Source organism: Myotis yumanensis, unplaced genomic scaffold (genome assembly GCF_028538775.1).
Source record: "Myotis yumanensis isolate MYYU_CA2020_CCGP unplaced genomic scaffold, mMyoYum1.0.hap1 SCAF_8, whole genome shotgun sequence".
Taxonomy (NCBI): domain Eukaryota; kingdom Metazoa; phylum Chordata; class Mammalia; order Chiroptera; family Vespertilionidae; genus Myotis; species Myotis yumanensis.
This window is the reverse complement of record NW_027223759.1, coordinates 43,829,937-43,902,025: the sequence shown is the minus strand read 5'-3', so window position 1 is coordinate 43,902,025 and position 72,089 is coordinate 43,829,937. Positions and strand designations below refer to the sequence as shown.

General features: G+C 39.1%; 2 protein-coding genes across 2 annotated transcripts; one reads left to right on the top strand and one right to left on the bottom strand.

Annotated features, from left to right (window-relative positions):
* Positions 1-13,671: 13,671 nt before the first annotated feature.
* Positions 13,672-64,774, bottom strand: SP3 (Sp3 transcription factor). The gene is made up of 7 exons (XM_070422736.1): positions 64,190-64,774; positions 63,437-63,588; positions 62,802-62,927; positions 52,489-53,848; positions 24,193-24,385; positions 18,431-18,627; positions 13,672-15,399 (listed from the first exon to the last, which is right to left on the bottom strand). Exons 1-7 carry the CDS (start codon positions 64,194-64,196, stop codon positions 15,083-15,085), a joined length of 2,352 nt encoding a protein of 783 aa, XP_070278837.1. The 5' UTR covers positions 64,197-64,774; the 3' UTR covers positions 13,672-15,082.
* Positions 64,775-67,480: 2,706 nt separating this feature from the next.
* Positions 67,481-68,043, top strand: LOC139015646 (large ribosomal subunit protein eL32-like). Its single transcript, XM_070423417.1, has one exon. It carries the CDS (start codon positions 67,624-67,626, stop codon positions 68,041-68,043), a length of 420 nt encoding a protein of 139 aa, XP_070279518.1. The 5' UTR covers positions 67,481-67,623.
* Positions 68,044-72,089: the final 4,046 nt, after the last annotated feature.

Sequence of the window (72,089 nt, the reverse complement as noted above, 5' to 3'; positions counted from 1 at the left end):
GTCATGAACCTGATCTAAATCACTGAAATCCATAAAAATAGTTATAACTTGTTCATAAAACACCTCTTGCGAGACTTTGCATAAGAAACTTTAGAAGGTAATGAAACATCAGATAATGGGGAGAGCTAATTAACTCTGGCCAAGGCGGGACAGGCTCCTCTCTAATATCTTAATTAGGCACGGTACCCCTCCACTCGTGTCCCTCCACTCGCACCTTCTTCACCCGAGTTTCCAATATTGATGAGCAGAGGACTAGACCTGCTGCCACCTGACTTTGCCCAGATTTTTTTTTGAGTTTCACTATGCACCTTCTTATGTCTTCCTGCACATTTTGGGGTTGCCCATTAGAATAATTTTGATAAATAGAGCTTATAATTGAGAATCAAGGTTCCCCAGTCCCATGTTCAAAATTTGAAATTAAAACCAGACCTATAAATCATAGTGAAAGATGTAAAATGAAACTAAAGAGGAGAGAAAGATTATCCAACTGGTTAAGAAAACCCTTTTATGTCTACTTTATCTCATAAAATATGGGAGTCTTGGGGAAATTCATAGTATCTAGGGTTCAGAAAGCCCTTTTTATTCTTTCTCCTCCTTGCATTTTTTTTTTAAATGCTATGTTCTCAGGTTTCGAAGATCCATTAGCCATTTGGATTACCACGGTATTTAGTATCAGCTTGAGTTCTTGGCAAAAGTAGAGGCAGTTTTCCAGCATGGAGAAACATTTGCTGCACAGACAAATACCATTTGCATATCTCCAAATGGGGCTAATTTTGAGATGATAAAATAAAGTAAGATTACTGAGTATCTAAGCTTCACAAAATAATTCAAAGGGAGCTCGGGAAATCCACCAATTACTAACTGTCAGAGGCATATTAAGAAGCATCACGGCTAGTGAGAAGTTAGAGTGTTCATCTATGGAAACTTGGCTTCCTCTGGGTTTCCCCACCCCAATCTTCTGCTCAACATTTACTCTGTTGACAGTACCCTTTAATGCCCAAGAACTGTTTCAATCATCTTGAAACAGGAAAAAATAATTGGCACGTATTTGTAAAAAAAGGTGTATAGACATTGATGCTGTAATTATATATCATAATACAGGATACAATTCAATGTCCTAAAAGGCAGCTTGCCTGAAAGCATGTAGGAGATGATTTGGGGATGTGTTCAGGGATGTAGCAATTTGGTAGTTGGAAAATAATTTAGGCAGCAAGCAATGTGGTCTACTTACCCAAACCACAGAGCAAGTGTAATTAAAAGGGGGAATGGAAAATATTGTGGGTTTGACTAAGAAAGTTGGGTAGGGACTTTTCTTACTGACTACATAGTCTTCTCTTGTCACAAATGTCAGCATAAAGAACTACACTGATGCAAAGAACATGAAACGATGGCAGATCACATTTTACTCAGGACTTTCCAGTTAATACAAGAAGACAACCCCAGGGTCTTGAAGAAATAATTATGTCAGCAGAACTAGGTCATATTTCACTATCGAAGATCACCAACGCAATAGTCAAGATGAGAGGGATCCGTTATTTTTCTTTTGTTAAGGTCAGGTTCTCCAACAGGTGGTAGCTGAGGTGGGGGTGAAAGCATGAGAACCAAGAGGTTTCTGGCACCAGGGGCTGGGACATGAGCTGGGGGAGCCGCACAGCGAGTTGATTATGCAGATGTATAAAGCAGTCCTTTTCTTTGAGCTCAGACTCACTATTGCCATCAATTCACATATCTCTTTTGTGTGGGAATTGATAATAAACCCTACTCAGTGGGCCCCATGTGCTCTACAAGGCACAGTAGGTCTTCCCAATAGTAGGTTTTGCTGGGTGGGCTGCTCCTCTCCTGGAGCAGTGAAAATAAAACAGAAGCCCCCAGACGGAAGGACTAGAATGCAGGGTCCACTTAATCATCAGGCACCGTAGGCACAGTGCCTAGGTTCACAATAGGATTAGGGGTCCATGAAAATGTTTTTAATTTCTCTTAAAATCAGCAGAATAATTAATCCAGCAATTACACTCCTAGGTATATACCCAAGATACCTGAAACAGGCATTTAAATAAATACTTGCACACAAACATTTATAGCAGCACTCTTGACAATGGACTGAAGGGTCATGGGTTCAATTCCAGTCAAGGGCATGTACCTCAATTGCAGGCTCGATCACTGGCCAGGAGAGGCAAGTACAGGAGGCAATCAATCAATGTGTGTCTCTCACATGAATATGTCTCTCTCTGTCTCTTCCCCTCCCTTCCACTCTTTCTAAAAATCAATGGAAAAAATATCCTCAGGTGAGGATTAAAAAAAAGTTGTGTTTGTGTTTTTTTAAAGGGAATGAAGCACTGATACATGCTACAGTGTGGATAAACCTCCCAGACTGTATGCTAAGTGAAAGAAACCACTTATATGAAATGTCCAGAATAAGTAAATTTAGAGAGACAGAAAGTATATTGGTGGTTCTCAGAGACTGGGAGGAGAGGGTAATGGAGAACAATTGCTTCATTGGTACAGGGTTTCCTTTTTGGGTAATGTTTTGTAACTAGATAGAGGTGGTTGCACAACATTATGACTGTATTAATGCCACTGCATTACACATTTTAAAGTGGTCAATTTTATGTTATGTAAATTTTATCTTGATAGAAAAAAAAGAAAACAATGAACCCAACCTGAATTATATTAATCTCTGCACAATACAGTCATAAAATATAATTTTTAAAAAATATTTTTTTATTGACTTCAAGAGGGAGAGGGAGAGAGAGAGAGAAACATCAACGATGAGAATCATTGATCGGCTGCCTCCTGCATGCCCCCCACTGGGGACTGAGCCCAAAACCCAGGCATATGCCCTGACTGGGAATTGAACTGTGACCTCCTGGTTCACAGGTCGATGCTCAATCATTGAGCCACTCTGGCTGGACATAAAATATAATTTTTAAAAAATTTAGGAAGGGACCCACAGGCAAAAGTGCCAGAGCGCACAGAAGTCATAATGCAGCCCTGACAGATACACGAAGCCCAAAGGCAAGGTGTGAGAGAAGGCAGCATGGCTGCCACAGAACGTGAAGGACCACTTATCTGAGGGGCTGATAAAGTCAGCCGAGGACCAACTGGGCCACTGACAAGACTCGGGATGCCATCTGAAGCGCTAGTAATGTTTTAAGGAGATTAATATTTATAAAAGATCACTCTGCACTGCTATGCAGAGACTGGACTAGTTAAGGGTCAGGACGAGTGGCTGTGAGCAGCCCAAATTAGAGGATATTGCTGACCAGGCTGCCGACAGAGTGTAGAGAGATCCATGGCCTTGGAGACACTTGAAATATCAACAGAACCAAAAGGGGGTGAGAGGGACAGGGCTGTCAAGGTTAATTTTCACTTTTCTGGCATGAACATTTAGATCATACAATGATGCTATTCATTAAGGTAAATACTGGGAGAGGGGCAGACATTCAGAAACTGGGCTTTCACCACATACAATCTGAGGCACCTGTGAAACCTCCAATAGAGGGGCCAAATAGGTAGTTCAATATGTTGGCTGCAACTCAAGTGAGGAGTGGAGATTAAAAAAAAAAATTGGAAAGCTTTTCATATCTGGAATAATAGGAAATTCCCAGAATGAATGAGATCATCCAGTAAAAAAGAAAAAAAAAAGAAAAGTGAGAAATCCGCTCAGGATCAAGTCTTAAGGAAGTCTGACATTTAAGTGTCAGGTGTGAGAAGAAAAGCCAGCAAAGGAGAGAGTGGAGGTGTGGAAAGAGGCAGAAGGAAAGTCAGGAGGGCTGTGGCTGCCACGAAGGCTGCTTCAAGCAGCGGAGCAGGATGCAAACGTTTAATGATACAAGGTTTAGCGACATGGAGGGCATCGTTTACCTTTCCAAGAGCACTTTCAGTGGAGCGATGGGGCAGACACCAGATGAGAGTAAACGGAAGGAAGTAGGAGAGGAAGTGGAAAGAGAATGGCCAACTCTTTCAAGAAGCTCATTGTGAAGGAGAGGAGGAGGTGACAGTGAGACAAGCCAAATCCCGGCTTCACCCAGCCTCACTGTCAGCCCACCTCACAAGAGGGACAGGAGGGCACAAGAAACTGCCAAAAACAAAGGAGTTAGCAACCTAGTGCTGCTAATTCTTAGACCTCAGTGACAAGCGTGGCCTCGGCCCTCTGCAGCTGGAGGCCTGTCTGTCTAGCAACTTGATAGAAGCCACGCTGTGATCCTGTTCATTTTATGACGGTTTGCAAAGGGATCACTTCTCTGACCTTGCACAGCAAAACCGAAGAGGAATTTTAAGTTTGCAGCGTGCTTCCAGCAGCTCTCAAGTTTTAGGGCAAAGCCTGGAGAACAGAGAGGGTATGATCACACTGGGTCGGAGTCCAAAAAGCCACCTTCAAATAATGTTGGCTCAAGAAGCAAGAAGTTGCATCCTGTGAACTTCAGCGGTTCTCTATGTACAGATTAGGAGGATGCCCAGCACTCGATGCTAAAAGCTGAGCCAGTCTGAATCTCCTGCACATTCCTCCAAACCAGCCGCTCTGACTGCTCACTGCCTTCCTCCAAACCTCTCCTGCCTGTGTCCTAAGTTTAAAGTCTGGGACACAGAATATCTCAAAAAACTGACCTTTTATCCTTTGCCAATTGAAAAGGGAACCAACCCCGTAGATGGGAGACCAGATAATACAAAGCCCCTGAGTGTGGGTGGTGTTTCCCCCTCCTGCTGTGCACCATCAGGCAAATATGATTTTACAGGGCAAAGTAGTATGTTTCCCTTCTTCACCAACTATGACTAGAAAGTTGATTGAATGCCTATGTTACTGCCTTGTAGTCTCTGGTTTCCATTTCAGGGTTGACTCATTGTCTCCAGTATTAGAGTAGATTTGAGACTTTGGCCAGAAAGACACCCTATGAGCAACTTTTCTTAGTTCTGTTTTTTTATGCCCTGAATTTGGCCTATCAAGTTATCCTTGAGCCTAACACTAGAGCCTGAGCAAGTAAGCCCCTATGTTCCTTTGAATGTCATAAGGTGCCCTCATGTACATAATCTTGTGCAAAGGAGAGGGCCTTTGCCCAAGCTCTGGCATGCTTGGAGTACAATGCTCCAGATATTGCATCTCTGGACACTAAGCAGAGGTATCATGTAGCTCTTAGATGATCATGTTTAAGGGGCAGGGGAAATACTCTTTTTCAAACTTTGCAATGAAAGGGAATATGTTCTTCTAATAGAAAGAGTACAGGAGCGCAGTTGGCATGGCTCAGCCAGTCAGGGTACCTGCCCGGGTTGTGGGCTTGATCCCCAGTAGGGGCTGTGCAGGAGGCAGCCAATCAATTATTCTCTCTCATCATTGATGTTTTTATCTCTTTCTCCCTTCCTCTCTGAAACCAATAAAAATATGTATTTTTACAAAGAGTACAGATAATTTTTTTTTCTAAACATCAGGAAGGTAAGTAGTAGTGAGAATGTCCTGCCTCTCTGATTATGTCCTTCAGGATAGGAAACTGAATCGACCATCATTTTATCCCAAATGTTTGTTAAAGGAAGGAAAAAATGCCATCAATCCTATTAATTCTATGGAGACAGATGTGGTACGTGGGATAATCACCCGGGATATGAAGTCAGAGATCTGGAATTGAGTCCACATTCTCTAGCATTTGTTATGACTTTGTGTGATAATTTGCCTGGGCCTGAACTATAAATGAAGATAATGCCTATTCTGCTACACATAACATCAGAAGGATCAAACAAGGTTTTTGTGGGAAAGAAAAGTAAATGGTAGTCAGAAAGAGGACAGAGGTCTGTTACCACCACTCCTATTTAACAGTAAGCTGCCAATGCAATATTTTTTTAAAAGAGTTTATCAGAACTGAAAATGAAGAGACAGACCTTTTCCTATTTTCAAACAATCTGTCTCCATAGAAAACTTTATAGAACTTACAAACTATTAAAACTAGCAAAAGATGTATAATTGTTAGATAAAATCAATTTACAAAAACCAATAGCATTTTTATAGACCAGCATTGATCAATTTACACATTTAACTTTAAAAAACCTACTCCCCAAAGCAACAACTAAACAAACAAAAACTGCATAGGAATACATGTAAGAAATTATATGTAAGACCTTTCAAAGAGAAAATAATAACCTTATAAAAGGATATTAAAATAGATTTGAATAAATGGCGATAAAGAATGTTCATGGATAGGAAGATAACATTCTTCCTCCAAATTAATCTACAAACTCAATGTAATTCAAATAAAAGTCCTAACTTTTATCTCAATGGCACTTGACTTTTCAATGGCACTTGACAATTGAATCCTAAAACTGACAGAAAGAGCCAGAGCTCAAGAACAGTCAAAACTATTTTGAAGGGCAGGTTAAGGGGGGGTGGAGATTTGCCCTACCAAATGTCAAAACATGAAAGACACAGTATTGATCTTATGGTGTCAGCACAGGGAAGACAGAAAGGAATAAAGGAATCAATTGACACAAAAATGGAAACTCGATAAATGGCAGAGATAGCACTACAAGTGGAGAAAGTTGGGCCATTCAATAAACTTTGCTAAGACAACTGGCTATCCCTATGGAAAGCATATACTTAACACCACAAGAAAAAATTATTTCAAAGTGGACTAACAAGATAAATTGAAAGGCAAAAAATATAAACTTGTAGAGAAAAATATTTTTATAACACTAGGCAAAGAATTTCTTCAGAGAGACACAAAGTTCCAGCTCAAAGAAATAAAACATTCATAAAACAATAACACACACATAAGCAAAGTTAAAGGGTAAGCATTAGACTGGGAAAAGATATCATCGATCCACATATCTCTAAATCATGTACCTGGAATCTATTAAAAATGTTTAAAAATCAATGCTAAAGTGCAAATAACCCCCAAGAAGCAAGAGGACAAAGAATTCAAATAAGCAATTCCCTTCAGAGGAAACATAAATGGATTACACACTTAATGAAAATATGCTCAACCTGACTAGCATGCAGGGAAATGAGAATCGAAATCAGGAGTTAGCATTTCACATGCATCATGTGGATACACACACACACACACACACACACACACATTTATATATATGGCAATGGCAATACTGGGGGTCTCTGCAAGAAAGTTTCCCGTTTGAAGTCAGTTTATGCAGCTGACTGGTTGCTTAATGACTACTTGTGTTGGGGTGGGGTGGGGTGGGGTGGGGATGGAGGGAGAGAGAACAGGGTAGAGACAAGAGGGTAGAGACAGTGCAGTAGCCTATACTCCCAGCCCTTGGATGAAGAGAGCACCGTGGAAGGCAGCGAGCTGGCTTGAACCTTCTTTACATCTGATCCCAGAGGGCTGTATACTGTGTGAAGAGATCCTTGCAGCGAGAATCTGGGGGAGCACCATACTAGGGCAAGGAGCTAAATGAGTTAAACAAGTGGAACCAGTAGGAAAAACATGCATTTTCTGCTAGTTAGTGAAGGTTTTGTTAAGCCTACTGGTATTAATCTCTTTATATGTACATGGCTTAGTCTTTCTGATTCCTCTTTAACGTCTTAGTTATACTGGCTTGTTTTTCTCCCAGATGAATTTTAAATCATTTTGTCAAATTCCAAAATAAAATTATATTGTTTTTCATTGGAAAAAAATTATCTGCCAAGGTCAAGGACTGGGGAAGGTGTGGGAAAATGTGACTCCTATACACTGCTGGTAGGAGTGTAACTCGGTATGTACACTGTGGAGATCAATTTGGCAATAAATATCTGGTAAATCTGAAGAATATTCTATTGGCCAGTGACTGAAGTTCTAGATACATACCTCAGAGAAACACACCGTGCACAAGGAAACATGTCACTGTTTATAGTAGTCAAAAATTGGAAATAACTTAAATATGCAAAGAAAATAAATTGTGATATACTAATTCAGTGAGCTACAGTATTTAAGATGAGTAATTTAGAGAAACATGTGTTAACATGGATACATCTCAAAAATGAGTAAAAAAAACAAGTCCCAAAAGGTTGTGTACAATGATACCATTTACAGTTTCAAAAACATGAAAACAATTCTATTATGCACACATATAAGCATATAAATCCATTCATGGTATCATTTGGATAAACATCAAATTCAGAGCAGCAATAACCTCTGTGGGTGAAGAGAAAAAAACGGAATGAGACAGGGCTATATAGATTTCAAAGATAGCTATAATAATTTCTTTTTAAAAGAAAACAAGCAAATACTTATAAAATGGTAACTGCAAATGTTGGATGTAGTTGCACAGGTATTCTATTTTGTATATTTTTTCTGTATGTTTGAAAAGCTTCATAATAAAAAAAAGGCACAATATGAATGCTAGCAATTTTGTAAATAAATGTTTGCTGACAACTAGGTGGATCAAAGTGAATGAACACATGAATACGGAATGGAGATTATTATTTCCAAGTGTAGGAGGAATATTGATTTCTCCAAGGCTTATTTAGTAATACTTAACTATGTGCCAGGTATTGTGGGATGTGTTTTACAGGCATGAATTTATTTAATCTCCTCTATCACCCTAAGAAGATGCAACTGTTATCCCCGTTGTACAGACTAGAAAACTGAGGCTGAGCGGAAAAGTAGTCAGTTACATAGCCTGAAGCAGCAGAGCCAGGACATAAACCCAGGTGTGCCAAGTCTAAAACCTATGCACTACATTATACAGTGAAAGTTATTAAATGACTCAAGATGAAAAAGCCACAGAAAGTTACCAAGAGTAAAAATGAGAAAGATCCAATTAGCTAAGAATTTGTAAAGGATCAGGGTGTGAGGAAAACTAAGTGGTTTTACACAATTAAAAGTAAGGCCCAAACCAAACCTGAGCCCAAATACCTAGTGAAAATATAAAGGGAAGATTATGTGGTGTTAGATATTAACTATAAAGCTAATGTTGGCAGAGTCATTCCTTGAGACCAAACACAGACAATGCCCTTTGATAAGAGAGTGTGCTCAGACTATAGATGGACTTCTAAGCCTTTTAATCAGTTCTCTTGGAAACATTTCACTGGTTCTTCAAGGTCCATCCTGACTCACTCACATAGCAAAACTAAATTCCTGACTCATCTAAGCCTGACTCATCCGGCACTAACCACAGCTTTGTTGGTATTTTCTACAGGACCAAGTCATCAATGATTTCAAACCACTGTAGAGAAAGAACTGTATCTCAGGTGTTTTAGTTGGCATTATTTGGTAGCAAATAACAGCTTCCCAAACTTAAGAAAAAAACTAAAGGTGGAAGTGAAGCAGTCTCTGTAAGGTTTTAAGGGTATCTTCAGGAAATCCAGAATAGGAAATGCAAAAAGGCACAAAACACTGGAACAAAAACTAGTTCTCAGGAATTCTGGCAGTTTTCATCTTTTTCTTCTGGGGTTGTATCTCTCTCATCTTTGCCTTATTGTCTTTCTGCTTCACATACATGTTCCAAATGCAACCTCCCAAGACATTAGCTTTCCAATTCCAAATTCCCAGAAATCATTTACTTGGCTCAGATTTGACCAGATGTCCACTCCTTGTCGGATTATCTAAACAGCTCATCCCTGAAGGTGGGAGGAAGTAATATTCAAAAAACGGGCCAGAAGTTAGTATTTCCCTGTCGTCTAGTAATTGGAGGATTAGACTTTTTTCTTTCTTTTGGAGAAATAAGATGCATTTCTTTGATGGCCTTTTCCAATCTAAGGTTGGAACCCTTACATGCTAAATTTTCTTTCAATTGAAATAAACCTAAAGATTCTTTGGTTGACTCCTAGAAATGTTAAAACAGTAAAGAATTCTACATCAGGGTGTGATTTCTTCAAGACACTACTTTTCTGCTTCATTTTTTCTTCGTATTCCATTCTTTGTAAGAAGCAGTCACTTTAGACACACTGTCCACTATCAATTTAGATTCTAAAGTTCACTTTCCACATTTTTGCATTAAAAACAAAATTACCACCTTAACTGGTTTTGCTCAGTGGATAGAGCATCAAACTGTGGACTAAAGGATCCTGAGTCAAGGGCACATGCCCAGATTGCGGGCTAGATACCCAGTAGGGGGCGTGCAGGAGGCAGCCAATCAATGATTCTCATCATGATGTTTCTCTCTCCCTCTCTGAAATCAATAAAAATACTAGAATAAACAAAAATTACCCCTTATTCTGAAAAAGAAAATCAATGCATGAACCATAGTCAAACAATGGAAAATCCAAAATAATGGTCTTTTTACTACAGAAAAATGAAATCTCAAGAATTAACAGGTGTGAAAAAAAATACAAACCACTTATTGAGCCTTTACCATAAGCCAGACACTGCTAAATGCTTACATTTTAACCCTCAAAACCATCTTGATGGCAACTATTGTTAGTTATACCTTTTATAATGATGAAAACTTCAAGGCAAGAAACTGCCACATATCACATGTCTACTATGTAGTTTAATATGGACTTAGAAGAGAAGCAAGGAAGTTAAAGGCTGGGAGGTGGGGAGGAAAGGCTGAAGGAATAAAGACACCCACCCCCACCCCACCCCACCCCCGTCCATTTCAGCATATCATTAACACTAAAAAACTGTTTTAAATATATAATGACATGGTATGAATCATGTTACATGACAGCATATCCATATATTTTCTTAAACTTCAACTCCAATTTTGTTATGCATTTGTATCTGGGTAGCTTAGTGGTCATTTAAGTTCTTCTATTCTCTTCTAACATTCATCAATACAAATGTCCCTTTTACAAAGACATTTTCAATAATTTTCTCAATCCTGACTCAGCCACGCATCGTCCATCTTTCTTCTCTTCGCGACCAAACTTAGTATTGTATGCTTGCTGTCTCCAGCGCCTCTTGTCTTGTGCCCTCACTTACTGTGATCCCCAGAAGATTGGAAATCACTGGTAAAGTTTAAATTCTGAACCTCTTTTTCTATTCGATAGCCCCTCCTCCAAAACACTGACACTCCATCTCTCACAAATTCCCGGGTACCTCTATTCTTCCCTTTTTAAGTACCACACTGTACCTTTGCTAATGTCTCTGCCTGAGTTTCCAAAACTCCTCCATGCAGTATCCACCAGGTTTCTAGAGCAATTTTGTATCTGCCACTAGTATAAATTTACCACAATACATTTGATATGCAAGTCTACCTGAACAAGGAACTGGGCCAAATCAATATATCTTTGTGTCTCCAACACTAAATAAAGGAGGTGATTTTACTAAAATATCAAATCTTGTTCCCAAGATATCAACCAATTTGTTCCATGCTCATTATCAGACAACAAAAGAATTACTGGCCCTGGCTGGTGTGGCTCAGTTGGTTGGAGTGTCATGGTGTGCACTTAAGAGCCATGCGTTCGATTCTCAGTCAGGGCACATACCCAGGTTTTGGGTTCCATTTCCCATTGGGGCACCAGAGCACGTACAAGAGGCAACCAATCAATGTTTCTCTCTCTCCCCACCTTCCTCTCTCTAAAAACATCTATTAAAAACAAGCAAATATATCCTTGGAGGAGGATAAAAAAAGAATTACTACTCATTGATGGCAAAAAGTTTTAAACATACTACTTAGTGAAACAATTCTTTTACATTGAAAACAATTTTTATCAATAGCATTAAAACCAAAAACCAAATTATCTACTCATAGGTAGCATGAACATGTCAACTTATGTATTTTAAAACCAAAAATTACTACTTAATAACCCCAAATTTGAAACAATATTAAATACAATATAAATTTTAATAAAACATTTTGGGATCATGAGCAGTCAATATGAGGATCTAAATTACAATTAAGACACTAAGGGGATACTTGCTCCATTTAGATGATTCTAATCCAGGACTGTTTATCATTCACTAGAGAAGCTGTTACATAATACATATATATTCCCCATACTCAGAGATGTAGATCTAGTAGGTCAAGGATGAAGCTATGTGGACATTTTAAAATACTCCCAGCATTTTCTGAAGAATATTGCCTAAGAACTATTTTCCATGAAATGTATGACATGCCTTCAGTTTTGTATGTACACGTATGTTTAATTTTTAAGCAATTTCACTATTTGAAAAATCTTAAGCATTTTCGCTATTTTGCCCAAAGTTACTTACAGAGAACCTGACTTTTTGCAACAGGTTTACTCCATTAAAACTTTACATGCTTTTTGTTAACTGAATTGCTTTTTAAAGTCCTTGACTCTCAATCCACAAAAAATAAAATTTTCTTAAGTGATATTTTCTTTAAATTAAGGCATAGAGTACAGACACCTACTCCATTAGATGAGTATATTCTGATAAATAGGAATTATTTCTATGTAAATATACTGAATGTATCTTAACTCTAGCATTTACAAAAATAAAGCAATTATAAAAAACTATTAAAGAATATACAGGGGTGAGCAAAAGTAGGCTCACAGTTCTGAGTACACGAGCTTATTCTTCTATTATTTACCATATGAACTATAAGCCTATTTTTGCCAACTTCTGTATCTACACAATAAATTTTTTAACTAGAAAAAAACCCGACTTCAGGATAATTCTTCAAATATTGTTTCCAGAGTATATTCAACATTTTTTAAACACGAATATAGAAATATTTAAAAACCACATATTCTGAGGATGAATACTTTGACTTCTTTGTTAGGTAAAGATTCAAAGTTCACTGTTGTATTTCTAGTGAGCACCCCAAACCCTTAAATAATTTTCAAGCCTACTTACTTTCTTCATTGCATTCATGCTCTAAGAACTGATAAAATATGCTTGAAAACTCATGGATCAGAAAGTATTGAATTTTACATATATACTATAAAACTTCAATACTTAAAAACATCTATACCATCCCTGAAGTTTTTTAATTTCCTGACTTAATGAGAATTTTGCTTAGTGAACAATCTCCTAACATAATCCTTTTCATACTTCCTAAATAAAAAAAAATTAATTACCTAAAGGAGTTTGAAGATTCAAATTCTAATCCTTATAACTTCAAAATAATTGTACATTCCATTAATTTCTATAATTCCAAGACCTTATTTCACATAACAAGCTTAAGTTTCATTAGGAAAAACTTTATTTATGTTTATATATATATATCTAGAGTTGTCCTATGCATTCAAAGATATTATTGACAGTGTCACATTGAGCCTGGAAAACAGACCATGGAAATCTTTACCCCACTGTAGACATGTGGAGAATTGGATTTTTAATTTAAAAATATCTAAAATATAATCATGTTAATATTAAATTTTCCTTTCCTCCTACCCTGCCTTTATCATAATTACATACACAAATTCAAAATATAACCTTTCAATAACTTGCTATCATTACCAAAACTTGTCTTATGTTATCTTTTTTAAGAATCTTCACATAAATTCAAGTTTCTGATAAATCAAAATATTCTGCACATTGCTTTAACAGGAAGAATAAACAAATAAAAAACAAGGCTTGCAAAATGGCATGATATTACTCAATTTGGGCAAAGATAAAATATTTTTTTACAAAGTTTTAATAATAAGCTCATTCTTCAGTAAAAAATTAGTCAGCTAGTACCTCTATTCTTCTTTTTAAGCAAATATACCTGTTTAAAATCATTTCGGAGTCTGAAATCAAAACTAAGGCAAATAAAAGGCTAAGTTGAAGAAAAACCAAACAGATTTTCTTGCCCCATACCACTGCAATATTTTAAATGCATAGGAATACAACAAACTCAAAAGAAAAAAAAATAGTGTTTTATTAACTACCACACTGTTATAATACACTTTAAACGTACAATAAGGTAGCCTTTAAATTTGAGGTGGTCTTAAGAATAACAAATGAACAGAATTCCAAATTTTTGAAATAGGTGAACTGCTGCAGTTACAGGTATACATTTAGGAAAATTGTATAGCTCTTACAAGACCAGCAATGAAACTTTATTTTGTACATTTTTTAATAATTGAAAATATAAACAATAATTAAAAAATAAAGAAAATACAGCGTAATAAAAAAACATACGTTTCTCAATTAAATGTACTGAATACATATAAATTTTAAGGGAAGAAGCAAAAAAAGAAAATGGTTGATATTTAAGTGCAGACTGACTACCTAGACAAAAAAAAATACTTAAAAAAATATCATAAAACCACTAGTTTTCTATGACTAATATCCATATGGTTGGAGTATCGTCACTATGGAAGTGATTTTGTTATGTTTGCATATGTTATACTTTACTGGTAATTTACATGATGGCTTTTAAGGCCCTGGCAGACATGGTTTTTGGAAACAAGATTGAATAAAAAAGTCACTGCTAAGACGCAATACACCTTATTTTTTTGGTCCTCCAATATGCAAGAAAAGGGATATCTCACTAGAACATTTTCTTACCACCCAAATGCCTCAACCTATACATTTTTAACTTTTTTAAACATTGGTTATATTGCCCAACTTCGTTATTGAAAGAATATTAACAAGACATTATTTTGGCAAATTAAATCTTAAACATGGCTTTTCAACAGGATTTAAAAGGTGACTATCCCTAGAGTTCCATGTTAAAATGTAGTTTTCAAAATCTTACAAGAGTAATGCTTAAAATATTGTACATAGTTAACCTAATTAAAATAATTAGCTTCAAAATGACAAATTGATAAGCTAAGTAAAGCCTACACTATGTAACATTTGCTTGGAAACTTGATTTGTCAGTTATGCATAATAAAAATTCCAGTCATCAAGAAAATTACAAAATTTTTTTTATCATAACATGATTTCTTTCACCCACCAACTTTTTTATCTTACAATAGATAAATACCAACATGTTCTCATTTTTACACTAAACCACACAGGATTGATGCATTTGGTTAGACTACCATTCGCATTGTTAAATTCAATTTTCTTTATATAACTTGGTAAAATTTCATTTCTTCTAGATTCCAAAAGTACCTACAAAACCCATGCAATTTTACCATTTTTAATATACTATGGAATATCATACAAAGTAAGGCATTTCAGTGTCATGTATAACCAAGTTACTGTCAATCCAAAAATTTTTGCACATCAATAAAAAGATATCTAAGAACTTAGGAACAATATTCTTCTCACTACTGTATAAAAATAACCACAATGAATAAGTATTTGTGTAATATTTACTCCATTGTCTCATTTCCAGAAACTGTGACAAGCTGTAAAGGTATTTCAGTGTTGGTAAGGATATCTTGATTGCTGGTGGTGGAAGTATTAACAGTTCCTATCCCTGAAACAGAACCTTGTTGAATATTTGCAAGGATAAGTGTTGTTCCTCCTGCAGTAATCAAAGTATCATCTCGTGCAGTTTCCACAGATGCCAGCACTGTACTGCTAGAATGAATACCTTTTTTATTCTGATGTGTTTTAATATGTTTGGCAAGGTGATCACTTCTCATAAAGCGTTTTGAACATTCTGGACAAACAAATTTCTTCTCACCTGTTAGAAATAAAATTAAGTAACTTAATTTTCAAAATTCAACAATGGATTGATAATTCCCCGAGAAAGAAAATAACCCAACACTGACAGGTAAGGACAGGGAACAGAGTTCAATTAACATTGTATTAGTTTCATGAACTGCCTCTGCAATTTTCTCTGACAGAGTATTTCCCCTCAAAATAAATGTCATCTTTACTTTTTGATGAAAAGCAATCTTCCAAACTTATTTCAGACTGCTATTCAGACAATATTTTAATACCTCAACTGTGCTAATAGTTTGTTTTAAAACATGTTACAAGGTATCAGCTAAAAAATGATAATCTGTAACATACAGGAGGTCCTTACATAAAATTTTGTTCAAATTTTTTTTTTAATAACGAGAAGAAAAAAAATTGACTTCTAATAGAGCCACTGTTCTCACCATGTCTGCGTGGATTTTCTCTAGGTACTCTGGTTTCCTCCCACATCTCAAAGATATGCACATGAGGTGAATTGGTGTGTCTGTCTGCACTGTCCCAGTCTGAGTGAGTGGGGATGTAGGTGTGAGTGCACCCTGCAATGGAAGGGGGTCTTGCCCATGGCTGGTTCCTGCCTTTTGCATTGAACTGCTGAGAGAAGCTCCAGCCACCTACAACCCTGAACCTGGCATAAGCAGATTGGAAAGTCCTCTGTAGGGGTGTGTGTGTGTGTGTGTGTATATATATACACATATACACACACACACACACACACACACACACACACCTTATATGTATTTCAATATTTAATATTAGAAGTGTAGTGATGTTTTTTGGTGTGTGTTTTACGTGGTTTTTAAAAAATCTTTATTGTTGAAAGTATTAGATGTCCCCTTTTCCCCCATTGATCCCTTTTAGCCTGTCCCCGATGTAGTGATGTTTTTGTGATCAGAAATATGCCATAGGAACTTAACTCTTGCTTATGTCAGCCAGCCTATGGTAAAATTGTTTTTGATAGACATCATTTCACTTAAAAGTCTCAGTTTCTACTGATGCTATTGAGAACTCACTGTATTCCTTTAAAGAAAAGTTTACAGCTTTAAGCTATATTTAAGGTAATAACATGTTGTACCAATGATATTAAACCTCCAACTCTTAAACCTGAATTCAAGTACAGAGTACTTCAAGATAAATGTAAAAATGCAAGCTTGAGGTCCACTAAGATGGAAATCCCAAGAAATGGCTAGCTGAGTTGACTTCAGCTGGAATAATTAAGAGCAAGCCCAATTTATCATGTTAAAGTTAATAAGACCCTGATGAATAAAATATTTTTAATACAAAAGACTAAATTCTATGATGAAGACTTAACTATGTAAGAGGATTAGAAGGCAAAAGGCCAGCCTGAAAGGAATCCAGAGAAATTCATCAACAAATCTAGTATTTTCTTAATTTATTTTCTTTAACATGCCTTATCTATCTCCTATTCCAGCACCTCTACTCGAGGTAGGTTCTCAACAGACCTCACGTCTGAATTATATTGCAATGACACCCTTGTCTTTACCTAACCTAACAAATCAATGCCAGACAAATCTTCCTTAAATACCAAATTTTATTACAATACATAACTTCACCACTGTAGTAAGTGGTATGGGAATGCAAGGCTAACTTGAGATAACTAAGATTACGGCTCAATTCTAAAATCTACAATCTCATCTTCACTCATGTCAAATGATCCCTCACCTCTTTTATTCACATACTATTCTTCTGAGAAGATATTTCCCAAAGTTTCTCTTGGAACATTAGTTCTGAGAGATGCTCCATGGCAAATGGCACAAAGATCAGATATTTGGGAAATGCTACACACAATACATGCCCCCCGCCCCCCCACATAGAGATGCATGGTGCTTGTTAACATTTAATTAAAGGTCCTAAGAGGTGCTGCCTTGAAGGTACATGTAAAAATCCTCTTTAACCCAGTGTTTTTCACACATTTGGTCATAGACCTCCGCCCCCTCCCCATTTCATTGTTTCTTATATCCTACTGACCAAATTCCACTGAGGAAAAGTCTGTTATAGGGTCATAGTAAGGCAAGCCCATTGCCTAACAATCCCTTACTATCCCAAGCAATCATGATCTCTGCCTCTAAGCATACGTTATCTACTTTCTTACATTGTTTGTTGTAGTTATAAACAACTCATCTGTCTACCTACCTACCTGAGGAGTGAGACAGAAACTATAAAACAAGTAGAGCATCTTAATATGTATACTACTAAATACTTCACAGGTTATGTTATGTAATATTTAAAGCAATACAAGAGGTGTGAAAGCAGGTCAAAGAGAGCTTATTTGCTTAATCTAACAGAGTTCATGGATTTGAATCCAGATCTAGGAGACTTCAGAATCCAAAATGCCCTCCATTTCACCATGCTTCTTCCTTCTAAGCTCTCTAGGACTGAAAGTACTTATTTTTCAATTCTTCAGTGTTGAACATAGACTGATGAACACCTTGATCATTACATGGTAGCAGGAGAAAACTATCTCTCTCTAAGTTATAAATTAGGATTAAGTTTGGGTCATTCGTAGGCCCATTTTATGTAACAACCACACACTATATAAAAACAATTAAATGAAAGAATCTTAACATCAACAATGCCTTGGTTATTTCACAATGAAAACAAGAGAAAAGGCGAAATGTCTAACTTCATCAGAGGAAAAGGAATTATTTTTTTATTAAAGTGTTGAGGAAGATGAAAGAATAAGACAGATCAACAGCAAGAGGTTTAACATAAACAATAATAGCATAAATGTGGCTTAACATATTCAATAATGTAAAAAAAAAAACACTAAAAAAGAAAAAGCTAACCAACGTCTGCATAAAACAAAATGTTATAAGTCATACTGGCTTGTTTGGAATTAGTGTTTTTAAACTGGTGTTAATGAAGATAAAAATTTGATGTGACTGGTCACATTTTTTAAATTCAGCTCAGGTGTGCTAATAAACAAAACAAAAAACTTTCAAGATAGTATGTAGCCCTATAATTCATTTTGTCTGTTAAAAGTAAATATTAGTAACCTGTATGTGTTCTTCTGTGCCTCTGTAATTCATCACTTCGAGTAAATCTTTTACCACAGAACATCCAGTTACAAACAAAAGGGCGCTCCCCAGAATGCCAACGCAGATGAGCTCTCAGATGTGAGGTCTTCCCATAGACTTTACCACATCCTGGTATATGACAAATGTGTTGCTTCTTTTTCCCAAGATTGGTACCTCTAAAAAACACACACAGAATAATATATACTTACATGTAAATATTCAAATGAATATTACCACTTACATTATATATCACCATGTTACATTTCAAATAGAAGACATTATCACCATGAGGTCAATCAGAAACCAAGACCAATTAAAATCAATTTACATAAGAACTTTTGTTTCAAACATGTTAAGTTTTACATGTTGATTTTACTCAAGAATTTAATTGCTGTCCAAATATAAATATGTTAAAGTATTATATAATTTAAAAGGACATTTTACATATTTAAAAAAAGTATAACAAAGCTATTTATTATTCTGTCAGAAGCATTCACAAATTCTATGCATAGGCCCAATCCCAATTTAGTTGTATGGGAAACTAAGTCGTCTACTCAAAGTCATGCTATTGGATAATTTAAAAAGGAAATAAACCAAGCATGAATACATAACTAATCACAGGTACAATTAAAAGGTAGATAGGCACCTTAAGCATATTTACTCATATATTTATATGGCCACACCCTGAATATACACTGGGCAAAGTTTTAAAAAAAATTTGGACGAAGCTTTTTATCTTAGTTCCTTTAGCACTACATGAAATAAATATAAATAAAAATTATCTTTACAGTTAAATTTCCTTCATATTAGCCACGCAAAGATACCCCAAATTATACATCAACGATATAATAAAATACAGTTTCTCCACATCGCAAAATTTTACATTTGTTATATTTCAGTATTGATACCAAGAACAGGGTTTGGGAGATATATGCTTAGATGGGTGAACAGAGGTATCTTAGACTAAGCAAGAAGAAAAATTTTTTGATTCCATAACTGATATTCAAATAATCTTAAACACTATAAAATGATACTATAGCTTTAAAAAAAATTAGACTAGTTACTGAATAAACATGAGTTTATAAAAAACATGTAACATTTCAGACTCACAATTGTCAAAACCATATTATATAAAATTTGCAATGTTTCTCTGAGATTAACAAAGGTACATTTAAGAACCCCCCAACTTCCCCTCCTCCCCCAATCTCAGTCTAAGTTATAGCCTGCAAAACTTCCATAAGCCTGAAAATCCTCCTGTATATAATACACCTATCATTTTTCAAATTTTACTAGAAAAATGCGTATTTCCCCACATTTATATTTTAATGTACTCACACTCAGTAGCATGTGAAATTGCCATAGGACAAACAGTGCTAAACGGTGCAGTGCTGGCTGTTAGATGCCATAGGTGTTCTGAACAGGGAGACATCAATGTGGGCTCCAGTAGTTAGAGAAGGCTTCGTGGAGGAGGTGGGTAGGATTTAGATAGAAAGGAGGGAAGGCATTCCAGGCAGAGGAATAGCATAAGTAAAGACAAGGAGGAATCATGCTGTTGTCTCAAGGGAAAGGATGTCATAATCTAACACAATTCTAGTTTCTGCTCCAGTCCACCCCCAATTTCTACAACTCTCTTTAAAGAGCTGAGTTGAGTGAAACAGGTTTTACTGGCTCACCTGTAATGCCAAAGTCTTAACCAAAGCCAATATGTTTCCTTCAATTTAGCTTTTTAAATTTAGCTTATTCTTAAATAGCCCTAAGAAAAAGAGCAATGCTTGTGGCTCCTGGTGTGTAAACCAATTTTACATACCGTGTTCACCATAGCAATTTCACAGAGAACCCAATTTGGTTCACTGTTGTACTCTCCTAAGACTACCAACTCAGGTGAATCATGTGCTTTTATAAACTCAAAAGTGCTATTTTACTAACTTAGCAAAAATTTAGCTTGAGAACACTAACAAAGCACAAGATTGTAACAAAATACAGCAACAAATTTGGGTTCTCAAAGAACCAAGAAGCCAGGGAAAGATAAAGATATTCCTCATTATTAAAGATATTAAAGGTATTCCTCATTATAAGGAAATAAGAAATATTCATTATTTGGAAAAAGGACAAGCATCTAAGAAAGAAAATAAAAATAGAGATGGGTACACATAAATATGTAATTTAAGGGAAAAGCTCAAAATGCAGTCCAAGTTTCTACTTAAAAAGGAAATTCTATTCCAGATAAGAACTAAATATGCTAGGTATGAATTTAAATGGCATGTGATGATGTAAAGGAAGGAAAAGAATTGAAGTAAATTTTTCAACAAACTTCAGGTAACAAAAGATTTAGCCATACGTTTTCTTCATAATAATTCCTCTAATACTTATTATATAATCTGAAAAACCAAAGAATTTTAAATTTCTACTATTTCTGAGTGCCTAAGCATGCTCCAAATAATTTAATCATGCCAAGATAGAGTGACAGAATAAATAAACTAAAGATAGAGGGATTAAGAAAAGCTAAATAATCAAGTCTTTCTTTTGCTTGGGATGGAAGAAATGGGACACAAATTGAACTGACAAGGAAAACAGATTTTTGCAAAATACCTTAATTTTTTGAAATATGGATTGATGTTTAATCTACACAAAATTGACATAACAATGCCTTTAGAATGTATTTCCCTTTATTAAAATTATTTGTCTCTTCCACTAGAGTAAAACATTTCTGAAGACTGGTTCTGCTTAAAAAATATTGGCTAAATGGCCAAATAAATAGCTTTTTATATTTAATTATATTTTACATCTTGCTCAAAAGGGTAAACAAATGAAATTTAGTTCTGTAAATTACATATATTTTATTTAAAGATTATGACAGAGAAAAATGGCTAACAACCTAAATTTTTTGAAGTACCACCTGTGTCACCTATGCAAAACATTTTGGAATATTTGGGACTTACTATATATATATATGTTATGCTTTTACTAGAGACAGCAATTGTCAATGATGCAATTGTGCCTACTATATATATATATAAAATGAGTAATGAGTAATATCCCATAATTAATGATATGGCATGCACTAATTAAAAAATTTGAATTCTGTTCAAATGAGTTCTAAGAAACAATATAAAAAATGTTTGTCTTACGAACATCAATTTTGATTGCTTAGAATAAGTTATTTTAAAATGAACTTACAAAACTTCTAGAAAAAATATAAGTACTTTTATAATCCTCGGATTGAAAAGTTTTTAAAAAGCAGGATAATAAGACATCACAAAAAAATTGTTAACTAAAAAAATTTGGGCTTAAAAAATGTTTGCAAACTAAGTAATGAAACTTATTTTTCACTTGTATAACAATGCATTTTGCGAACCACAGACATAAAGTTGAAAGGCAATGTAAAACCAGAAAAAATATCTGCGTATGACAGTTAAACACACAAATTAACAGATTCACAGAAGACATAAAGAAACAATGCACAAAATAAATTTTAAAAAGGTAAAATAAGCATACCAAAAAATGTTCAATCTCACAAAGAACAAATATACTAAATAAAACAATACTGAGGTATTACTTTTCATCTGTCAGACTTTAAAAGGTTTGAAAAAAATACTATAAAATCCATTATTGGCAAGGGTGTGGAAAAGCAGATACTCTCATACACCACTGGTGAAGTAATAAATTGGTAAAGCCTTTCTAGCACACAATTCCCTTTGATCCAAGAATTCCACTTCTACCAATTTACACTGATGAAACAATCAGACAAATGTGCAAAGATGTATGCATGAGAATTAAAATGACAATAAACTCCCCCCAAAAAAGAAGTTACATTTTTATGCATCCATACAATAGACTACTATACAGCCATAAAAAAAACTGATGCAAACTATATAGACTTGGAAATGTGGTCACAAAAATTTTCAAAGTAAGAACAGACATGTAAAGTAGTGAGAATAAAATAACTATACTTTAAAATATTTGTAAAGTCTGGAAGGATATATATAAAAATGTCACAACAGTTACCTTGAGGTGAGGTAGGATTTGGGTATTCTTTTAATACTCTTCTATACTTCTGAATTTTTATGAGCATGCATTAGTTTAATAAACATTTTTTAAAGATTTTCATTTTAAAGAATAAGTAAAACAGGCTAGACCTTGATCCTCAATTTGACTTTCATAAACAATTATTTGGAAAGTTCCTCTAAAAATGAATCAATTTCAGAAGTTATTGCCTAACTAAAGAGTTCCATTTATTTAAACTGGCCAAACTCAAAATAAATACAATTTCAAACAACTGAATAATTACCAGTAAATACAAATATCTAAGCATCAGATGCAGAAGTAAATCCACATAGGAGGCAGTGTAGTGGTAAAGTTCTGGACCAAGAATCTGGAACCAGATATCTGTTATATGTGCTCATACAAGTCACTCACCTCTCTATGCCTCACTTATAAAACTATCTAATCTCTCAATGTTAGACGTTATTATCATTAATACTGTTGCTAACTGGCTGACCAATGTACAAATCAACTAATAAAATCAACTCAAAGGCAGATAAAGTCTCTATTATATCAAACTCATTAACTGTATCAATAGCATTTTTGTCTGTTTAAACAGTACATTTTTGAGAGAGGTATGTTAAGGCCTTTCACTGTGACTGGGAATTTGGTTTGTATATCTTTACAGTTCTCAGCTTTTGCTATATATATTTCAAAGATGTAAGGGAAAGATACCATGACTACTAAATCTTGGTGAAAACTTTATTAAGAAATATACCCCTGCCGAAACCGGTTTGGCTCAGTGGATAGAACGTCGGCCTGCGGACTGAAAGGTCCCAGGTTCGATTCCGGTCAAGGGCATGTACCTGGGTTGCGGGCACATCCCCAGTAAGAGATGTGCAGGAGGCAGCTGATCGATGTTTCTCTCTCATCGATGTTTCTGGCTCTCTATCTCTCTCCCTTCCTCTCTGTAAAAAATCAATAAAATATTTAAAAAAAAAAAAAAGAAAAAAGAAATATACCCCTATCTATCCATTTGATGATTTTTACCTTAATCCTACCTTGCCTGACATTAACATTGCTATCCAAGTTCTCTTTGTTAACATTTGCCTAATCAATCTTTTTCCATCCTCTTAGCTGGATTTTATGTTCTTTAAATATGATCGGAGTCTCCATCCCTTAATTACTACGCTTAATCCATCCATATTTAATATAATTACTGGTCTGTTTTGAGTTTATTCCTGTCATGTTATTCTGTCTTAATGTTTGTTTTTAAAAACACTAAATTGAAATATTGCAGTTCTACTTTTTAAAGACTTCCATCATTAAGGCTTATTATTTATCTGTTGAAAATGAAAATGCTTATGGTTACAACTATTTCTGAATGTATGTTTATACAACTATTCTCAAGCTCAGAATCAACTTTTTATTTGTATTTGGGCAAATCCCACTGCCAATTTGCAAACAGGCTGATTTCTGAGGCTGTCAAATGGCATCTATTACACTGCTGTTTTAAATAACAAAAAAAAAACCTACATAGCCAACCAAGTAATTTTAGTTTTCAAAACAATGTTTAGATCTGAAAGTTCTAATTTCATACATTTCGTTCTCAACTTTTTCTGCAACACTCATGCGTACATACACACAAAATAATCATGTAATGAGTAATATCCCATAATTAATGATATGGCATGCACTATTTCAAAAATTAGGGTGATGATATAAGCAGTCTTTAAAAAAAATGTTTAATGTGTGCATACCTCCCACCACCTTCTTTACAGTTGGGACAGGTGCAAGCTACCCTCCGAAGTCTTTTTCCTTCTTGATGTTGTTGGTCCCCTTCTTCATCTACCACCTGTACTCTTAAATGTGTTAGATCGTTGGTATTCAATGTAGAATCACCACTGAGCTGCCACTCTTCAGGATCAGGTTCTTCTTCCTTGATCCTAATATCTAAAGAAGAAAACAAATACAGATGAGAAGCAGCCCAATGGCCCAAAAATGAAAGCATCAGATCTAAGCCACACTACGGTAAAGTGAGTACTGTACTATGTAAAATAGTTCCTTGTTGTGGCTAATCCTTTCAAAACAATCTCTTCATTCCAAATATCAAAGATGAAGCCAACAGGGGAATAAAGCCAGAAATGAGCTCACTTTTTAAAAAAATTCATTAAGAAAAGCAAGTGGGTTTTTTTTTTGAGCAAGCTCAGTCATAAACAATCTGAAACTTCATTATAATTGTTCAATTAGGCAAAAAAAATCCAATGGTCAATTCAGATCGGAACAAATTCTAAACCGTAAACCTCTTTCACAACCTGTATCAAATATGCGTAGTCTATCGGTACTATGTGAATGCAAAAAAAAAAAAAAAAGGATAGCATTCACTTGAAACTGTTACTCACACACTTAAGCTTTAAAGTCAATCATTACTAAAATATCTAAAATGGCCACATCACTGTGGAAGGAGGTATAGAAGTATGAAAGACAGTTTCTGTTTTAAAGGAGTTCTATTTTAAACCAGACTGGTAAACAAAAAGAGCAATGGTAAAGAAGAGTGAATATGGCAGGAAGTTCTATCATTTTCTCAAAAGAGCTAAACATCTTTATGTCGATAATCATACATCATTTTCTACTAGAAACTAAGAGTTGTTGTTTTTAATCTTGAAAACTGATTCTTTTTTAAAGAAATAATATATAATTTACAACACTGAATATAACCATTTCCAGTAAAACAAATCTACAAATTTTTATCTTGATTTATGCAAGCTAAAAATCTTAATGAAAATTTATCATTTTAGACCTGTGTCACTAATAATTGGGCAAAAATAACTTAAAATATCAAATATACCCCAAAACTCCTAAATTTATACTAATGAAAACTAAAATGTATAACCAACAATCAAGAAAAATGGCTCAAACAGTTTAAAACTAGTATATTTTATCAGAATAACCACAATCAAGAATCAGGGGGAAATATGGGAAAAGAGGGGACCTTCAGGTGAGTCCTGTCAGTCCGTTCCCAGCCTCTCATCTCTCTTTTGCCATTCCTTGTTCTAACAGCCTCCCAAATTTTCTTCCTAATATAAACTCAATGGCATCACTTTCCTGATTCAATACTTACACTAATTCCCTGTTTCCTACAGTGTAAAGTCCAAACTCATTAACTTGGTATTCAATCTGGCCCCAACCTACTCTTCCAACTTGAGTACTGAAACACTGAAATTCTCATCCTTTTCAGAAACACATGTTCTTTCTCAATATGATGCCTTTTGCCTGGACTGTTTTCTAGCTCTTTCCTTTTTCTTCTAACTAACCTCTACTTATCCTTTAAGACTAGTTCAAATGTTATTCCTTTATACATGCTTCTGGTAGAATTAATTATATTTACTGGCTTATATATCCCTTTAGATAATGAATGCTTCATTCAAAAGTGCTCAGAAAATACAATCTGACTGAATGAACAAACCTCCCCTAAGGAGGAACTCCCAATATAGAAGTTCTTGGAAAGACTTTGCCCTCTGCTTTTCCATGCTATCTGCAAGTAATATATAAAGAGAAAAATTTTATAACTTAGAGTCAATTCATATGCACAGGTCCACAAAGTGCTCACTAAAGACACAGTGTTACACCCAATTTTTAACCATTTCATTTGTTCATACACATCTGGATATTTTAGAAACTTAATCATAAAATTAATTAATCTAGTAAGTTTTAAATAACTTCCCTTTGCCAACTGCATACCAATTTAATACAGACACCTTAAACATAAGCCTTCAGTACTAGGCAATCAAGTTTACTTCTTCCTCAATATCTTAATATAAATGACAGGAAAAAATTTTTTTCTGTGCTGTATTAATAGCCCCTAGTTATTCTTAGAAATCTACTATTTATAAGACTTGGGAGAACAGGAAACAATAATCCATCAAAATGACTCCTAAAAGTATTAAAAGATACTCAACATTATTAGATATCAGAAGAATTAAAAACACAATGAGATGTCTGATACATCCACCAAAACAGCTAGAAACTTTAAAACAGACCAGGCCAATTGTTGGCAAAGTAATGGAACAACTGAAACTCTCCCACATGGTGAGTGGGTGTGTAAATTGATGTATCAACTTTGGAAAATCTTGTGACCATATCTTCTAAAGCTGAACTTATGTATACCTTATAACCCAAGCAATTTCATTCCAAGAGAAATGCATAAACATGACATTAAAGTAAAAAAAAAAAAAATTACCCTAAACTGTAAACAACTCATATCCACTAGTAATGAAGGGAAAATAAATCATGAGCCCTAGCAGGTTTGGCTCAGTAGATAAAGCATCAGCCTGCAGACTGAATGGTCAAAGGTTTGATTCCAGTCAAGGGCACATGCCTGGGTTGCAGGATCCATCCCTAGTAGGGGGGCGTGCAGGAGGTAGCCAATCAATGATTCTCTCTTATCACTGATGTTTCTCTCTCTCCCTCTCCCTTCCTCCCTGAAATCAATAAAAAAAAAATAATAGATTTTTTAAAAGAAAATAAATCATGACACAATAAATCATGACACAAATAAATCCAGGATCACTCCAGGTGCTGTATTAAAGAGACTACTGCTAGGAGGCAAGGGCAGAGGTAGAGTGACTAAATAAATTAGGTGGCTACTATATCATCAAAGCAAAAGATGACAGTGCCCTAAAAACTAGGGTTGATGCAGAAGTGATAAGGAATGGTCAGTCAGGAAATATTCTGTATGTAGAGTCAAAGATATTTGCTAACAGATTTCATAATAAGTTTTTATGTGAGGTGACAGAACAAGAAGTTACAACAATTCTAAGGTTTTTGTCCTAAGCAACTAGACAGATGAAGTTGTCATTAACAGAAATAGGATAGGCTGAAGGAAAGATTGTGGGAAAAGAGTCCCAAGCAGGGGCCTGTTTTTGGATATGAAAGTTTTGAGGTACCTATGAAATATCCAAATGATGATCAGGCAGTTGATGAGTGAGTCTGCAGCTCAGATAGAAGTATGGCCTGCAGATATAAATTTGGGCATCATCAGCATATATAGTTGGGTTACTGAGAGTCACCTGGAATGGAATGTAGATAGGAAGAACTGCTGGGGCACTTCAAAGTTAACAAGTAGAGAAGATTAAGTTAAGTAAAATAAGGGCTGAGACATGACTTTGGATGTTACAATGTGGTAATCACTGGTGATCTTGACAAGAGCTGTTTAACAGTAGAGAAGTGAGGACACAACCCTGCCTAGAATAGATTCAAGAGACTGGAAGGAGATGAATTGGAAACAAGTACATACAACTCTTTCCAAGAGTTTTGTTATGAAAACAAGTGTTATAAAAATGGCATTGAAGTTCCTAAACTAGACCACAAATGTAGATTTGGCACAAAAGAATACCTGAAATAGTATAAATTAATCTTTATATTCAGTAGCTATAGCTGTGTAATACAGACTAGCAATATAAAAAATTGTTATGCTTATTTAAACTTGACTTTTGGTACTTAAGAAAAAGCCACATAAATGCAAAAAATGTAAGCAATGGAAACAGAAATTCTCAAGGAGATTTGCATACACATTTAAGAATTTTATAAACCAACAGCACTGTTTTTTTATTATGTGAACTCTATCTCAAAATGTTTAAATTTCCTTTACAGTTGGCCTGGTATATGACTAACAAAATCTTTTTTTTTTTAAATTAAATCTTTATTGTTCAGATTATTACATTAGTTACTCTTTTTTCCCACCATAACTCCCCTCTACCCAGTTCCAACCCCACCCTCTGCCCTCACTCCCCTCCCACTGTCCTCATCCATAGGTGCACGATTGTTGTCTAATCTCTTCACTCACCCCCACACCCCTTTCTCCCCCCACCACAAGAATAGTCAGTCCATTCCCTTTCTATGTCCCTGATTCTATTACAATCACCAGTTCATCAGATTATTTATTCACTTGATTTTTAGATTCACTTGTTGATAGATGTGTATTTGTTGTTCATAATTTGTATCTTTACCTTTTTCTTCTTCCTCTTCTTAAAGGATACCTTTCAGCATTTCGTATAATACTGGTTTAGTGGTGATGAACTCCTTTAGCTTTTTCTTATCTGTGAAGCTCTTTTATCTGACCTTCAATTCTGAATGATAGCTTTGCTGGATAAAGTAATCTTGGTTGTAGGTTCTTGGTATTCATCACTTTGAATATTTCTTGCCATTCCCTTCTGGCCTGCAAAGTTTCTGTTGAGAAATCAGCTGACAGTCGTATGGGTATTCCCTTGTAGGTAACTGATTTTCTTTCTCTTGCTGCTTTTAGGATTCTCTCTTTGTCTTTTGTTCTTGGCATTTTAATGATGATGTGTCTTGGTGTGGTCCTCTTTGGATTCCTTTTGTTTGGGGTTCTCTGCGCTTCCTGGACTTGGAAGTCTATTCCTTTCACCAGGTAGGGGAAGTTTTCTGTCATTATTTCTTCAAGTAGGATTTCAATATCTTGCTCTCTCTCATCTTCTGGCACCCCTATAATTCGGATGTTGGTACGCTTGAAGCTGTCCCAGAGGCTCCTTACACTATCTTCATATTTTTGGATTCTTTTTTCATTTTGCTTTTCCGGTTGGGTGTTTTTTGCTTCTTCATATTTCAAATCTTTGACTTGATCCTTGCGACCCTCTGGTCTGCTGTTGGGAGTCTGTATAATATTCTTTATTTCAGTCAGTGTATGCTTAATTTCTAGTTGGTCCTTTATCACAACATCGAGGGTCTCATTAGATTTCTTGAGGATCTCACTACATTTATCGGCGGTCTTACCAGTCTTTTCGAGGATCTCACTACATTTATCGGCGGTCTCACCAGTCTTCTTGAAGATCTCACTACATTTATCGGCTGTCTCACCAGTCTTTTCGAGGGCCTTATTAAATTTATCGGCGGCTTCTAGACAGTTCTTTAAAGACCTTAAAAGTGTGGTTTTGAACTCTATATCCAACAGTTTGCTTTCCTCCAATTCTGTCGTTTGTGTCCTGTTTCTTTGTCTCGGCATTTTTTTATGCTTCGCTGTGTCGATAGAGTGCTTTTCTGTGCTAAGTGTCCCAATTACCTGAGGTAGACACTCTTGGTGCACCCCCTTGTGGGCTTTGTGCACAGTCTTGTTGTGGTTAAGCCTTGATTGTTGTAGTTATCACTGTGAGGAATTGACCTCCAGGCCAATTGGCTGTGAGAATCAGCTGTGTCTGCGGTGGGAGAACTTCTGTGCTGGAGACACCCCTCTGGGGCTAGGGCTTTGGTGCTCACTGAGTCTGCCCCCTTAGTGTGTCTTTTATGGTTCCACGGAGCTGCAAGCTGGATGGTACCACTCTGACCTCTGGGCTTCGTGGCTCCTGGATCTCTAGGGAGGTGCTAATCTAGCCTTTGCCTGAGGCTATTCAGCAAAAGCCTCCCTGCAGGGCTTGGGCGGGGCGGGTCCCACGGGATCAACAGGGCGGGGTTAGCACTTATGGCTGCTCTCAGTCTTGCCCTCAGAGGCTCTGCTTCTCAGTGTCCCAGTAGTCGCTGCAAGCCTCACAGAGAGAAAGCTGCCCTAGGGTTCTGAGCGATGCCAGACAGTCCCGCTTCTCCCGTATGAGTGTGGGTCCTTAGAGACTCGCCCGGAACTGGAGCTCAGAGCCTGAGACTCCCTCCCAATTGAAAACGACAACCGTGCCCTCAGCCTCCAGCCCGCTCCGCATGCACTCCGAACCTTAGTATTTTACTTCAGCACTCCACCTCCTGAGCCCCGGTATGCTTTTCTCTTTCCTCCTAGTTGTAGAACTTCCACTCAGTCAGCCTTCCTGTGGTTCTGGATGATGTCCGTTTCGTCTTTTAGTTGGATTTTTGAAGTGGTTGTTCGAGGCAGCAAACTCCCGTGTTTACCTATGCCGCCATCTTGGTTTCTCCTCCTGACAATATCTTTATCCTATGATTATAGTTGTTTTTTCAAGGCATTACTCCCCCGCCCCAAGAAAACAAGTTTGCAAAAGGGATATACAAATAAATAAAAAAAATTCCTGCACACCTGGGCAAGAATTGAAGAAAAGAGAAACAAATCCACCCTGAAGGTTAAAACCCCAAAATATAAAATCCATTTAATCCAAGCATATATAAACAGCAATATGCAGCAGCATACTAAAAGCACACAAAAAGTGTAGGAATTAATGGGTATATATATATATATATATATATATATATATAAACATAAAGACAGCTGGCATGGACTTAGTGAAGGCACCAATGGTAATCTGTATAGCCATTTATAATAAGCATTGATAATTCTGGGCATGCCTAGATTTCTATTAAAAATATTATAAGAAAATATTAAATGCTTTCTACTAAAATTATTTCTTATTTACCAATAAAGCTAAATAGAATATTTAAGATAAAATTCTTAACTGGTTTATTAAGTCTAGAGCATATAATTTAAATAACACTAGATAAATATGAATTACAGCAGTTGATAAAATGAGACATTTCCGTTATCAACAGCTTTCATTAGAAAAGGGACATATGTAATACTTTCAACAATAAAAAATTATTTTTTAAAAAATAGCTTTCACTAGGATTTTGTTCTTACCAAAGGCTTTCATAGTCTCTGCCTGTCTCCAATTTTAAGCACTGATAAAATATACTTCATTTGATTCTAAAAGTTTATTTTTGTCTCTTTTAATCAGTTTTGCTGCCATAAAAAATCACCTAAACAAAATTGCAGGGTAATCCTATAACATCTCAGATATTATTTTAATTAGGTTTTCACATTCATAACTATTCAGATTCCTATGAACATTTCACAGCTCCCAAAAGTTTTTATTTCCAACTTTTCTTTCAAGGGGATAGTTTTAAATTATAGACATGAATTCCTAAAAATATAACTTCTCTAGTCTAATCAAAATAAGCTAACACTTGCCCTGACCAGTTTGGCTCAGTGGATAGAGCGTCGGCCTGTGGACTGAAGGGTCCCAGGTTTGATTCCGGTCAAGGGCATGTACCTTGGTTGCAGGCACATCCCCAGTGGGGGTTGTGCGGGAGGCAGCTGATTGATGTTTCTCTCTCATCGATGTTTTCTAGCTCTCTATCCCTCTCCCTTCCTCTCTGTAAAAAAATCAATAAAATATATTTTAAAAAAAATAAGCTAATACTTTAGGGCAGCGGTTCTCAACCTGTGGGTCGCGACACCTTTGGTGGTCGAACGACCCTTTCACAGGGTCGCCTAAGACCATCGGAAAACACGTATATGATTACATATTATTTTTGTGATTAATCACTACGCTTTAATTATGTCCAATTTGTAACAATGAAAATACATCCTGCATATCAGATATTTACATTACGATTCATAACAGTAGCAAAATTACAGTTATGAAGTAGCAACGAAAATAATCTTATGGTTGGGGATCACAACATGAGGAACTGTATTAAAGGGTCGCGGCATTGGGAAGGTTGAAAACCAATGCTTTAAGGGAAGATTCTTAAAACCAAATTTTATTCCTTTTTCAAAATAATCAATCTATCTATCACTATCTCTGCTTTAACATTAAACAATCTCTTCCCCACAAACCTATCTCCTTAGATTTGGATCATTACTCTTCCGTAACTGCTCCCTACCCCCATTTAAAATTAAAATTTATTTCTACTAATCTTTTTCAACCCCCCTACCCCCCGCTTCTATTTTTTTTTTAAGTATATACTTTTATTGATTTTAGGGAGCGGGAGAGAGAGAAATATCAATGTGAGAGAAACGTTAATCGGCTGCATCCTGCATGCCCCCTACTGGGGTTTAAGCTAGCAACCCGAGCATGTGCCCTGACCAGGAATCAAACCAGCAACCTCTTGGTGCATGGGATGATACTCAGCCAACTGAGCCAACCAGCAAGGGCTTCCCCTTCTATTTTTTTACAGCAGTTTTCCAAAGCTGTTCTACCCAATTGGGGATTATACAGTAATAGGATTATTCTTCCTATTAAATCTAGAAATAAAAAAGTTTATAGGATTCATACAATAAACATAACTGGAAATAACTGATTTTCTAATATGACTTATAGAAGGCCTCATTTTATAGTCAAACCACAAATATATGAGAAAAAGTCAATGTGATTTTCAATTAATACACTGTAAATAGTGAAATATTAGCTCTATTTAATCTGAAGTACTAGATAAGTCCTTTCTAAGTCAACAGCGTTCTACTCTGTCAGATGATGGTGATCACGTACATGTAAGATTTACTGCTTGTCAGACACCATTGTAAGCACTTACTATATATTAACTTCATGCTCCCAACTACCCTGAGGTTATTATAGTAATATTTTCCCCCACTTTTGAAATGAGAAAACAAAGAGGTTAAGTACTTTGCCTTAAGTCTCATAGTTGAAAAGGGATAGAGCCAGGACACAAGACAAAGAATTATGTGAAATCATATTACAAGTGTTGCTATAGATCATCAGTTCCCTACTAGGAATAGTTTCCAGGAATAGCAGGCTTAAATTAGCCTCCCCTATGAATATGTTAATTTAATTATAGTTTGATAAAATTAATATAACTTTGAAAATCTGGGGAGAACAAAGAAAATGCTGTATATAATACAATGGAATACTGTGTGACCTTTAAAAAGGAAATCCTGGCCCAGTGGTTAGTGTCCGCCTGAACACTAAAACTAAAGGGACTCAGGTTCAATTCCTGGTCAAGGGCACATACCTTACCTGGGGTGCAGGTTCGTTCCCGCGCCCCAGTCAGGGCAGGAAGAGGCAACCTCCCTCAACCCCCCTCCCCCTCTAAATCAATAAAAACATTTTTTTTGTTATTTAAAAAAAAAGAAAAAGAAAGACTCATGGACACAGACAACAGGATGATGAATGCCAGAGGGAAGGGAAGATAAGGGGAGGTAAGAGAGGGTAAAGGGGGAGATTAAGTGATGATGGAAGGAGACTTGACTTGGGGTGGTAAACATACAATATATAGATGAAGTATTATAGAACTGTATACATAAAACCTGTAATTTTATTAACCAATGTGACCCTAATTCAAAAAAAATTTTTTTTAAATAATGAGTTTACTCTTCTTCCTAGAATAGTGGTTCTCAACCTTCCGAATGCCGCGACCCTTTAATACAGTTCCTCATGTTGTGGTGACCCCCAACCATAAAATTATTTTCGTTTCTACTTCATAACTGTAATTTTGCTACTGTTATGAATGCAAATATCTGATATGCAGGATGTATTTTCATTGTTACAAATTGGACATAATTAAAGCATAGTGATTAATCACAAAAATAATATGTAATTATATATGTGTTTTCCGATGGTCTTAGGCGACCCACAGGTTGAGAACCGCTGTCCTAGAAGAATATACCTGACCTATCTCAGAAGGATACACCTGTCCCCTCCCTGCAGAAGATAACCAGAAAATCCCATCTAGTTACAGCAGCAAGCCCAAAGGCAAGGGTCTATGGATGATGTGGAAATAACTGATCAGGTCCAGATGTGGTCCCTCTTCACAGAAACCTATTTACTAAAACAACAAGTTATCTACTACTCTTTACACTGATTTATTCATGTAATTCATCTACTCAAAAACTTTTAAGGGCTCCTTAAGTTAAAAATATTAAAATCCTCACTAGTAGTAGTACATATTCAGTGCTCTCCACTCTCTTACAAAATGCGTCCTATTAGCCGTCTACTCATACTATTACATCATTTCCCAAAGTGGTCCTCACAATTAACCCAATGAAATACTAATCTCTGGAGATGTATAATCTAAAAATGAAAAAGGATGCTGCTTCCTTGCCTTAGCAATTTCTCAAATAATTTTTATAACTTATTTAATAATGCCTATAAATATCTTAACCATTTTTGAGTGGAATGTCAGGCTATTAAGCTGTCTCCTGGATAGGCTGGCTCTATTCTCACTTATATTGCTTTTTGCCTTATTAGTAAACATCTTCCCCTCATCTCTCTACCTATCCAAATCTAAATTCATCTAATGAATTTCTCCCTTCTCTATGTATAGTTTTCCTTGATAACGGGAGCCCTCTTTGATTTTCCACTTCTCTGAACTTCCACACAATTATTTGTATCATGCAATTAGTAACATTACATTGACTTATATTGCCAATTTCACATGGGTTTATATTGTTGATTACTGCTCCATGTGTCTGCTTTAAATACCCCCAACACGTAAGTCTCTAGGGAATATGAACATGTACATCTCTTATAGACCACAAAATATTTTTTTAAAGGCTAATTACCTATTTCACTAAATACAGTTCCATCCCAAGAAACTTATTCAACTCTCCTTTCTCTCAAGTTCTTGAGCTTTTACTAACCCTTTCTCCCAAGTTGGCTGCCAAAATTTAAGCACCAAGGGCATTTCTAAAAAAATTTTCTGGCTTTCCCCTACATATTCAGTAAAAAACAAAAATACTTAATTTAATGCTAGTGGATATTCTCTGAAATTGATTGACTACCTTCTTCATATTATAGGTGATAAAGCAGGAAAATAGTCTAAACAATCAAAATCCATCTTCAAGGTTTTCATAGAACCATAAAATGCTCTTGATGCTTGTAAAACAAGTATTTACACCCAAACCAAGCTGTTACTATGAGCTAGGCTCACTAACCCAAACATCGCAGGGGATTTTGATATCAAAATTAAAGTCCAATCTTTCTTGCAGATTGTTTCCTTTTTATAAATTATAATCCAAAATCAAAAACAGGAGAGGATAAAACCTTATTATAGCAAAACCTTAAATATATACAGAAGTAGATTATAACAAAGCCCAGGGTATCCATTACCCAGTTGTGACAATTGTTCAGCTACATCCCACACTACCTCTATGTTATTCTGAAACAAATACCAGACATAACATTTCATCTACAAATATTTCAGTATGTACTACTCCAAGATAAAGAACTTAACATCATCATGTTATTCTAGAATAAATACATGAAAGTTACAGTGTTAAAGACTTTGGGGGGAGTCATTTAAGTCTTCTAAATTCCCTTATATGTAGGCAAGACTAAATTGAAAATTCCTTTTACTTCTCTTGGTCCCCCCCCCCCCACCCCCATATAGGATGGTTTCTGAAACAATTCTAAATGCCAGTAGGCTTTAAAAAGCTACAAACTTAATACAATTACACAATTGATAGTCATATGAAATAAACAGGTACCATGCATCTGAACAATGTTAATTATTTCAAAAGCAAATAGGCAAAATTCACATTACATGTTATCCCAAAAATCTATGCCGATTCTGTATCTATTACTGATATTTCTTCATTTCTTAAAAAAAAAAACAACAGAAAGATGAATAAGAAATTATTGCTGAATTCCAAAAGAAGACAAGCATGTTATGTAAAACACAAAAGAAAGAATATGGGTGCTATTAAAGAAGCAGCAATTTAAAACAAGCAGGAGGTCAGGAAAGGCTATGGGACAAGACAGTATCTGAGTTAAGTCTTCAAAGACATCAGTGGGAAGATTAATCCTCTACTCCTCTCTGTTACTAAAATTCAACATTAATAGACATACATACCATTTACCACATTATATTAGAATCTTCTACAAGTCTGTCTAACCAAATGGTTCTCAAAGGGAAAAGGGAATTTTGCCACCCATGGGACATTTGGCTATATCTGAAGCCATTTTTTGTCATGACTGGAGGTTAAGGGATGCTGCTTTCATCTAATTGGGTAGAAGTGAGAGATGCTGCCCACATCATTCACCTCACTTCATCTCATCACATTGATATTTTATCATCGCAAGAAGGTGAATACATACAGTAAGATATTTTGAGACCACATTCATATAACTTATTACAGTATATTGTTGTCATTGTTCTATTTTGTTGTTAATCTCTTAATGTACCTAGTTTATAAATTAAATTTTATTATAGGTATATATGCACAGGAAAAAACATAGTATATGGAGGGTTTGGTGTTATCCGTGGTTTCAGGCATCCCCTGGGGATCCTGAAACATATCCCCCAGATAAAAGGGGGACTACTATAAAATTTTTAAAGAACTTTAAATGCACCAGAAAGAGGAGGCATGAAAAACAGATTAAATGTTATTACAATGGCCTAGGAAAACAGTAAAAGCCAGATTAACAAAAGGAGAAAGAAGAGGAGAACAGATCACAAAAATATGGCAAAGCCCTAGCTGGTTTGGCTCAGCGGACTGAAGAGTCCCTGGTTCAATTCTGGTCAAGGGCACATAACCTGGATAGCAAGCTTGATCCCAACCCTGGTGGGGGAATGTGCAGGAGGCAACCAATCCACGTGTCTCTCTGACATCGATGTTTCTCTTGGTCTCTCCCCCTCCCTTTCACTATCTCTAAGAATCAATGGAAAAATATCCTCAGGTGAGGATTAACAACAACAAAAAATATATGGCAGAGATAAAACAAAAAGGGCCTGTACCTTTCTAACAGGAAACAGAGAAGTTAACCCTACACCTGCATCTGAGCAGCTAAAAGTAACTGGAGAAATAACACAATTGTGCTAATTACTCACGGTGACACCCAGTAACCCTTGCAATTCTACATCTCACCAGTAATTTCACTTTCCAGTTCTCCCAAGATAACCAGTTCAGAACTTCTTTCTTCTTAAATTTCTAACACCTGCCCTCCTCATTCATCTCAGCTTGTTTCTTATTACAAAAGGAAAGTAAAAGAAATCTGACAATAATTACCTTATCTTCCTACCATCATATCTGCATCTGCAAAGCTCTATCCTATCTATGCCTTTCCCATTAAAACATGACTATCTGCAATATTATGTGGTCAACCGTTATACCTGTATCCTATATTTCATCTTGCTTGCCTTCTTAAAAACTTCCTCTTCCTGCCTCATCAATTTCTCACTCTTTACTGACATTTCCAGAAAAGCCCTCCTGTGACCTCAAGTCCACCTCCAGCTACCATCTTCTATTTCAATGTTCCTCTTAACGGGGGAAAAAAAGCTTAAAATATTTGTCTATAATTACTGTCGATACTTCCTTTCTTCCCTTAACCTCTTTTTCTACTCAGGCTTTACTCCCCAGCAATCCACTGAAACCACTTGTTATCAACAACCAGAATCTCATTCTCTATCATCTTATGTACCCTCCACAATATCTGAAAAGTTAAGAACGCTCTCCTACTTTCTTACGTAGTTTATTCACTTGGCTTCCAGGATATCACTCTCTCCTGGGAACTCTTTGTTTCCTTTGCCAGCTTTCTCCATCTCTCGCCCTCTAAATGTTGAAGTTGTTTTAGTATTCAGCCCTAAGGATTTCTCTCAAGTTCGTTAGGTTTCTGATCCTGAATTTCTATTCGCTTCTTTAACAAAATCTGCTATGCAATTTTTGTTTCAGTGGAAACAAAGAATTTGTTTCCAATTCTGTTAAAATTTGTTCAAGCTTGGCTTTTATCACCTAACCCAGCAATTTTTTACCTTTTTCATCTCATGGCACACATAAACTATTACTAAAATTCTGTGGCACACCAAAAAATGTATTTTTTGCCAATGTGACCAAAAAATTAGGTATAATTTTGATTCCTTCACACTGGACGACTATTACTGTGTTGGCTGCTGTCATATTTTTAATTTGACATTCTAAGGGGAAAGAGGTCAGCAACCCTGACAAAATAGTCAGGTATTGCATGTTTTAAAAATTCTTACGGCAACCAGTGTGCAGCCCATCAATTGCAAATTGCTGACCTAGACCATAGTAAACATTCTAGTGTCTGGAGTTACAATGTCTTATTATTTCTGTCGCCTGTTGTTTCTCTGGTTCTTACTCCTCGTGTCTCACCTGGTTCTCGCTCCTGGTGTCTCATCGCCTCAAATGCCTAGTCACTTTTTTTTTAAATATATATGTTATTGATTTTTTACAGAGAGGAAGGGAGAGGGATAGAGAGTTAGAAACATCCATGAGAGAGAAACACCGATCAGCTGCCTCCTGCTCACCCCCAACTGCGGATGTGCCCACAACAGAGGTACATGCCCTTGACCGGAATCGAATCTGGGACCCTTGAGTCCGCAGGCCGACGCTCTATCCACCGAGCCAAACCGGTTAGGGCACCTAGTCACTTTTGATTCTGTGCTGGACACTGCATTTGGAAAACCTAGAAAAATAACTTGAAGCTCAGAATGATACTATCTATGATACTTTCTAATCTCTATCTATATTCTTCCCCTACTAAGTTACTAATTTTCAAACCAGTTTCACTTCAAAATCACTTAGAGACTTTTAAAATACATCTTTTCCAAGCCTCATGCAGAACCATTAAATCAGAATTGGGAGGAAGATGAACAAACTGCTGGCATTTTTTAAAAGATCCTTGTGAGATTCTACCATGCAGCCAAATGTTGCAAAACTATTACCCAGATTATTTCATCTGGTCACATCTATCTACAATAATAACTCCAAAAATTTTATCTCTAGCCCAACCTGACCTCCACATTCTGATATCCAACTGTGTTCTTGAACCATCCACTTGGATATCTAACAGGCATCTCAAATTTAACAAAGCCAAAACAGAAGTCTTAATTCTCCCTTTACCCTATCCTTCCCCAGACTTTCCATATCACTAGCCTAGACAATCTCACTATCTTCTTTTGCGAGTATTACTGCATTAGCCTTTCCAATTCATGGTCATTAAAACCCCCACCCCCTTCATCCCTATCTGCCATAGGGATCTTTTAAAAATATAACCAACAAACAAAAAGTGCTGATGGGGATGTGGAGAAAGGGAAACCCTAGTGTACTGTTGGTGGGAATGCAGAATGGTGCAGCCACCATGGAAAAAACAATATGGAGTTTTCTCAAAAAATTAAAAATGAAACTGCTATCTGACCCAGCAATCTCACTTCTGGGAATATATCCTAAGAATCCTGAAACACCAAACAGAAAGAATATATACACCTTTATGTTCATAGCAGTGTTATTTACAATAGCCAAGAACTGCAAATAGTCCAAGTGCCCATCAGTAGATGAGTGGAGAAAAAAATAGTGTGTGGTACTCTTCCCTTAGCGACAGCATAGATGGACCTGGAGATTATTATGCTAAGTGAAATAAACTAGTCAGAGAAAGACAAATACCATATGATCTCATTCATATGTGAAATCTAATGAATGAACAAAATAAACTGGTGAACAAAACAGAACCAAAAGCATGAATATATGGAATAGATTGACAGATGGGGAGTGAGAGGGACGGGGAACTGGATAAAAGGAGAAGAGATTAGCCAAAGAACATACATGCATAGCTCATGGACACAAAACAACAGTGTGGTGAAGGCCAGGGGCGGGCAGGGACTGGGTGGAACTGAGCAAAGGAGGGGGAGAAATGGAGGACGTCAGTACTAGTATCAATAAAAATAAAAAAAATACTACATACTTACTGTCTCATTGATCAAAAAATAATAAAATGGCCGAAACCAGTTTGGCTCAGTGGATAGAGCATCAGCCTGTGGACTCAAGGGTCCCGGATTCGATTCCGGTCAAGGGCATGTACCTGGGTTGCGGGCACATCCCCAGTGGGAGATGTGTGGGAGGCAGCTGATCAATGTTTCTCTCTCATCGATGTTTCTAACTCTCTATCTCTCTTCCTTCCTCTCTCTGTAAAAAATCAATAAAATATATATTTTTTTAAAAAGTAATAAAATGATGTCATTTCCCCAATCAAAATCCTCCAATATTTTCCTATTAAAAAATAAAACCCACCCTAGCCAGTTTGGCTGAATGGATAGAACATCGGCCAGCACAATCAAGAGTCGTCCCAGGCTCGATTCCGGTCAAGGGCACGTACCTCAGTTGCAGGCTCAATCCCTGGCCCGTCAGTGCGAATATGGAAGGCAACCAATCGATGTGTCTCTCTCACATCAATGTTTCCCTCTCTCTGTCTCTCTCCCAACCTTCCATTCTCTCTCTCAAAAAAAAAAAAAAATCTCATTTTCTACCACCACTAAGCTACAGCACCTTGCCTCATTCTCTCTTCTTGGAATACTCTTTCCTCCAGATCTCAATATGACAGGCTCCCTGTGGGAGAGCACTGACCATCAGGGGGCAGCTCCTGCATTGAGCGGCTGCCCCCTGGTGGTCAGTGCGCATCATAGCAACTGGTCGTTCTGCCATTCGGTCACTTTGCATATAAGCCTTTAATTATCCTATCTAATAATAGACAAACATGGTAATTAACCATACCTCTGCTACGCTTCCCATTGGCTAATCAGCAAGATATGCAAATTAACTGCCAACCAAGATGGCGGTCGGCAGCCACGCAGCTGAAGCGAACATGAGGCTTGCTTGCTCCAGTGATGGAGGAAGCCACGGTTCCCCGCCTGCCGCGGCCCAGCTCTGAGCTCCAGAAGCAACAATGTTTCAATTATAGAAGCTAAACAAACCCCAGATACCTGCTTTCAGCCAGCCGGGGCCTCCGAGCTTACAGCGCCAGTGATGGCAACAGAGTTTCAATTATAGAAGCCAAACAAACTCCAGATACCTGCTTTCAGCCAGCCGCAGCCTCAGAGCTGGAGCCGGCTCTCAGCTCCAGTGACAGCTATAGAAGGTAAATAAATCCCAGAATAAAAAAAATAAAAAAGGAAAAAAAAAGAGGCTGGGAGCTTCAGTCACCTGCCAGCCTGAAAACAGCCCTCAGCCCCTCACCCAGACTGGCCAGGCACCCCAGTGGGGACCCTCACCCTGAAGGGGGTGTGACCAGCTGCAAACAGCCATCAGCCCATCATCCAGGCTGGCCAGGCACCCAAGCGGGACCCCCACCCTGATCCGGGACACCCTTCAGGGCAAACCAGCCAGCCCCCACCCGTGCACCAGGCCTCTATCCTATATAGTAAAAGGGTAATATGCAAACTGACCTTAACAGCAGAAAGACTGGGAATGACTGGTCACTATGACACACACTGACCACCAGGGGGCAGATGCTCAATGCAGGAGCTGCCCTCTGGTGGTCAGTGCACCCTGATGGCTGCCAGTACAGCGGTGGTGGTGGGAGCCTCTCCTGCCTCCTCAGCAGCGCTAAGGATGTCTGACTGCAGCTTAGGTCTGCTCCCCGCTGGCAAGTGGACATCCCCCGAGGGCTGCCGGGCTGCCAGAGGGATGTCTGATTGCCATCTTAGGCCCAATCCCCCGGGGAGCAGGCATAAGCCAGCAAGTGGTCACCCCCGAGGGGTCCCAGACTGCGAGAGGGCACAGGCCGGGCTGAGGGACCCCCTACCCCCGAGTGCACAAATTTTTCTGCACCGGGCCTCTAGTATAGAATAGTTACTTATGCTCACATTATAAATTTCTGTAAAAAGGCTAAAACTATCCTCTATAAAATTATCTTCCTAAAAATTACAACACCCTTTACCCATAGATCCTTCTAGCCCCATCCCACACCTCTATTTCTTTGTTTGCATGCTTAGCATTCCATTTTTTCTTTAACAATATAAACATTAACTACCAAGAATGATTGCCATAAATTAAAACACAATAGAAAAAAATTGAGTTCATGATGATACTCCATAAAGAAAAGAGAATCTCTAATGACAACTTAGACCAGTGATGGCGAACCTCTTGAGCTCGGCGTGTCAGCATTTTGAAAAACCCTAACTTAACTATGGTGCTGTGTCACATATAGAAATTTTTTGATATTTGCAACCATAGTAAAACAAAGATTTATATTTTTGATATTTTATATATTTAAATGCCATTTAACAAAGAAAAACTCAACCAAAAAAATGAGTTCGCGTGTCATAGGTTCGCCATCACTGGCTTAGACACCAACTCATTCCGAAAATAAATAAGAGGATGAATTTAATAGTTTATCCTGCCTTTCTTGTACAAACTGTATTTTAGAATACTAAATACAAATAATTAATAAGAGAAAGTTCTTTATTAAGGAATCACAGCTGTTAATACAAAAGGATTGAGAAAATTTAGGAAAATCCTCATTTTGCCAACCTTAATGAAGTAAATGAACCCAAATAACAATGACAATTTACTAAAACCAGTTGCTGAAAATCTGAGACTGGGAGGCACATCAACCAATTTAAATACACAGTCCTTGTCTGAATCTTAATTTCAACAAATCAATTCTAAAGACGTTTTTAAATCAATTGTGGGAAATAAAAGGATATTAAGGAATACTATTAAGGGATTACTATAAATTTAGGGTATTGTAAATAATGGTACTGTCCATATGCTTTAGTTCTAAAACTTAATTTGATACCAGAATCGCTTTATATGTTAAGAATTACAGAGGACTTAAAGGAGCTTTTGTTTATGTGAGTTATACCTATCCACCAGAGAATGGGCATGAGGGAGAATGACTGAAGTGCCCTCCAACTCTTAATTAAGTATAAAGTTTTAAAAATCCATTTTTGTGGTAATTCCATACTCTCACTACTAATTTAAAAAAAACACAGCTACCAATTAGTCTACAACTATGCAGTTTTCCACAGATAATGGAAATTGTAAATATTAGGTTTTTGCTTTAAAGAAGTATTGATTTCTATAAACCTCTCTTCCTACCTCAATCACCTAACTGCATTTTAAATATGGCCATTGTTAAAGGATAACTGTATTTAGATAAAACAAAATCTGGTAGAGGTCTAAAATTTGACACAAAGTCTTGGCTTGAATTAAGGGGAAATTTTCTAACTAGAAAAGACGTTAGAAGATATGTAAATTCACTGTCTCCTCCTACACAGTTTCAAATATATAATAGCAAAGTAAAAATAAAACTTTAAAAACAGAAGTTCTCTAAAACAACATGCATTCTCAATGGGCAAGAAAAGAACAGAAATAAAAGCAGTGAATGAGACTGTAGTTTTGGATCTGATGAGCTCTATGTTCCAAGAAATATGAGCATTTGATTTCTAAGCCATAAGAGGCTCTCAATATAACTCCTTTTGATGAGGAGGGGCCCAGAGTCAGATTCACTGCTTAAAACAGACTAGAATAGAGGGTCATTTTGTTAAAAGGGAGCTAGAAGTCAAAGAAATTCCAAAGCCCAAAAATGTGCATTCTTGTGTATGTGGAAAATTGTTACATTAACTCCATATTTAACACAAATAAAAATGCAAAGCAATTATGTCAATGTTTTCAACATTTCATCTGGGCAATACTATGTCTTAATAGATTAAGATTTTACCCTGATTTTCAGGTGGGGAAAAAAACACACATCCTAAAATAATTTATCTTCCTTCGTACCAATAAAAAAGATAGTACAATGCAAGGGCTGGTTTTCCTATTACGAAATAGCCCCAAAATTAAAATTTCCTCTTTTTTATGACTAAACTAGAGGCCTGGTGCACAAAATTCCTGCACGGGGGGGGGCGGGAGGGGGGGGTGGTAGGAGGGGTGTCCCTCAGCCCGGCCTGCTCCCTCTCGCAATCCCTGCCGCTGCCACTGCTTGCCATCTGTACAGCGCTGCCCCCCTACCCCCGCCACTGGCTGCCTCCCTCTGAGGGTGACAGGCATGGGGTGTGATCACTTGGCTGGCCTGGGCCTTCCTCTGGGGTGCAATCTTTGGCCGCCCCTGCACACCCGCCACAGCGTCGCTGGCTGGTGGCCTGGGCCTCCCTCTTTGGGGCGATCAATCGTGGAGCCCCCTCCCATTGAGCTCCCTGCAGAGGGTGGCCAGGGCCTCCCCCTGAGGGGCGATCGTGGGGCCCCCTGACCAACTGCATCACACCCGCCTTGGCTGGCCTGGCACCAATGTGTGTCATAGCATGGTCGTCCAGAAGGCCGTTCTGCTGTTCAGTCATTCAGTTGATTTACATATTACACTTTTATTATAGACTAGAGGCCCGGAGCACGAAATTCATGCACGGGGGGGATGGGGGGGAGGTGGGGGGGGGGTTGTCCCTCAGCACAGCCTGCACCCTCTCCAATCTGGGATCCCTCTCACAATCCAGGACTGCTGGCTCCCAACCACTCGCCTGCCTGGCTGCCTGATTGCCCCTAACCACTTCTGCCTGCCAGCCTGATCACCCCCTAACCACTCCCCTGCCAGCCTGATCGACGTCTAACTGCTCCCCTGCCGGCCTGATTGCCCCTAACTGCCCTCCCTTGCCAGCCTGGTCGCCCCTAACTGCCCTCCCCTGCTGGCCAATTGCCCCTAACTGCCCTCCCCTGCAGGCCTTGTCCCTCCCAACTGCCCTCCCCTGCAGGCCCGGTCGCCCCTAACTGCCCTCCCCTGCTGGTCAGCTTGTGGTGGCCATCTTGTGTCCACATGGGGCAGCCATCTTTGACCACATGGGGGCGGCCATTTGTGTGTTGGAGTGACGGTCACTTTGCATATTGCCTCTTTATTATATAGGAACTAGAGGCCCGGTGCACGAAATCCGTGCACTGGGGGGTGGAGTTCCCTCAGCCCAGCCTGCCCCTCTCACAGTCCGGGAGCCCTCAGTGGATGTCCTACTGATGGCCACAGTCTGGCAGCAGGCAGGCTCGGAGCAGGCATCGTGTGTGTGTGTGTGTGTGTGTGTGTGTGTGTGTGTCTCTCTCTCTCTCTCTCTCTCTGCTGGGGCCTGCCCCCAGCCGCGCCACGTAGGCTCGAAGAAGTTGCCGTGTGTGTGTGTGTGTGTGTGTGTGTCCACTGGGGGTCTTCCCCCAGCCACATTGGAGGCTCAGAGCAGGCACTCTGTGTGTGTGTGTGTGTGTGTGTCTGCTGGGGGCCTGCCCCCAGCCACACCATGGAGGCTTCGAGCAGGAGTCCCTCTGTGTTGATCTCTCAGGCTCCTGGCCTCCACTGCATGTTGTACTCTCCCTTGAGCTATGGCCAGGATGGGGGTGCTGCTTGCAAGCCGGGCTTTCCTGCTCCCGGATCGCCATGGTGACCGGGGAGCAGGCCCAGCTTAGAGCTGCCTGCAGGCCGGGCTTGCTCTCCTGCTCCCGGATCCCCATGGCGACCGGGGAGCAGGCCCAGCTGGGGGTTGCCCGTAGGCCAGGCTTGCTTTCCTGCTCCTGGATCACCATGGCAACTGGGGAGCAGGCAAAGTTTGGGGCTGCCCGCAGGCTGGGCTTGCTTTCCTGCTCCCGGATCGGGCGCAGCTGGGGGCTGCCTACAGGCCGCACTTTTCTACTTACCGATGGCCGGATCACCACAGCGACCCAGGGCCCAGTGGCACTTTCCTGCTCTCCAATAGTCATAGGGTCCTGGCTGGGGCGGGGCTTAGCAGTGCAGGGCTTAGGCAGCATGGGGGTCCCGGCTGGGGGCTCAGGTGGCACACAGGGGTCCCGGCTGGGGGTGGGGCTTATGCCCCGCTGCCCAGGGCTGCACATGGGGCCCGGATGGCAGCTCGTGCTGTCCCGCCCTGCCTGAAGTATAGGATAGAGGCCTGGTGCATGGTTGGGGGCCGGCTGGTTTGCCCTGAAGGGTGTTCCGGATCAGGGTGGGGGTCCCCACTGGGGTGCCTGGCCAGTCTGGGTGAGGGCCTAAGAGCCGTTTTCAGGCTGGAAGGCAACTTAAGCTCCCAGCCTCTCCTTTTTTTCTTTTTTTTTTTTATTCTGGGATTTATTTACCTTCTATAGCTGTCACTGGAGCTGAGAGCCGGCTCCAGCTCTGAGGGCTGAAAGCAGGTTCTGGGTCTGTTTGGCTTCTAGAATTGAAACTCTGTTGCCATCACAACAGCTCTAAGCTCTGAGGCCAAAGCTGGCTGAAAGCAGTTTCTGGGTCTGTTTGGCTTCTAGAATTGAAACTCTGTTGCCATCACTGTAGCTCTAAGCTCTGAGGCCGAAGCTGGCTGAAAGCAGGTTTCTGGGGTTTTGTTTAGCTTCTATAATTGCAACATAGATGCTTAAAGTGCAGCTCAGAGGCTGGCAGCGGCAGCTGGGGAACGTTGGCTTCTTGGCTTCCTCCATCACTGGAGCAAGCAAGCCTCCTGTTCACTTCAGCTGCGTGGCTGCCGGCCGCCATCTTGGTTGGCAGTTAATTTGCATATCCTGCTGATTAGCCAATGGGAAGGGTGTCGGGGTTACGGTCAATTTGCATGTTTCCCTTTTATTAGATAGGATATGCTGCTGTGTACATGGCAGCATTTTAACTTTTCTCAATTCTTTCCTGATCCCTTAAAATTGGGACAAAATTCAAATTTAATGGCCTTCCAGACAAACTTCCTTGCCACATTCAATAAACTAAGTTACTACTTTTTAAATTCCTTTTTTTTTTATCTAATTCATAAAGAATTGCTATTTTGACAGTATTCTAAATAAACTGCTGTACTGAAACACTCAGTGCTTTATACCACTCTTAATTTCATGACCACATAAATCCACAAAATCAGAAATTCTCTAGAGATGTTTTTCTAACATATATAGAATTCTATAACCTTAACTTTGTAGAAGCTTTAAAAACTTATTTCTAAAAATCATCTGCTATGTCTTCAGAAGTCTATCATTCTACCAGTTCTCCAACTTTTTAGTCTCAAGACCTCTTCTAAATTCTTAACACTTGGAGTGCGGGTGAATTTCCCGCCAAAATATAAGATGGCTCTGTCTTTTGGTTTTGTTCCATCCACCAAAAGGGTGGATTACAAACAAATATTTGGTAATACGCAGTTACAATCGGCCCGAGTTTACACGTTTCCCGCACTCCACCGCAAATCTATATGAACCGAGTTAAAGACGGCTCCCAAGTGCGGGAAACGAGTTAAGTCGGCTCGCGTGAATTGCGCGTACTCCGCGGGAGCCGTCTTTAACTCGGTTCATATAGATTTGCGGTGGAGTGCGGGAAACGTGTAAACTCGGGCCGATTGTAACTGCGTATTACCAAATATTTGTTTGTAATCCACCCTTTTGGTGGATGGAACAAAACCAAAAGACAGAGCCATCTTATATTTTGGCGGGAAATTCACCCGCACTCCAAGTGTTAAATATTACTGAGGTCCCGAAAAGCTTTTGTTCATGTAAGTTGTGTATATATTAAAATATATTTTTATTGATTTCAGAGAGGAAGGGAGAGGGAGAGGGAGAGAGAGAAACATCAATGATGAGAGAGAATCATTGATAGGCTGCCTCCTGCACACCCCCTACTGGGGATTGAGCCCACAACCCAGGCATGTGCTCTTGACTGAAATCAAACCGGGGACCCTTCAGTCCGAAAGCCAATGCTCTATCCACTTAGCCAAACCAGCTAGGGCTAGTTGCATATTTTAATATTTGTTGACTGTATTAGAAATTATGAGAAATTTAAATTAAAAATAGTAAATCTATTAGATGTTAACACAAATTAACATTTTATGAAAAACAACTATTTCCCAAAAAATAAAAAGTTTGATGAGAAGAGAGGTCATGTTTGATATTTTTGCAAATCTTTTTTTTATTTATTTTTATTTTTTGGTTAATCCTCACCAGAGGACATTTTTCCATTGATTTTTAGGGAGCGTGGAAGAGAGAGGGAAAGACAGAGAAACATCTATGTGAAAGAAACACATCAATTGGTTGCCTGGGCCTGGGAGGAGCCTGCAACCAAGGTACGTGCCCTTCACTGGAATCAAACCTGGGACCCTGTGGTCTGCAGGCTGATGCTCTATTCACTGAGCCAAATCAGCTAGGGTTGCAAATCTCTTTAATGTCTAGGTTAAAAGATAACTTGAGTCTCATATATGCTTCTTCAATCAATCTGTTGCAATATGTGGTTTGTGCAGAAGCACATGAAGAATATCTAGTCTCCCAAAAACATGTGGCTGGAAAAGGAAGGAGTAATTTGATAGCCTTTGGCCAATTATATGTATCCTTTGATACTACACCAAACTTGACAACTAGCAACTTCTTAAAGGTCTGTTGCAATGTAGAATCTGAAACCATGTTGGTAAACCTTCCATGTTTTGTTACTGTTCTACCCCCTAATTTTAAATGGATCTCTTACCCATGCATGATTTTGTAAAATGAGCTGGTCATTTGAAAACTACTGGTTCACCTAGTAATCATAAACATCTTCCAAACATTAGAACATATATATATATATATATATATATATATATATACACATACACATTTATTTATATATATATATACACACATATATATATATATGTATGTGTATACATATATATATGTATATATACATATATATATATATAAAAGCTCAGCGACCAAACAGTGGAACCAGAACGACCAACCAACCAGTCGCTATGATGCGCACTGACCACCAGGGGGCAGACGCTTAATGCAGGAGCTACCCCCTGTTGGTCAGTGTGCTCCCACAGTGGGAGTGCCACTTGGCTGACCAGGATGAGCAGCTGCTCCCGCATTGGGAGCAGTTGCTAGCAGGCCCAAGGTGAGGCCGAGTCTCTGCACCTATCAAATACCTGAAACAATCCAGACTCTGGCCTGACACCACCAGCTGATGCAGGCTCTCTAAGGTGTGTTCTAGAAAGAGCACGGGGAGCTGACATAGGCGGATGGCAAGAGGGGACGTGACTGTGGACCCCACAGGGAGGCTGTCCTGATGACTGAGGATCCTAGAGCACAGCTGCCTTGAACATCCCCGATGGTGTCACCGACCTGGCATCACACATCAAGGACATTCACTGAGTGGCTTTGGGGTGCAAAGCTCTCTGTCAGGTTCCTCCAGGACACAGAACATGCCTTTACCCAAGACATTACCCCAAAATATCAGCTCAGACTTATTTCCTCATTCAGCAGTCGCTCAGAGGGTGGGTCACAGCCGCTCAGCTAACCAGTATAAGCAGCACTCCCACAGCAGGCCGATCCCCACAGGCCACATCCCCCACCAATGCACGAATCTGTGCACCAGGCCTCTAGTTTTACTATAACATATTATAAAAAAATCCTATGTATTAAAAATATCACCATCCATATCTCATTAGAAAAGTAATTATTCACAAGCTATCAAGATCATAGAAGTATATTCGAGTTTTCCCAAATTCTAATTTTCACCATAAAACCCAAATTTTACTATTGACAACAAATACTGTTAGGTTTTTTTCCTTTAAGTAATGCTCACTTAATTCATTTTTTAAGACAAGATCTCACTTAAATACATGACTGTCCCAATAACCAGCTTGTCAGTCATTCTTTCAAGTAAAAAGTGTTTCATGAAATTAGTATCTAGTTCAGCTTGCAACTCACACAACTACACAAATAAAGAAACATTTTTTCTAATACAATCATTTTAAAGTGCTTTATTAAAAGCATACTTTTTAACACACACAAAAATATTACAAAGACATGCAGCAGGAACTGTAAATCAAAAACCCAAGGTACCACTTCATACTAATTAAGATGACTATAATAAAAAAAAGGACAACGATAAATGTTAGTAAGGATGTAGAGAAGCTGGAACCCTCATACATTTGCTGGTGAGAGTGTACAAGGTGCAATCACTTTAGGAAACCACTTTGGAAGATCCTCAAAATGTTAAATATAGAATTACCATACAATCTAGCAATTCCAATGCTAAGTATATATCCAAAAAAATGAAAGCATGTCCACACACAAAATATGTACACATAATATTCATAGCAGCATTATTCATAACTAGAGGCCCAGTGCACAGATTTGTGCACCAGTGGGGTCTCACAGCCTGGCCTGCACCCTCTCGCAATCTGGGACCCCTCGGGGGATGATGGACTGCTGGTTTCAGCCTGATCCCCACAGGCCTAGGCCAAAACCGGCAGTCCAACATCCCAAGGGATGTAGTAGTGCACGAAGCTGCAGGTGGCCAGGCAGAAGCCCGAGCCCTGGCCGGGAGCCACACCACTCCCATTCATCTCGGCCCCACTGCGCCTGCTGTCAGTAGCACTGCCGTGAAGGCAGGAGGGGCTCGTGCCGCCACAGCTGCATTTGCCAGCCGTGAGCCCGGCATCTGGTGCCCGTCAGTCAGCTGAGCAGCGCTCCCACTGTGGGAGCGCACTGATCACTAGGAGGCAGCTCCTGCGTTGAGCGTCTTCCCCCTGGTGGTCAGTGCAAGTCATAGCGATCAGTCGACCAGTCGCTTAGGTTTTTATATATATAGATAGCCAAAACATAGAAACCTTGTCCATCAACAGGATAAATGAATAAAATATGGGATATTCGTACAATGGAATATTATTCAACCACAAAAAGAATCTTGAAAATATTATGCTAAATGAAAGAAGCCAGATGCAAAAAGCCATTTATTATATGATTTCATTAATATGAAATGGAATTCTACTGATATGAAAGGCAAATCCAGAAAGACAGAAAATAAATTAGTGATTGCCAAGGGCTAAGGTGTGGTATGTGTTGAGGGGACATGGGGGTGGGGGGGGTGGGGGGGGGATTGGAGGGGAATGAGGAGTGACTGCTAACAGATATGGGAGTTGGGGGGGAATGATGAAAATGCTCTAAAATTAGATAGTGGTGATGGTTGCACATGTCTGTGACTATATTAAAAAATCACTGAATTGTATACTTTAAAGGGTGAATTTTATGGGTTGTGACTTACATTTCAATAAAGCTACTATTTTTTAAAAAACATTCACACTCAAGGTTCAAGATTTAGTAAAAATAACTATTTAGACTAGTTTAACAAGATAATTCTTCAGTGAAATGCGTGTTTAACTGCAAGTGCAATGTCATAAAGAATATAACTAGTATAGTTTTGTGCCACTGCTTTGATTTGTGCTAAGACATAAGCAGTTTTAGCCACCATCGGGAAAATGTCAACACAATGAAAAAGGCAAATAACTTCAGTATTATTATGAAAAGTAGTTTGACATCAAGGACCTCTAAGAGAGTCATAGAGATCCCCCAGGGGTCCACAGACCACACTTTGAGAACTGCTGCTCTAAACCACAGCTTCAGAAGACTCAAGTGCAATTAAAGGCTGTCCAAGAACAGACCTGAGGCTTTAAGACAATTCCAATTTTCTAAGCATATATTGCAAATTTTTCAAAAGAAAAAAAAGTAGTCTTTATTGTGATGGAAATTATTTCAATAAATTAAATGTAAATAAACAAACAAATAAATAAATAAATATTAAATTTAAGCATCCCAATTTAAGAATTTAGAATCACTGACTTAATGGAGGGTTAAAATCTCCACAAAATCCCACCCTGCCAGAGTTACTCAATTGATTGAGCTCCTCCTGTGCACCAAAAGATTGAGGTTAAATTCCCAGTCAAGGCACATACCCAGGTTGCAGGTTCTCAAATATGAAAAGTAAAATATCAAAGTTTCTCTCTCACATTGATGTTTTTCTCTTTCTCTCCCCATTTCCCTGCCCCCTCTCTTCTTTCCTGTCTCTCTAGATCAATGAAAAACATATCCTTAGGTAAGAATTTAAATATTAAAAAAAAATTAAAATCTCCACAAAAGAACAAATTAAAGTAGAAGAGTAAAAGGATTTAGTACAACAGAGTAAGATGTTATCTAAATAAACATTATAACACATAATGTTCATAGCATTTCTTTTAAAACTATACTATTTAATTCTTGCACAAAAAAAGAGTAGACTTCTGAAATTTCCACCCCATACTATAACAACATGTCTAGCACAACTAAGTTCAAAGCCCACTACACACTTATAAGAATAAACTATCAAAGAATCAAAGAATTTTAGGTCTGGGAAGCTAACTTAGATATAGTTACTTAGTCCAACAACCCAATTTTACATGATGAGGAAAGTGAGTTTTGCAAGAGAAAAAGTAACTTGCCCAAAATCACACAGCTAGCTAGCTACTGGCTGAGACAACAGTACCATGTTTTTACTATGCCAGATTCCCCAATTAGAGATAGTGCAGAAAACACTGAACTTACATCACACCAAGGATGACCAAGACACTTTACCTGCCAAATACAAATTTTGTAATGTCTGACAACACCAATCAGATATGAAAACAAATACAGAATTGAGTAAGGAAAAACTACAAATATACTGGCATAATGGAGAAATAAATCTTTGACTTCAAATTTCAATGAACAATTTGGAAGACACTTTGATGTCTACTTTTCATACAAATTTAGGGTAACATCTCTAAAGATTGATACTGATAAACATCTAAAGCAAAATCTTTCCCTACATATTAACAAATCACGGAACCTATCTATGGTTACAATATGACTTAAGACTTACCTGCAGGACTGTCAGCATTCTCTCCTGGGTGTAGCTGTATACCAGTAGAATCTATAGAGTTTACTGTAACTGTCTGTAGATTTGGCAACTGACCAGTGCTTAGACTAACTGGAGTTGAAGTCAGGGCTCCACCTGCTGCAACTTGACCAAGCGTAAGTGTCTGAACAGGTGTCAAAGTTATTTGTTGGGCAGCAGTATTCTGTATTTGCAAATTCTGCAAGTTCTGGACCCCTTGTACTTGAAAGGTTTGCCAAGTTATTTGTCCAGAAGGGCTCACTGTCTGTGCCTGAATTAAAAAGGTTCCAGGATTCAGCTGCAACTGAAGATTTTGCAAAGCCTGTTGTGATATATTTTGACCACTTGCTTGCACACCATGGATTGTCTGTGGTGTAATACCTTGCACAATTTGGGCTTGACTGGTTGGCTGCTGAGACTCTTGAAGTTGTAGATGTTGTACAATAGGCTGTGCTGTAGAAACCTGAATATTCTGAGCCTGTGTCTCTTCAGAAACAGGCGACTGGATGTAATTTCCCTGAAGATCTGAAGAATGGACTTGCCCACTAGACGTAGTCAAGCTATTTGTGTTTTGTTGCAATATACCTGTACTATCTATAGTAACAGGCAACTGTGAAGAAGAGGACGTTGGCACAAATAAATCTGTATCAGTATTAGTTTCATTAATATCAGGAGAAACCCGCTCACCAGTCCTTTCTGAATTGTCTGAACTATCCATAGCTTGTCCTGTATTTATCAAATGTCCATCGGCATTAATGCCTGCAGTCATTGTCTGAGAACTGCCCGAGAGTCCCAAAGAATCTAGATCGACACTGTTGATTGGTACAAAGGTAATATTTCCTGGCAGACCAAGAGGCACATTCGCAACTACTTGGGTTTGGCCAGGAAAAGATGAACCACCAATTGTAACTCCCTGAACCTGGACTTGACCAGTCTGTGGTATGAGATTCTGAATATTAGCAGGAGGAGTTCCAGAGGCAAGCAAGGTTTGATTAGAGCCAGGAATGATCTGAATTTGACCACTTTCTTGATTTATACCTCCATTATCTGAAGTTCCTGTGAAGCCAATCTGAACCTGTTGACTATCTGTTGACTGAATCTGTGGTATTACTTGATATTGGACATTGGACACTGTACCATTCGATGACTCTGATCCTGGTGCAACTGAAAATATTTGTTGATTCTGCAAATTCTGAAGGGGAAGAACATACTGCCCACTCGAAGTAGCAGCACTGGGAATCTGTACTAGATTACCCGCTTCATCTTTTATAGTTGTAGGTGTGGCTGACAAAACCTCCCATCGGTTTGGTGCTCCTCCTAACTGTACAGCAGCCAAATCACCTGTCTGGATGAAGAAAACAAAAACTGTTTTGAGATATATATTTGTAGTAGAGTTAAACCAGTCCTCAAAACTCTAAAAATTAATATAAATCCTACTACCTAAAAATAAAAGTTATCTTAGTAACACAGTGGAGTTCAAATATAGAAGCAGTACTATAAAACCTACAGCCCTGGCCAATTGGTTAGAGCATCACCTGATACACCACAGTTGCAGGTTCGATCCCCCATCAAAGCACGTACAAGAATCAACCAATGAATGCACGAATTAAGTGGAACAACAAATCGATCTTGATAGTCTGAGTTCAGGCTCGCTCTCTTCCTCTTCCCCCCCCTTCTCTCTCTCTTAAAAATTTCAGAAAATAAACTACAATAATTATCATTTCCAATTTTTTTATTGTAAAAATAACCCATGCTATTTGAGCAGGAAAAAATTTCAGTAAGCAGTCTTTGCTTTATGACCATTAACTGATCTTTTATTCCCTCATCTATGATCTCTAATGCTATGCAGTTAAAAATAATAGAAGTTGCCGAGGCCGGTTTAGCTCAGTGGATAGAGCGTCGGCTTGCGGACTGAAGGGTCCCAGGTTCGATTCCGGTCAGGGGCATGTACCTGGGTTGCGGGCACATCCCCAGTGGGAGATGTGCAGGAGGCGGCTGATCGATGTTTCTCTCTCATCGATGTTTCTAACTCTCTGTCTCTCTCCCTTCCTCTCTGTAAAAAACCAATAAAATATATTTTTTTTAAAAAATAATAATAATAGAAGTGGCTAGAAAAAAAGTATAAACAGCTCAAACCAGACATACCTCAAACACTGAAAAAAAATTCAAAAAATATACAGTGCACTAAAATATCAGGTGCATTATATATGAGAAAAAAAGAAACATTAGTGCAGTGTTATCAAACCATGTGAATTAGATTTGTATATCATTGATCTAAACCTTTAATGAAATAATTAAAGCAACTCTTTTATGGCATGTATTAATGCACTCCAGAGCAAACTCATGGCTAGGGATATTCTATTAGCAATTCGTTATTTTTCCCATGAATTATTTTAAAAAATGACACCTTTAAAAATTTAGCGAGGAAAGGTTATTGCCCCATGACTACATGGCAAAGTCACCCCATCTGAAAAGTTTTTCTAACATCCAAGAGCCAGAGGATATAAACTGTGGCTTTACCTAGTATTCTTTTTAAGTTTACAGTAAAGTGCCCAGCATTTACATTTTGCAATCTGTGACCTGTTGGAAACTCAGATATCATCCCAATACTTTAAAAATAAGATTTGAAAAACACCAGTGTAGAAAAGGAAAAAGCAATAATATCCTACATGTCAATGTGAAAGGACAGATTTCTTTTTAGGGCATATTAACAGTAATGTCTAGCATTTGAGCTGGGGTGTTTTTTTTAATGCCAAGTACTCTAATTGGGGTTAATGAGATTTTATTATTTATTCCTTTCAATAATCCTGAGGTAGGTGTTACCATTATTCACATTTCACAGAGGAGAAAATTGAGGAACAAATCACAGAGCTATCAAATGCCAAGACAAGATATAAAACTAGGCCAAGTCAAACTCCAGAACCCAGGCCCTTAAATACTATACCATACTGTCTCCCACTAAGACCAGGGATAAAGACATGAGGAATAAAATCCTATATTAATTACCATCAAAATAAAATGATTCCTATCCCACTTCCTTCTAGATCTATGTGATTTCCTAAAACACCACATATCAGTAGACAATGAGAGCATACGCATATCTAGCCCAGCATTCTAAACCTAGGATCCATGCCTGAGTTTCAAAGGATCTTTGAATCCTCTAATAGCATACCAACTTTTTGAGAAAGTGAAAAGTATAATGGGGGAGGGGAGGATACTCTGTCTAGGATTTAAACATATTCTCAAAAGGGGTCTGTGACCATAAAAAAAGGTTAGACAAATACTGTTCTCTCAACATAACCCATTCCACATTTTTAATACAAATATCACAGAACCAGAAGATCTTAAAAGTTTATTAAAGAAACTCATTACCTAATTTTCATATAGAAGCACAGTTAAAAGTATATATTTCAATGAATAAAACCACAGTATTAATGACACAATTCAAGATATTTGTGCATATCTGTCAAAATGAAATAAACATATGAGTAATCCCATGAAATACACAATCTTTTCCATCAAATGGTTCACAATCTATCCATGCATGTGTATGGCTGCTTGGATACAATATTTGTATTTGCATGTGGCCCACGGGCCGTAGTTTGAGGACCCCGGCCTAATCGGTTTGGCTCAGTGGATAGAGTGTTGGCCTGAGGACCAAGGGGTCCCGGGTTCAATTCCGGTGAAGAGCACGTACGTTGGTTGTGGGCTCGTGCAGGAGGCAACCAATCGATGTAAGACACATCAATGTTTCTGTCTTTCCCTCTCCCTTTCACTCTCCCTAAAAATCAATGGAAAAATATCCTCGGGTGAGGATTAACAATAAATAAATAAATAAATAAATAAATAAATAAATAAATAAATAAATAAATACAATCTTTTAAATCTATTAAACTTATTAAAATGAAGCACCAAACATTAATGTCACACATCATTCAACTTCTATCTGGTACAGAAATTAGAAGGTTAAGTCATCTTTCCTTATGTTAAAGTAACAATTCATGTTTCATTTCTGTCTCTCTTGGCATTTTAAATAAACAAGATATGTTCATCTGTACTTTATACTGAAACCTGCAGTACAGTATGTCTAAAAACCAATTCTTATCTTAAGGTTATTGATCACCTTTAAAGAATCAACTGTTGAATTTTTTTCTGACTAGCATTAAATTTACAATTATTTAACTTATATAAAAGAATACAGTGTCTCAGATACAAGTTAACTTTATAATGCTAGCATTTAGACCCTTTATCATCTTTTTAAAAGTTAACTTATGGCATATAATGTATTCTTTTCACAGAAAAATAACAGGGCAGATATTCAACCATCAGTGAACAGCTTTCTAGTCAAGAAATTCTTTGAAAATAAATACAACTACTCAAATGACAATTCTGAGTAAATACTACGCAAGCACACTCCCCCCTCTCCAGAAGCTAAATAAAATAAACTGTAGTACCACTTTTTTCCAACAAAGCAGGTCATTAATTGAAGGGAAATCCCCTCCTCCAAAAAAGAAACTACCAAAAAAAGGGAAATCCCCAAATCTAGGACAAAATGATTTGAACATTTTTTAATAAAGTGAAAAACATATAAAAATATTTATGCCCTGGCATGTGTCTCAGTGTTTAGAGCATCCTCCCTTACACTGAAGGGTAGAGGATTCCAGGAGAGGGCACATAAGCAGGTTGAGGGTTTGATCCCAGTTGGGGGGCATGCATGAGGCAGCCAACTGATGTTTCTCTATCACATCAATGTCTGTCTGTCTGTCTGTCTGTCTCTCTCTCTCTCTCTCTCTCCCTTCCTCCCTCTCCTGACTTCCCTCCCTCTCCTCCTCCCTTCCTCTCTCTCTGAAATCAATGGAAAAAAATGTCCTCAAGCAAGGATTAAAATTTATTTATGCATTTATGCATTTATTAATGTTGTTTATTTATTTGTTTATTTAGCCCAAGCCTGGGGGTGGGGGGGGATAGCTAGGAACAGCAAGAGATAATTTAATAAAGAAAAAAAAAATACAGCAATAAGCCCTGGCTGGTTTGGCTCAGTGGACAGAGCGTCAGCCCTGGACTGAAGAGTCCCGGGTTCAATTCTGAGCAAGGGCCTGTACTTCGGTTGCAGGCTCAATCCTGACCCTGGTCGGGGCATGCGGGAGGCAGCCAATCAATGTGTTTCGCTCACATTGATGTTTCTCTTTGTGTCTTTCCTCTTCCCTTCCACTCTCTAAATATTCTTGGGTGAGGATTAACAAAAAGAAGAAGAAAGCAATAAAAAATGTTTTTCTTTAATGAAATAACTTACAGTTTTAAAAGATTTAGTAAATGCTAATTTTTTAAAACCTCACTACAGAATCTTTTTTAAACTGATTTTTAGAGAGAGGAAGGGAGAACATCAATGTGAGAAAGAAACGATCAGTTTGCCCCCTACAAGCCCAAACCCGGGCCCCAACCTGGGATCACACCTGCAACCTAGGTGTGTCCTCTGACGGGGAATCGGACCTGTAACCTTTTGATACACAGGACGATGCTCCAAACAAGTGAGCCACTCAGTCAGGGCTGTGTTCTTTTTTTTTTTTTTTTTTTTTTTAACGGAATGAGGAAAAATACTTAATCTGAAAACTACTAGACTTCCATGATTTAAGCTAAGATTGTGCTGGGGAAAGAGGAATATATTGCGCTAACAAAAAGAACTCATATCTGAGTTCTGGTCCTAGCTAGAACTGTAGAATTGTGTGTGATTTAGAGAAGAACTTGTTAAAAATAGGGAAAATATTACCCTAGAGCAGCGGTTCTCAACCTGTGGGTCTCGACCCCTTTGGTGTGAAGTTTATGTAAAGGGTTGTCTTGATCCTAAACCAAATACTAGTTCTTGCCTGGGTTATGTGATTTTATGCTCTCTCTTCCTTTGTTTTATATAGTATTTCCAGTTAGCCTAACAGCAGAGTTTTTACAGCTCTTTTGGCGGTCGAACGACCCTTTCACAGGGGTCGCCTAAGACCATCCTGCATATCAGATATTTACATTACGATTCATAAGAGTAGCAACATTACAGTTATGAAGTTGCAACGAAAATAATTTTATGGTTGGGTCACAACATGAGGAACTGTATTTAAAGGGCCAGGAGGTTGAGAACCACTGCCCTAGAGGGTTGTAAGAATCAAAACTGCTAACCTTTACAAACTATAAGGCATTATACAATCCTAAGGCATCATTATGATTACTAAAATTTTAAGGACAGATTTGAAAAACACCCATTAGATGACTAGCACAATTCCTGGATCAAAGATCAGTAGGTATTTGTTGAATGAATAGTTAAAGGTATCTTACTTTAAAACCATTGCAAAGAAAGTGATAGAAAAAATGGATAAAACTGACCCTGAGATATTAGTCTTCTGTGAAAAACTACATCAATTTTAAACCTATTTATTTCCATAACTCCATAATGAATAAGTCCCAGATATTTCAAACTACAAAGCCTACTAAGACCATTCATTTGTAAGAAATTTCATCAGCAGCATACCACTAAAAGACATAAAGTACTCTAGATACCAAAAGAGAAAGGGCTAAATTAGAAAATCATCTAAGAGCAAAAAGAGCTGTAAAAACTCTGCTGTTAGGCTATCTGGAAATACTATATAAAACAAAGGAAGAGAGAGCATAAAATCACATAACCCAGGCAAGAACTAGTATTTGGTTTAGGATCAAGACAACCCTTTACATAAACTTCACACTAAAAGAAAAATCCACCAGTGTTTCTCTCAGTAACTTTAACATTCTCATTTGACAACAAACAAACAAAATACTATCTAAATACTTCCCATATTTAGGTGGAAGTTGGCATTACTGTAAAAAGTTGTAACTCTAAGGTACTCTAAGGTTCCTTCTGCATATAAACACATAATTACACAGTGAAAGGACCACAACCCAGAGTAGCCCTGAAACGCTACTACAGCAGTTCATTACAAGGGCATTCTCCAGTACAACCAGGCATAAAAATGGGATGGAGGTGGGGACTTGGGGATGAGAGAAAAGAAGAAAAAAAGGTTTTTCTTCTCAGATGATACCTGTAGATAGGGAAAAAGAAAAAATTCATACCACTTACTGCATAGCATTTGAAAAGGATTATTAACTTCTCAGTTCCCACAAATGGGCTTTATATGAAAGCCAAACCGGCAAGCAAAGAGTGTAACCAGAAACAAGAAAGTATGAAGCTAAGGTAGAAACAAACGAAAAACCAGTCTTAGGTAAGTACATACTCAAGTTTCTTGAAATCTTCAAGGAACACTAAAGAACTCAAACAGACTTCAAATAAAAACAAATACCCAATGAATTAATTACAATGACAATGTAGATCTTTTTAAGTAATGGTAAAAATAACCTCTATTAAAAAAATAAGCTATTGTTCATTTTTTAGCTCACCAACATGTATATACTAAATTAATGAACACTAAATTTACAACCTAAAGTGAAGATCAGGCAACAACTTTTATAGTATGTACTTGTTCAGCTTATTACACTACAGTACAAATGAAATAAATTAATAATCCATAAGTACACACAAACACAAAACAGGTAAGTTAATATTTCACAAAGGTCTACTTTACTCCGTTCCCTGATTTATTACAAAACTTAACTACACAAAAAAAGGAGGACCTATGTAATACTTTCAACAATAAAGATTTTTTTTAAATTAACTACACAACTTTTAATAATAAAGTAGAAAAGAGTCTTGCCATCAAACCAACCTTGGGAGTCCCTGGTGTAGGGCAATACAGGTGAGATTGCTTTGTGATTAGATCTATTCAGTACAGTACTGAGGGTATCCATTCTTGGCCAGGATCCAGGATGAACCCATATCATATTAAAACAAATTCTAAATTTGAAATAGTTAAAGCAAATCTCTAGTGCAGGTGATTGGCTTTTTAATAACCTTTTAATCCTAAAATACCAAACTAAACTGGCATAAAATTGAAATGCATGTATTTCACTTGATTTTAAATATAATAATACTATATGCAATGTGGTACCCTGGACTGGATCCTGGAACAGAAAATGGGCATTACTGAAAAAACTGGTAAAATCAGAATAAAATTTGTCATTAATAATACTGTATCATTGTTAATTTCCTAGTTTTGGCAAACGTACCATGGCTATATTAACATTAGGGGAAGCTGGATGAAGGGAATATGGTAAACCCTCAAGTTCCATCTTTGCAACTTTTCTGTAAATTTAAAATTCTTCCAAAACAAGAATTTTAAAGAAACACAGCTACAAAAATAAAGCTCTCTATAGATATCTCAAGATTCCCAGTAGTTTGAGTAATTAAAGCAGATGATTAATAACATTTTCAGGTGGAAAAAAATTACCCATAAAATCACTTAAATTCTCATTTTCCATGATGTACATGTATGAAATTCATTTGAACAAGAAAAATAATTTTCCCATTTCCTAAGGCAAACATATTCAAGCCAGTCTTACCAATTTTACTCAGTGAAAAATTTTCTGCACAGGTACCAAACATACAAAGAAAAAAATGCTGTAACTGATTCTAGTTCATATTCATCTATAGGGAAATATATATCAGTAGAGATTTAGTAGTTCAGAGTATGAGTTGAAGAGGCATGGAAACAACTTTTCTACAAGTGATATATGGCCACAGTAGGCTAAAGTTGGAGATAATATTCCATTCCTGGGACTGAGATTCATGTAAGATTCACATATACATGTACATGTACATATTTTCACCTTCACTTCCTCCTTTACTTCTCCCCTCCCCCACTGGTGAGCTGACACCTAAACTTGGTAAGTTACAGCTACAAAAAGTTTTTTGTTCTAATTGAAAATATTAAAAAGGTAAGTAGAAGCAATCTGGCTTGCAATTTTACTTATGCAGTGGTTCCAATTTGTCTTGTCATTGTAGAGCTAGAGAGACGTAGTTCTTTAAAAAGGTTTATCAATCCATAAGTTATTTAAAAGTAACAATGGCTCACACAAACATAATTTTATGCCTTTACATTTTAATCTGCTTACAAAAGCACAAAACTTAAAAATCATACTTTTAAGACACTAAAACCATTCATCTCTCTCTACAATATAATTTGAAGCACTAAAATTACAAATACAACCTTTAACATAGCTTAACTTTAGCTTCACTTTTACTGCCTAGAAATATTAAGAATTTCCAGCAGACTATATCAAATATCAAACTTTTTTGTCTACTGTGACTACTTCCAAGTATCACTACACACAAATCAAGTCCTATAATCCACCTCAAAGGGAAATATTTCAATTATTTTAATAAGTAAATACAACTACGTGTTACACTAATGCAACAGCAATGATTCCAGCAAATGTAAAAGTCACAAGCAACAGTGCTAAAAGCTGTTTTCCTAGATCATATGAATCAAGCCCTCAGATAACACGTCAGCTCCTCCCCCTGCTCCAGACACACTAAACACACCACAAAAAAGCACCTACCCCGTCCCATCAGACTAGCAATGACAATAAGACGGCCTTACGAGCCAAATTCAACTGTGTAAGTATGGTGTGCATTAGCATGCATGCAAGTACAACTTCTTACATGTACTTCTGTTTCTAACACGGGTATTCAGGTTCAATTTCAAAAGCCAAAGTATTATCTAAGTAACTTCAGCGACTTCAGCAGCCGCTAATTAAATGTTTCACTTATTCCACTTACGAAAAATTACTGCAAAATGAGAGTCTGCAAAAACTAAAATTCGACCACTTAGAATGGTCACTGAAAAAAGCACTTCAAAGTATCCACTCCTGCATACAAAAACATAATTCAAAGAGTAAAACCCTCCTTCCTTCTTTTTTATTTTTTAACGATTTACGGATTAAATCAGTAAGATCTAGTGACTTCCAACCGAAAAAGCTCCAGGTTCAACACACTAAGAACCGGAGACACTGTGCCTCTGGCTGCTACTCTCCATGGCCGACAGGCTGTGCTTGAAAACGCCGTGGTGCTGGGAAGGAGTTTCCAGCAGTGATATGAATTACTCAAACATCCATTTTGGAGCCTTCCACCCCCGCCCTCGCAGACTTCATTTTGTAGCGAATCTGAACAGAGGTTCCGCAGTGACAATTTAAGAAAAGCCTGGGCTGGCTTCAGGCCCACACAAGTCTGTGGAGGAGCAGGAAAGGGCGCCCCGGCCGCGCCATCGGTCCGCATCGCCTCGGGGACAGCGCGGGCGCCCGGGAGGCCTCGGGGCGGCGGGAGCGCCGCAGGCCCGGGATGGCGGGCGCTGGGCCTCGGCGGGGGCGGGCCGCGCGCGCGCGGGACTTACCGCTCCGGCAACGGCGGCGGGGGCCCCGGCTGCGGCGGCCGCCTCCTCCTCGTCGTCGCCCGGCGATGGCGGCCCAATCTTGCTGCAGGTAGCGGCCAGCAGAGCGAGCGGTGACGGCTGAGTGTCCTACCCCCGATGGGCGGGTTCAGAGAGGGAGACAGGGGGAGGGGTGGCGGTTAGGGCCGGGCCGCCGCTCGCACAGGAAGTGCGACTCGGTCCTCGCAGGCTGCGCCCGGGCGAGCGCCAGCCCGCGCTCCGCTCCGCTCCCCTCCTCCTCCTCCTCCTCCTCCTCCCGCACGCCGACTCGTGTCCTCCCGCTCGCACGCACAGCCGCTCGAGCGTCCGCGGGAAGGCGGGCGGCGGGCAGCGCGCCGGGCCTCCACCTTCCGCCCGCACCCACCTCCGGGAGGGCGCGCACACACTCACTCACACACACACAAACACACACACACACACACACACACACACAAAAAGGCGGCGGGCGGGGGAGAGCGGGCGGGGTCGGAGCGTTGGCGCCTCGGGCGGCAGCTCCCGGGGCGGGGGGAGGGGAGGAGAGAGGCGCGGAGGGAGGGGAGAGCGAGGGGAGGAGAAAGCGGCGCGAGGGGGGAGCCGACCGGGGCTCAGCCGCGCCTCACCTGGGCCGCCGCCGCCGCCACCGCGCCGTTTCCGTGCTGCTGCTGCTGCTGCTGCTGCTGCAGATACTCGCCGTGGCCGCCGCCGCTGCCGCCGCCGCCGCTGTCCACGTCTAAGGCAGCCATTTCCTCTTGTTTCACGGGCTTTTCAGGAGCTGCAGGCACAGCGCGGGGGGGTGGGGAGGAAGGCGGGTGGAGGAGAGGGAGGGGGCCCGCGGGCCGAGTCGAAATTATTCCGAAAGCCCGGGCCGACTCCCCTTCCCCTCCCCCACCCGCCCCGCGGCGGCGGCGGCGGCGGCGGCGGCTCCCTCCTCCCCTCCCGCGGCTGCCCCCGCCCGCCGCGCTGTAACCCTCCTCCTCCTCCTCTATCCCTCCTCCTCCTCCCCGCGCTGCCCCTGCCCCCTCTCCTCTCCTCTCCTCCCCTTTCCCTCCGCGCCGCTCGCTCGCACTCGCGCTCGCTCCTCTCGCACCGTCACTCACTCACACGCCCGCCCGCCCGCCGCCCGCGCCCGCACGCAAGGGGATGCGCTCCCGGCGGACCGGGCCGCCCGCCCGGGGCCCGGAGGGGACACGGCGCTGCTGGGGCTGGAGGGGTGGACCGTGGCTGGCGGGAGGGGACTGCGGCTTTCTGCCTCTCACAGACACTCGGTCGCACACACGGGGCCGGGAGCCGGCAGCGGCGGCCCGGAGCGGGCTGTGGTCGGCGGCAGCAGCGGCGGCGGCAGCAGCAAGGGTTGCTCTCTCGGCTCTACGTACCGGTCATAGTGTGTTTAGGGCACCTCAGGCGGGGCTCCCCGCCGCCTTACACATGGTGAGGAGCGAAGGCGGCGGCGGCGGGAGAGGATGCGGGAAGCGGCGGCGGACACGGCCGGAGCGGTCCGGGGAATTTTTTTTCCTATTTTGATTGACTGTGCGGGAAACACAAAAGGTGGAGCCTCCAGCCCAAAAGGGGGGAAGAGGGTGACAGCCCGCCCGGAAGTCCCGCCCCTCTTCTCCGCGTTCATTCGCCGCCACGCTCACTGTCGGCGGTGCTCATTGGTCTGGACGCCTGTCCGTCGCTCGGCCCGGCTGCGCGCTTCCTGTTTGCCCCCCGGGTGGAGGGGAGAGACAATGAGCGGCCTAGGCGGCGCAGGTTCCCGAAAGCGGCTACAGCTCGCCTATTACCCCGCTGTGCCCGACTTGCTTGCCGGCTGCCGCTGCCAGGCCCGAGGCGCAGGCCTCTTCCACCTCGCAGGCGCTCGCCACAGGCCTTGCCAAGCTGGAGCGGAGCTGAGCTGGGGAGGAAATCGTTCCCCGGTGGCTCAGCTCCACTCGACGCTTCCTCCATCCCGGCGGCAGCCTCGGCCGGATCTCCCCTGGGCCTCGCGCGCTCGGAATCGCCGCTTCCCTGCACCGCCGGGAGGCCGCCGCCGCTCAGCCCCGGGGCTGCTGCTGCGGCCGCCGCTGCACTGAGCAAAGCAGACCCGCCCCGCGAGCCCGGGGGGAGGGAGCTGGTATTGGGGGAGACACCCCTTCCGAGGCTGGAGGAGGATTTTCTCTGACATTCAGCTCGTAGATTCGGTCCCAGCCATCTCGGCCCCATCCCCCTGAGTCCCAGGTTTCCTTCCAGTTCATCTCCCACTTGTGTACCCTGGAGGCAGGCACTTAAAAACAAAAATAATTCACCTCGCAGAGCAGAGCCCTCCTTGCCAGTGGCACCAAAACAGCCACTTTTAAGTATATTTCATTTTTTTAAAAATGTGGCATGTGTATATATGTTAATATATATATTTTTTTTCAGAGGTGCAGAATACTTTTTTATTTAAAAAATCCAGTCACATAATCATATTCCCTTGTTTCTTAATCGTCTTGGTAACAAGTCAAACGTGGAAAAGAAACCATGAACACTTGACAACGTTTTTTAAATAGTGAATCTCAGCGAGTATTTTTTTTTCCCTTGGAACATTTTAGTTATACTGTAAGATCTCGTCTCACTTATTAGATTAAGTTAACACTCCTTTTCTCTTTGGCATCCTTGATATCTTGCTGTCATCATGGGGAGGAAAATGCTGGTTTGTGTGTGTGTGTGTGTGTGTGTGTGTGTGTTGCCAACTAAGAGACATCTATCTCTGCCTGTTACCTTTAGATCTAATTGCCAAGAAAGGTTAAGTTAAAGAGATGGAAATGCTGTCCACGACAGCCTTTTTCTAGAAATCTGACTCACACAAGAATCCAGTTACTGCGATTATTATATTTTGTGTGACAACATTGTGCCAGGGATGGGGTTGTAAGTCCAGCACTGAAACTACATTTGTGTGTGACAACTAAAAAGAATTCGTAGTCCATTTACGAGTTTGAGTCCCAGTTCTAAAGCACTTATACTTCTGACCTATTCTCATAGGATAAGAGAAGTTGTATGGTTACTTGGCACTTAACTTGTACAAAAGATAGACTTCCAGGGAAGTGACCTAAAAATCACAAGCAGGCACAACAAGACTTTATATGAATCCAACAATGGGGTTGATCTCTTCCAAAACACATTTTAGTCTCATATTTAAGTACAAGAATCACTTTAAAAGCTAAGTAGTGTAAACACTGTACTATTTTACACTTCAGTTTTAAAGGAAATAAGCTGATTTGGGGGGGGAGAGTAAAAGAGACGGGGCGTGGGGGGGTGCTAAAGAGGAAGACAAGTGGAGTTGGAGAGGAGGGAAGTCACAGCATTGTCTCTTCTTAGCCCATAGATATGTTGGATAGAAGATAGCTCTCCCTAGAAGAGGCTTTTTTTTTTTCAGCTATTTTTCCAGGAATGGGGACATATGTTATGGGTCTAAGTATACCACCCCCATGCCCCTTTCACAAAGTCTTAGTCCAGCCACCCGCAGAGAGTAAAGTATTTGGCCACAAGAATTCAATTCATTTCTCCATTGATACCACTTGACAAATGAAATCATTTTGAAACTTTTTTGGTCCGTAGACCATTCTGACAAAATGCAAAAACTTTTCATCCAATCCTTCTGAAAAGAAAAAATAACTTAACCAGAGATAACAATTCTGCTGTTAATGCAATGGTTTTAAAAGATACATGTGCCAAAAGCATCACAAATTCAAAGGACCCTCTCAGATCACACTTAAAAGGGTGATTGCCGTGGAATATTAGGAAGGTTGGAAATGGTCTCTGAAAAAAACAACAACACCTTTTCTTAACTATTCCAGTACTACAGGCAAACCTTGAAATACAGTTTATGTTAATTAAAAGCTACCTGTTTTCTCAGCAGAGGTTACCCTCTCAATAATACCTACTGCTACATTACATAGGAATCCAGAATTGCAGTTCCTTATCAAAAAAGTACTGTGCTGGAAACTCTTTATACTTTTTCCTTTCCAAAGATGATTTGAGGGAGCTCTGTGCTGGCCACTGTTAAATCACAGTAGGAGATCTGGGTGTCACTTTCTTTTCCCTCATCCTCAATTTCCTCACCTGGAGAGTATTATGCTAAGTGAAATAAGCCAGTAAGAGAAAGACAACTATCATGCTCTCACTCATATGTGGAATCTAATGAACAAAATGAACTGATGAACAAAATAGATCCAGAGAGCCTGGCCAGTGTGGCTCAGTGGTTGAGCGTAGACCTCTGAACCTGGAGGTCACGATTGGATTCCCGGGTTGCCGGCCACAAATCAATGATTCTCTCTCATCATTGATGTTTCTATCTCTCTTCCTCTCTGAAATCAATAAAAATATTTTTTAAATAGGTCCAGAGACATAGAAGTATAGAAAAGACTGCAGAATCTCAGAGGAAAGGCCGGGGAGGGTGAGTGGGGAGAGATCAACCATATGCATAACCCATGTAGGCCATGGTGTAGGCCACGGTAAAGGTCTGGGGCCTGGGTCAGGGTGGGCTAGGAGGGGTCAATGGGGGGAGGGGAAGGGGACATATGTAATACTTTCAACAATAAAGACAATTTTTTAAAACCTTGTATGTGTTTTTGTAAATTTTCTTAAATCCTTTGGAAACGAATGAATATCGAAGGGCCTTGAAGACGTCTATAGACCTGCATGAACTCTTTCACCCATTTTCAACCTCCTTTTTCTCTACAAAGAGAAGAGACCACTAAGTAATGCTTGGTTCACGTCCACAAGAGACTAGCCATTCTGTATTGAAAACAGCCAAAGCGACAGAGGTGGCAGCCATCTCCTACTCAGCACCATGGCTGCCCTCAGACCCCTCATGAAACCCAAGATTGTCAAAAAGAGGACCAAGAAGTTCATCTGGCCCCAGTCAGACCCATATGTCAAAATTAAGCAGAACTGGCGGAAACCCAGAGGCATTGACAATAGGGTGCATAGAAGATTGAAGGGCCAGATCTTGATGCCCAACATTGGTTATGGGAACAACAAGAAAACAAAGCACATGCTGCCCAGTGGCTTCCGGAAGTTTCTGGTCCATAATATCAAAGTGCTTGAAGTGCTGCTGATGTGCAACAAGTCTTACTGTGCTGAGATTGCTCACAACATCTCCTCAAAGAACCCCAAAGCCATTGTGGAAATTGCAGCCCAGCTCGCCATCAGAGTCACCTATTCCAATGCCAGGCTGCGCAGCAAAGAAATGATTAGACAGAAGGTGTAAAAGTTGTATTTGTGTTACTAAAATCATAAAATTCTGCCATCTGACATTTTGTCAAATAAATAAATACATAAATAAATAAATACAGCCAAAGCCCTGGTTAACTGCACCACCCCTAACGGACTGCTTTTTTTTGCCCCCTGAGTGTCTATTACGTGGACCACATGAAATTGCCAATATTCAACCATTTCTTATCTAAAAAAGGTAGCTGTTTTGTATAGTTTTACCTAAATCAATGTGTTTTTTTAACTTAACTTTTGTTTCCATGATTGTGACCCTCCTTTTTGACCTGCCCCCTGAGTCTCTAAGCTGTTAACACTGAATTTCAGGAATCTTCAAGTTTGTTCTGTTTACATAATCACTACCATATTTCAGAAGCATTCTAGCTGACATGATTAGGTGTACTTAACCCCCTTTATATTTTGTATCTTTCCTACTTTCTCAAAAATATACCTTAAAAACCATATCTCTTGTCTTATTTTTTCTTTTAAATATATTTTTTATTGATTTCAGAGAGCAAGGGAGAGGGAGAGAGATAGAAACATCAGTAATGAGAGAGAGTCATTGATCGGCTGCCTCCTTGCATGCCCCCCCATAGGGGACTGAGCCCTGACTTTCTGGTTCATAGGTCGATGTTCAACCACTGAGCCACACCAGCCAGGCTTGTCTTATTTTTTTCTTAATCTACCAAAAGGAAGAGGTAAAATTTTGAGCTTTTACTGCATGCCAACTCTTTCACTTATTTACTCTGTTCAGCCCTAGGAGTTAAGTATCATAGGTTTATCACTTTATAGGTGAGGAACCTGAGGCTCAGTAAGATTATGGGACTTGCTCAGTTTCATTTTCAAATAAGTGGCAGATTCAAACCCAAATGTATCAGTCTTACCAGTCAACATACCAAGTCTTAAATGATCCGCTTAAAAAGTTCACCTATCCACCATGTAAAAAAATTAAAAAGATAAAGAAAAAATATAGTAGATAAAATAGGTACATATTTATAAGGAAGGTCATTTTTAAAGCAAATCTTTAGAATGTGAGCTCCCTGTGTTAGGAATATTTTGAATGCTCTAACCAATAGCAAACACATTGAGGATGTTTAATATTAAGCAGAAAGATTGTCAACACATTTATCTTGTGGGAAAATAAAGGATGAGTAGAAAAATACAATTAACCAATAAATACTGTATGATAAAATTTATTTGACATTATAATAGTTACCTCTTTCAAGATCTTATTTCCCAAATGAGTTAGACCCTCATTTTCACTCAAGCTCCACACCAACAATATCATCATGGTACAAAAAGGACTGACATTTTTATAATTCAAGAAATCCTATTCTCTTCATCCAGGCTATTGACATCCCTGGGTATTCTAAATTTCCTAGTTATCCATAACACTTCCGAAGTCATCTTCATGTCAGTCCAGGAAGTTTAGTCCACTGACAGATTTCTGAGTTGGTGCAACTTTCTGAGAAAAGATGGTTTACATATTTCTATGTTAATAATCTGTCTTAGGAGGATATAGAATGCTAGAAAGTGTCTTACTGATTACCTTTCTTAGAATAATATAGAATTCTAGAAATTATCTTGTGAATTAGCAAATGTATCAAGGAACTTTACTTAATAATACTAATGAATGATCTAAGGCTATTAATAAACAACCTTGGATGCCACTGAGGTGTCTTGTCCTTAAATGATGAGCAAGAGCCTGGCTGGCATGGCCAAGTGGTTGAGCATTGACTTATGAGCCAGGAGGTCATGGTTCCGGCTGTGGGCTCCATCCTCCGACATTTCTGTCTCTCTCTCCCACTCCCTTCCTCTCTGAAATCAATAAAAATATATATTTTAAATGATGAGCAACAACCTTCACTATGAAGTGTATTCATGCTTCATGATTCAATCTCTCTTATAATAAATTTTTTTTCTATCCTTTAATCCTATAAATTAGACATATCCATTAACTAGTCCCAAAAAGAACCAAGGCTTACAGAATGTAAGAGGAAGTGGGGGTGGGGGGGATAAGGAATGAGGTGGCAGGGAGAAAGTTGAATTGAAAACTATTTTTACCTGCCTTGAAGGAACAGAACTTTTCCATTTACCTCTACAATGGCTGAAATGCTGCACCATCTCATCACTCCATTTCAACCCAAGAAGTGGAGTAAACAATAATGCCGCTGGCCGGGTAGCTCAGCTGGTTCGAGCATCCTTCTCTTGCTCCCCTCCACTCCTTCAGTCAATCAGTTGCCTGAGCATGTTTATCTGACTACCTCTGTGCCATGGACTCATTTATTAATTTTTTTTGTTTAAAATAATGATTATGCACTATTTCAGGCAAACAGAGTAGTAATAGAGAACAATATCATAATAATAATATACTTGACCTAGTTTAAGGAAACCTTGCAAATACAAATGGATACCCATTCAAATCTCAATCTCCTCTCCATACCAAGGGCAATTACCATTTAAAATTTAGCATTTATCATTCCCATGCAATATTTTATAGTTCTATTTCACAGGTATATATCCACATATAGTATAGAATATAAATTTGTGTGTTTTAAAACTTTATATAAATGGTATTATACTGTTTATCCTGCTATAATAGCTTTTTTCACTCATTTTTGAGATTTATCTATGATGAATCATCTCTCTTTTCACTTATTTTAAAAGTTATTTAATGAATATAACAATTTATAAATCATTGTGGGTTACACCATAACACTAGATATTATTATACTATATATTATACGTATATATCTATTATGTGTATATAATTGCATTATTTATTTTTTAAAATTATATTTATTGATTGATTTTAGAGCGAGAAGAAGGGGGAGTGAGAGAGAGGAGAAACATTGATGTTTTATTCCACTTACTTATGCATTCATTGGTTGATTCCTATATGTGCCCTAACCTGGAATCAAACCAGAAACCTTGATGTGTCAGGACTAGACTCCTGGTTCCTAGCACAAAGCTGCCTAAGTGATAGGAGCACCAAGTGAGTTTTTGTTCAAATGCTTGGTCTTTGACCCAGAATCTTGACACAGAGCTCCTAAATCCCTTGGAATTTCCTGGATGATAGGAGCATCTTTTTTCCTAATGAGGCAACTTTGGGTGGGCTCCTGGTTGGGGGCTGGTCATTAGAAAGACCAAGCCATGATTAGAAATTTGGAACTTTCAGTCCCTGTCCTCCCCTCCGCCCCCACCCCTCCCACCACTCCCATCCGCCAGAGAGAGTTAATCAGTCATGATTGCATGATAGTGTCTCCATAAAATTCCCCAAAGTACATAGTTTGGAAAGCTTCCAGTTTACTGAACACATGAAAGTGCTAGGAAGGTGGCATGCTGGAGAGGGTGCTCTGCACTCCTTCTCCATACCTCGCCCCATGTACCTCTTCATCTGGCTGTTCATTTATCTCAGGGTTGGGGAACCTTTTTTTGCCAAGGGCCATTTGGCTGTTTATAACATAATTCGAGGCCCATACAAAATTATCAATTTTAAAATTAGCCTGCTATATTTGGTCAGACCTTTAATTCACTCACCCCTAATGACTTGGCCAGGCCAGACCAAATGACTTCCCAGGCCTTACACAGTCCACCGGCCTGACGTTCCCCATCCCTGATCTACATCCTTTATGGCATATTGGTAAGTGTGTTTCCCTGAGTTCTGTGAGCCATTCTAGCAAATTATCCAACCCAAGGAGGGAATGTGGGAACCCCAACTTATAGCTGGTCGGTCAAAAGTCCTGGTGACAACCTAGGACTTGCGATTGGTGTCTGAAGTGGACACAGACTCCTAGGACTGAGCCCTTCACCTGTGAGAGCTGACACTAAGTCCAGGTAGACAGTGTCAGAACGGAATTGAATGGTAGGACACCCAGTTGGTGTGAGAGAATTGTGTAATGTAATAAACACACACAGTTGTTGACCAGAAGGTAAGTGTTTTGATTATTTGAGTGTGCAAGTACAGAGAGAAACGGAGTTTTTCCTGGGCAGAGCCCTTACCATCTTCACAGGCCTCTGTCCATTTCTCTTCAAATAGGAGCAAGT

What these genes read in the sequence shown, in the direction of transcription:
- SP3 (XM_070422736.1), bottom strand. An exon ending in GAATGCTGACAGTCCTGCAG is followed by an intron (nt 24,386 to 52,488) that starts GTAAGTCTTAAG and finishes TTTCTTCTTTAG; the next exon opens with ATATTAGGATCAAGGAAGAA. An exon ending in TGTAAAGAAGGTGGTGGGAG is followed by an intron (nt 18,628 to 24,192) that starts GTATGCACACAT and finishes TGTGTTTTTTAG; the next exon opens with AGGTACCAATCTTGGGAAAA.
- LOC139015646 (XM_070423417.1), top strand. Translation starts at nt 67,624, where the DNA reads ATGGCTGCCCTCAGACCCCTCATGAAACCCAAGATTGTCAAAAAGAGG.